Source organism: Antrostomus carolinensis, unplaced genomic scaffold, assembly GCF_000700745.2.
Source record: "Antrostomus carolinensis isolate BGI_N321 unplaced genomic scaffold, ASM70074v2 scaffold17759, whole genome shotgun sequence".
In the NCBI taxonomy this organism is placed as follows: Eukaryota; Metazoa; Chordata; class Aves; order Caprimulgiformes; family Caprimulgidae; genus Antrostomus; species Antrostomus carolinensis.
The window spans coordinates 1-65254 of NW_010336590.1; the positions used below are offsets into that span (position 1 = coordinate 1).

General features: G+C 36.0%; 2 protein-coding genes across 2 annotated transcripts; both read right to left on the reverse strand.

Moving 5' to 3' along the window:
- Positions 1-4872: 4872 nt before the first annotated feature.
- On the reverse strand, positions 4873-17544 carry GCG (glucagon). Its single transcript, XM_010174925.1, has 7 exons — positions 17460-17544; positions 11859-11959; positions 11299-11460; positions 10413-10466; positions 8680-8817; positions 6411-6554; positions 4873-5372 (listed from the first exon to the last, which is right to left on the reverse strand). Exons 2-7 carry the CDS (start codon positions 11948-11950, stop codon positions 5348-5350), a joined length of 615 nt encoding a protein of 204 aa, XP_010173227.1. The 5' UTR covers positions 11951-11959; positions 17460-17544; the 3' UTR covers positions 4873-5347.
- A 6007-nt stretch (positions 17545-23551) lies between these two features.
- On the reverse strand, positions 23552-58067 carry FAP (fibroblast activation protein alpha). Its single transcript, XM_010174927.2, has 24 exons — positions 57976-58067; positions 55975-56069; positions 55753-55827; positions 55511-55563; positions 54357-54429; positions 52605-52725; positions 51894-52048; positions 50688-50791; positions 50221-50356; positions 46707-46751; positions 44925-45029; positions 44764-44834; positions 44103-44156; positions 42966-43090; positions 41696-41743; positions 38744-38842; positions 37872-37941; positions 36027-36221; positions 33362-33416; positions 29978-30077; positions 27172-27236; positions 26229-26301; positions 25893-25966; positions 23552-24486 (listed from the first exon to the last, which is right to left on the reverse strand). The coding sequence occupies exons 2-24, from the start codon at positions 56011-56013 to the stop codon at positions 24385-24387; spliced, it is 2037 nt and encodes a 678-aa protein (XP_010173229.2). The 5' UTR covers positions 56014-56069; positions 57976-58067; the 3' UTR covers positions 23552-24384.
- Between the last annotated feature and the right edge of the window lie 7187 nt (positions 58068-65254).

Genomic DNA, 65254 nt, shown 5'->3' on the forward strand with positions numbered 1-65254 from the left:
CGAGCGGGGGCTGCCCTGGGCGCAGGGCCCAGCGGGTCTGCAGCGCTGCCGCTGCCCGCCGGGACTTTCCCCGAGAGCGGCGCTGGGCGCCTGGGCGGGGGGGCCGCTGCCGCTCGCAGGAAGCCAGCAGCGTCAGGCAGCGGGGGTTTGTGCTGGATCGGGGTTTTCCTGCTGGCTGTGCGGCTTGGCGTGTTGTTTTCGGAGCTGCAGTTTCTCCTGCAGTGCAAACGCTCGGAGCGCGGTGACACAGCTGTGCGTTAAGGAGGAGGGACCTTTGACACCGAAAGGGTTTCTGTAGGAAATCAGATAATGACCCCGCAGAGGTCCCAGGAGTGAAATGCCTTCAAACGCTAATGGCAAAGCTAATGCTTTGATAACACCAGCGTTTCTTGTAAAGCTTTTGCTCTTTGAACTTATTTCTCTGGCAATCAAGTCATGGAAAGACTGATAAAATTGCAGGAAGGCCCTATATTTATTTCTTTGGCACTGGTTCTTGGCATAAAAGAGTAATAGTAGTTGTAGTCTGCAAAATGGAATTTTAAATTAAGACCAGAAAAATCGATCTATAGGATAAAAGTTTAAAGTTTAGCTCTGTGGATGTCCCTGGTGTATCACATCAGTTTCATTTCCATGGAGAATTTTGTGTTGAGATAGTAGGACTAATGGGTAGAAAAGACAGAATAACCTGCAAAGCATGTGATTGTTTTAAAAGCTGAGCATCACCAAGTAGTCGGAAAGCTGTGGCAATTTCTGGAATTATTTTAAGCCAAGAAGTCTAGGCTCAAAAAAGTAATTGTTGAGTGGTGTAGTTTGTGCTTTTGGTTTGACCCATCTTAGCTTTTTTTCCCCCTCTATTTGCAGAACACTAGCAGTACTATGAGAGAAAGATGTAGGTATTTTACAACTTGAAAAAAGGAACAGAAAGAACATGTGATCCACTAAAACAAGAGGAAGAGACTCAAAGCCAAGGGAGACAGCAAATGTTCTTAGTCTTGCCTTCAAAATCCTTGTCAGAGCTTTCAGTAAAGTTGTGCTGCTTGTTCCTTGTATTCGACTTCTCCACGTTCAGTACATCATTTAGTATTTTGCTGCTGTTTCTTAAGTAATCTGTATCTGGAAGTGAGTTAGTAACTTTTTATGATAGGTATATCTTCTTTAGAGTAACCCAAAATATTTACAAACATTAAGAGTTTGTTTATATGGGAGGCAATAGATTTAATCTACATGTAAACGTAGGCTCTGCTCACTGTTGTATACTGTTCTCCTTGAAGGTACTGGTTACTACTAGTTATGAATTTACACTGTGCTAGCTATATCAGTTTACCTCAGGCGTACCATTAATGTGCCCTGACAGTGGTTCTGTGAAGCTCTGTGAGTTTAAAATGGAGGATCTAGCATGCTGCAAATTCACAGCTTGTTTAAAACTAATTTCTGTGTATAGATAAGTCTACTTGTACAAAAATCACGGTGAAATGATAGTCTTCTGTGTTACTTTTCAAACTAGTATCCCATATGGACTGTGCGATGCATGACCAGAGTTTCAGAGCTCCATTTAATTATCTGGTATACTGTGCACTCACTCATTTTACCAAAAACAACAACAACAAAAAAGAAAACAAAGCCCACACCCTTAGAGTGAATTTCCCTTTTCCCAGTGAGTAGGAATCACAACATATATATAATTCAGCCACTAAACATTCAAGTACTGATCATCACTGTGTCTCAAAGTATAGTACAGTCAAATTATAATCTCAGTCTTGTGATAAAATTTACTTGAATGTTACCAAGCTTTTCATAGCCAAATTGCAGTTTAATAATGTTTTGAGAGATTATCTACAAGGTTTGAATGCTTCTCAGTGGTAAATTCTAAGAAGAAAAAGGCCTACACTGACAAAGTATGTGCCCAGCTTCTGCTTGTTTCAGTGGGTACACAATTTTAAGTATCTTTGGAAATCTGGACCAAAATGTCTAATAATCTACAGTGCTTCTGACTCTGGTCTTGCCAGAGAGGCTTATGGGACCTGATTCTGTACTCGGAACCACTTGAGTAATCTAGTTGAGAGTCAATATAGCACAATGTTTTCCATTTAGTTGCAATAGTTCCTAGCAGTTATTCTCTAAACCTTGAAAAAAATCTCAAGTTCCTCCTGTCTGATCAAATACCCATGGTCCTAAAAGTCATTGCAATGGTTGTGCTTCTGGTGCTCCATCAGATTGTCTTTTGTGATAGCCTGACACTTTAAAAGTTTCTCCAGCTAAATATTTCAAATTATGTATGTATAGTCAGATATGTATTAATATGATATCAAGAGATTAAAGAAATTAATATCCATCAGTCTGTCACACAATAAAATTTGAGAAGCCATAGCTGTTCACCATATTGTATGCTGAACACAAAAGTATTAATAAAGAACTTTTGTGATTGAGAAGAACTACTTACGATAAAGAACCAAAATACAGCCTTCAGCCTGAGGGTTGGCTGTCCCAAACACTTGGTGGACCTGCCAGATGGGGTGTCTCTTTCAGACTTCCAGCTGCAGCGAAACTCGACTTTGTTGTAAGTCTGTTTATATACTTGAATCTTTCCTCCAGAAATATTTGGAGAAGTCAAACAGGAAAAATGGAAAACAAGCGCTCTGCAGAACAACAACAACAAATTGTTTGGGACTGAGATGTATACAGTTTACTTTACAGGTGCTATTACGTGTCCCAGATGTCTCAGTGTGTGGCTATGGGAGACAAAATATGTGCTGGAGAAAGTTTTGTACTGGCTCGCTTCAAATGTGCTGTGCGGAAGAGAAGGCCAAAGTGCTATTAGCACTGAGGAGTGTTCAAGTTAAAAGGAATCTTCAGGCCACGCTGTTCCTAAATTTCTCTAACAATGTACCACTCACAGCATGTAAGGCCTAGAATTATCCCTCTCCCTTATGACAGTACAAAATTAAGTTTAAAATAGAAATTATCTCTAGGCTTGAATGCTGCAGCTGTTCTGTGCTCTCTCAACCTGCAGACATGGGTAACTATTGTCTAGTTAAGACACTTTTTAAAGAAGTGACTGCTACTTGTTTCTCCCGGTTTGTACCATTCATTGAATTTCATCTAGCATGTATAAGAAATATCTCGCACGTACCTCATTTTTGATACCATATGGGCTTGCTCTGTGATTTCAGCATAGATAAATCCTAGTCCTGCTGAGCTAAAACATGTGTTTGGAACTTCAGGAACATGCTCAACTTCATCTCACTTCTGAAGAAAGGGTGTCTTTTGATTCATGCTCTAGATTAGGACTTAGAAAATTAAAGGTTAAATATTTTTGCTGTGTTCCAGACAAGCTACATGCTTTTGAGAAAATAATTTATACCGCTCTGTTCCTAAAAGCGTATACTGTGTGAAAATGGGGGGAAACTGTATTTTCATAGCCGACAAAGCCATCATCAGGAGGTGCTTAAATACACTGGTGACAGACATCACAGGAAAATGGATTTGTAACTCAGGAATCCTGTCCTTCAGAGCACTAAATATCCTGGACATAGTGGAATAAAACTTTTAAAGACAATTGTTCAATCTATGGAAACAGAAGAGTTAGTTAACTTTTTACCATTTCAGCCTGGAACATATGGATCCAACTCTGTGCAACTGAATCTTTTTCACTTCCAGAAGCCCTTGGAAACAAACTACTGTGTACAAACTGGATTAAATAAACAACAAATATGTATACATTCTCCCCTCTCCCCCCCTTTTTTTTAACTTCCAGTGGTATTTTGGATGCTATGATGGCTTCTTTTATTGAAAGATTCTATTGAGTTTTAATTATTTAAAGTCGGAATGTTAGAACAGCTTTCTGTTGCTGTCAAGAAGCTGTTCTACATGCCAAGTTGAGTCTGATCAGTACTGTTCTGAAATTACAGAATATTGATTCCTGTAGCACTTTGGGAGCACAATCTAATTTTATTTTTCCAGAAATTCTAGACTGTCAGTGGAAGTTTCAGGTGCTTTTAAAAAATAAATGAGACATAAAACAATACTAGTTATTCCTAGTAAAAGTTACAGATGCTAATTCTGATTTAACACTCCTGTTTCACATCAGCTTCTACTAGATACTGGCTAAGCCCATTGGCTTTCTTTTAAACCACTTTTAGGACATTTTAATATAGATACCTGGCATACTGCTATTATAGCAAGGGGAGAAAAGGGGGTTGGGGAGTCATCAGAAGTAAGAGTTGCGTTACAGCACCTGTGGCTATTTGAGAGTTTCAGCTACTACCATACCTACAAAAACATGCCCCAGCCAGCTGAGAGTTTAATAGTTTGGATTGCTAAAAACACTGAGATCTGCAAGCAAAATGTTACTGAAATTACAGTTGTGATTGTAAGTTACAGGACAGTGTTGCTAAATGCAAGAGATGATGGACAGAGTGGTTCCCAGAGGAAGAAGGAAGAAAAGAATACAGCACAGATTCGAGTGACCTGAAGGCCATTTGAGTTGGCTTTACTTGTCAGTCTTGTAAAATTTAAAGAAATTATGTGGCAGTTTCCACTAATAATGGAGTATATTGCACTTAGTATATTTCAAAGCTGTCCTGCTTTTGCTGAGAAGCAAAAATTTATGCTAATGAAGAATATTTGTCTGTTCAGTTTTGTTTCCCCCTCTGGCTTCATCTTACATGATTTCTTTTTCAACTAAAGAGAATTCAAAGTTCACACAGCTCTTTTGAGAATCATGGAGAAAATGTGACAGAACAAAATGTTGAGTTTGTTTCATCGTTCCAAACAAACCACTTCCAAGATCTCAGTGACACTAAAATATTAGAATAAAATGAAATGCAGTGCAAAGAGGCACAAGGGATATACAGATGAAAAGTCAACAGAAGAGAAGCTTGAAAAAATTTATTTAAGGCTATCATTTAATATCCTTAAAGCTTAGCCTTTTTATAACAAAGGTTTTAAGAGGGATATTCACTTCTCAGGCATTTGTAACTGCCAGCCCCTTACAAATAGCACATATAATTGTTGATTGAATCCTTTGTGTGTAGAAGTCAACTTTTTAGAAAAATAATTTTATCATTAAATATAAATGGAGTTACTTCAGTCCTAATAAATGGAAAATAGGAAGATATGGCACTTTCATAGTTTTAAAGCTGTTAAGATAACCATCCCTTAGACAATAGGTTTTCCATATATAAACCTTTGGCAACACTAAACTATAGTACAATTATTTCCTGGCATGCAAGGCGACATAGCTTTGTTACACCCAATATAAATGACAGAATACAGATTTCAGAATCTCTTAATAACTGGCAGTTGATGCAATGAAGATCTTCATTTATCCTATTTTTATTCTGCATCTTTACTGGTATTCTCCCAAAAGGTCCCTGGAAAAAAAAAAAAAAAGCATCAGCAATTAGGACATATTATAAATCTCCCAAAATTTATGAAATATGTGTGGAATGTATTTTTTCTTTTTAAGAGTTAGCAGATGTTAGTTCCACAGACCCCCTAATGCCTCTCTCTTTAATAACAGATTGAAAGCAATTATTCCTAAAGGAAAAGCTATTTAATAGTTTCTAATAGTTTATTTTCCTAAATTGTTTGTTTCAATGCTTAACCACAAACAAACACAAAATATTAAAATATTAATACAAACTGTATTCTAACTATAGCTTCTAAATTTTTTGAGACAATATCGGTTGTTTCAGATTTCCAAGATCAACTAGTCATTTTGGGTGCTTCAGTAGTCAGAAGACTAAAAGTAATTAATTTTTAAAGAGTGGACATCCAACATTTTAAAAACCTGGCCACTCACATGTGCCTTGAGTTAGCATTTTATTATTTTGAAACACTTTGTTAATGTTAACAAATAATTCTTAAATATTAACCTGCTCACAGAACTCAGAAAATGTTGCTTTTCCAACAGCATTTGCCTCTATGCAGGCAGACTAAAGCAGGGTTCTTAAATAGTTAGATATAAAGAATTCAGGTTACAGTACCCTACTCCCTGATTACAAGTGACAATTTAAGGCAGTGTTTTATATCACAGTCTTTAAAGAATAATCAATTTGGTATAATTTAACCAATAAATATTTCCGATTTTACAATGCCCATGCAAAGGAGAGTTTTATTTTTCAGTAACTTAATATGGCCTCACTTCTGGTAACATTCAGTGGCAAAACTCTCCTCAAGTTAAATAGGAAACTCTTACATAGGTTCACCATTGATGCCAAATACAAATTATATTTAGAATGAGTTCTCTTTAGTGTCTTACCTTTATTCAGCACTGTCTGTTACAAAGTTTGTAACACAGTTACATATATGTCAATAATTAAGATAAGAATTAGCAGTATTTTCCTATGTGTGAGAAATACATTTAAACCCCAAGTATATTAAGGATAACGCAATCAAAATTCAAGCACCTTTGGGTAACTTTTGTGTTAATCAGCCATTTTAGGAACTCTTTGGCAGCCATGTCATCAAGGACTTTGTTGATATCACTCGTGAAAGTGCCATCTGCATGTCTTCGGCCCATTTCTTCAGCCACAAGAGCTTTTTCTGGGAAACTTTAAAGGGAAGAAATTATCAAACAGCTTGCAGATCAAAATAAACAAACTGTCTAAAAGGGCTTCATTACAGGATTCTAATACACTGCACATTTCCTGTGATTTTAAGGAGTTAAGGGTTGAGCCTGATGTCATGGCTCAGTACAGCATGCCGTATATCAGAACATCTTTTGAGGCATTATTTTAACAACAGAATAAAGCATGGAAGTCTCTGTTTAGCAGATGAGGACTGTTCCTTCAGGTGAATCTAAATTCCTCTCTTGCATTTTTTGGAAAAGCCATACATGCCAAAACATATCTCAATCTGCAATGTCTATGCCAAGTAGAGCAGGAATTAATAAAACTCACAGTAGATTTAGTAAGAATTGTTATTTAAGAAATATCACTACTAAAACATTATAGTATTTTTTTTTCTGTTTTAATTGGACTTAAGTCCTAGTTATATACTTACAATTAGATTGCATAAGTATTAGATATTAAGAACAGTAACTTTTTTGGGGGGTTAAAATAACTCAATTAGAACACCTGTATAAAATCTGCGTGCTTGTTTGCTGTACAAGAACATTTTATATTTGGAATAAAATCCTGATTCTTGCTCTGTTGTTTTTTCACCGTTAAAATACCATTATGCCAAGGGCCTGGTTTAGAAAACTTTCCTCTTGTTTCAAATATAGGAAGATTTTAATGAATTCCATTAAGGTGGGCTGATACTGAAGCACACTGTGCTCTGGGATCAATGACAGGCAGACTGGTTCTTTTCATGTAATAATTTCAGGGAAAGCTATATAGAAGTTTGACCACAAATACTACTAAATACTGGGAAGCAGAAGGGTAGTCGGCATTTAATGGTCCATCTAGGTTTCAAAGCTCAGTTCATCACAGCTAGGTTGTAATCTCTCTCTCTTACATACCTTATTTCTGTCTTAAAAATAAAAAATGACAGAAAAACTGCAAATCTGAACATTACCGTGGAGTGGTAACAGCCTTTCCCTTCTCTGACCTCATTTATTTAACTCAGTTTTTTCAGGAAATCATAATTACTTACAAAATTTACTTTTACCTGTTTAGCCTTCCTTCACTACAACACACAATCTTGTCTTACATATTATATTTTATTGTCATTGTTATTTATTATTTTTATATAGTGTGAGAGACTTACAGAGTACTTTACAGCTGGTAGAATATATAATCAGAGGATGAACTGAAATCCCTGCCCCGAAGAGCTTACAGTCTAAAGGCACAAATAAGTACAGAACGGTTAAAGGGTGGGGAGTGGCATGTGCATGGTGTTAGCTCCTAACCACACAGAGCTGGAAATATGATGAGATAGAAGGTGCCTGCAGGAGACTGAAGGTAAGGCCATTCTAAGTGTAGGACTATAATGAAAAAAAGATGTAAAGTCATGAGTGAGTAGATGAAGTGAATAGGCTTGAGAAATCTGCAATGAGTATGTGGAGAACAAGATATTAATGAAAGAAATCAAAGACATAGGTAGGTCAAAACTGTGGAGTGCTGCATCCAGGAAATCGTGAACCATACCAAAATAAGTAGAGGTGTCTTAGAAAGGAAAATAAGTCATAGTTGTAGGAAAAGATAGTTATTTTGGCAGCAGCAACTTGGGGAGACTTTTGTGGAGCATGGGAAGAGGAAAAGAAGTCATCAGTTACTGCTGGGAATGATCACAAATCACATGGAGTACAGCTGATGACATTGGTAAAAAATTAATCTTGGAAACAGTGCAGAGGAAGGGGAAAAAAAAAAAAGAAAGTAATTTAAGATGACTCTGACTTGAATCACCTCAATGATAGTTAAGGAGATTGTAAGCAATATTATGTGAAGAAAAGGTGGTAGTTAGAGGAAGGTCTGGTTTAGTTTTATATATGTTGACCTTAAATATAACTTGACCTTTTAGAGTGTAACAGCATTCTGAACAGGTTTGTTTTAATCTGTATTTGAACTTAATAATTTAAAGTGGTAGTCTAACACCCACAGAATATCTTCTATTACAAAAGAAAAACATGAAGTACAGCAAGAATGATCAAAAACACATCAAGGTTTCATTAGACTTGATTTCTAACCCCAAAAGCAAGGCAAAATTTAATAATAGGAATGGATGGATTCTTACTCTCTTCTTCCTCGTCCATTCACTAACCAAGCAATGAACTCTTTGGCAGCTTGACCTTCCAAATAAGAGGTGATATCACTGGTGTAGGTGCCTTCAGCATGTCTCTCGAATTCAGCATGACGCTTGGAGATGGCATTGCTGAAAGAAGAGCAATACTCTAGGAGCAGACTGCATAAGGACATAATTTTTTAATTTAACCTTTATTGATTTCTATTTCCCACCCACCAGACTAGCATTTCTTGTTAGGTAGAGGCATTTTTAGCTTATCAAATGACTTTTTTTTTTTTTTCCTTGATATCTTTCGGTTCTGAAGGCATTGTCTGTGCTATGCAATACAGTTTTGTGCACAGATGCCTGAACTACTGAACAAATCATATCAGGTGCTGAAAGCAAATATAGCTGCATTGGAATGGTCTGCTAGATTAATGAGCTATGACCAACAAACTGTGTTATATGCTATAGACATTTGTTACCTCTTGTGTTAACCTAAAATTTCCATTAAGCCACACTTCCTACTTTAATCTTCGTTATTTCTTAGACAAATTGTTCAGACTTAATTCCTTTTGAATTTAAATTTTGAATTGTTGTGTGAACACCATTTTAATCATCACTCTGACCAAGTGATAATCTTGGAACAATTTCAAGCCTGATCGCCTCCAGCTTAATAGAGAAAGACAATTGCCTTCTCCCTCTCTACACCTAATTGTGCTTCTTTCTCTGATATAGCACAAAATTATGTCACACTTGCCCTTAGAAAGGCAAGCTGCACTGAGAAGTAAATGTATTATGGAATATTTACCATGAGTAAGTTCCCAAGCATTTCTGTCTCTGAATTTGCTAATTCTTGGGGCCTCTAGCTCTTTTTATTATTTTTTTATCTTCTTGGGCTTTCACCATTCCTCCTAATTTAGTACCATCTGCACTTTTCATCAGCATGCTAACTAGAGTTTGGAACATTTTAATGAAACGTTAATTTTGTTGAGAAATGCTGTTTCATTGAAGCTGAAACATTATTACAGATTTGTTACTGATATTGACAGTATTTTGAACAGAAGGATCTTTGTGATCCCAGCTATCCTCTTTGGAATTTCTGACAAAGGGAAAAATGAATGTAGGTATTTCAATGTTTTGCAAAAAAACTTACTGGATTTTTGTTTTATTTGTTTCAAATTTCCAATCCCCCCAACCCTCTCCCAAAAACATTGTCAAGAAACAAAATTCTGTCCTCCAGTAGGTCTTGTGTTCTCCTTTTTTGTAATGAGCAGTTTATATAACACGGGACTGAGTGCTTAGGGCTGAGCACCGTATTGTGTTTTATCAGCTCTCTGCAGATTGGTGCTTGGCCATTTTCCTTTCATTAGCCTTCTCACTGGTTTTCTTTTCCTAAACTTTTTTTGTTGTTGTTTTTGTTTTTTTTTTGCTTCAGCCTTTTTCTACACCAAGATTTTCTTTTTATCTTATTCTCTACTCCCTTTTATTACTTGGAATGTCCTTTCCTGAAATCTTTTCTCATCCTGTTGCATTCCGTGAAGACATTGCATATAGCTATAGAACACAAGTACAGGAACATAGAGGCATTTCCTTCTTCCTTGTAAAAAAAGGTGCAAGATAATTTCTATTGAAATTTCTTGGATTGTAGTAACATTGTAAAGAATACTAGTAGTTTTCTTTCTTGTTTAACAGAAAATAAGCTCAAACTATTTTTGAGTAACAAGTTGTGGCAACTAGAATACCTTGAGAGCTGGTCCGGAAATTTGTCATTTTCTTTGTCCTCCTGTCCTTGTTGGCTGTAGTGGAATTCCACAATTATTAGATCATTATTACCAGTACATTGCAGAGCATGCATAAGCTGATAAGATTTTATTGGTTATTATTTAAGTATTATGATAAACAACCATGACTGACAGATGAATGTTATAAATAATTTCAGGCTTACGAATTTAAATTAAAACAATATCTGTAAATCATTAGTGTATACTTTAAAGACTTCCACAGGGATTTAAAACCATTAATATAATAGATTTTTGGATTCTGTGGGTAGATCTTCTGTAGAACACAGGGTATAGACTTACATGCTTTTACATTATTCTTGCTCTCAGCTTGGTAGCTTGCATTTAATCAAAGTATATTAAAAAAAAAAAAGCCAACTCATACCTTAACAGTATACTTGTGATACTGGTAAAGTATCCAGTGGTCAACAAAACTTAAACCTTAGTTCCCTTTTCACAAATGAAACTTCAGGATTGGAGTATCCATAGAGAGGAAAGGCCCAATGGCCCAGAACTTTAAATTATATTTACATATCTTATTCCTATTGAATGTAATTAATTCACTGAAACAATCTGTCCCAAAGAGTCTGAGATAGTCTTTTTAGATGGCAGATCAGGTAATATATTGATACTACACTTGATTTATCCAAATCCTTTTGACTGATTTTGCATCTATTCACCATTTATAATAACATATTAATATTATATATAAATTTTCCTTAAGTACTTTACTCATTTGAGGATTATACGTGGTCTGTGATGGGAAGCTGAAATCAAGAAACTGAATTCAGCTAGATTTTTGGCAGTTTCTATATATGGAGACCTATAGGAATGTGACCAAAAAGCTTACCCATTTCTTTTAGTGCTCATTAACCATTGCACAAAGTCCTGAGCTCGTCTAGTGTCCAAGTACTTGCTGTAATCACTGGTGAACGTGCCTTGTGAGTGACGTTTCACTTCATTCAGCTGTCTAGATTCATCTAATGGTTCAGACTGGGAAGCTTTGAATGATCTGTAAAAAGTTTAGAAGGTGTTAATTTGCAATGGTTATAGTACATTCTACAGGGGCATTGACTTTTCTTTAAAAAATACTATTTTATAATCTTACAAAGTAAAATGAAGTGGCATAGTGATCACTAGCTGGCTAGTAAAATGAATCAACATAACAGATTGGATGCTGCACAGTTACAGGGTCTTCCTGGCTAAATAAGGCAGCTATTCTTTGTAGTATCAAAAATTTCTGTGCTATCCTTTGCAATATTAAAAATTTTTGCCAATTCCAATGGTAGATTAAGTACTGTGTAATATTATACAAAAAACTGTCTTTAAGTCATAGTATGTTTTGCTTCAAACTACAAGAAAACAAAGTTCAGGCCAAGTGTTTCTAGAAGTTTGATCTAAAAAATTTACCTTGATTTCTCCTCTGTATCCTGAAGAGGATTTTGCCAGCTGCCTTGAACTATCATTAAAAGGAGCCCAGCAACAAAGTAAACACTTTTCATTTTCACTGCCTATCAAAACAGAAAGAAGGCAACAAAGAAAAATGTAATCATCTTTACATACGTCTGAATCAATTACATTGAAAAGAGACATTCATAATGCTGATCTAAACTTGACAATATTGAGACTCTATGAGGACAGGGTCTATGTCCAGTGGATGGACTAGCACCCTGGGTAAGCATTCAAAAGATGTAGTCTCTGTTCTATTCTCTAGGCTCTAGTCTCTATTCTAGAATGCAAGGTAAACTTGTAGAATGCAAAGAACAACTGCATCCTCACTTTCTTTTGTAATACCAGGATAATGGTCTGTATCTCCTGTGATTCCCTTACTTGCATTACTGACTGGTTTACTCATGCACGTAGTACATAACTTTGTAAGTAGTTATAACTTTAAGTGAATCGTCATGAATGGCAGTAAGGCATTCTTTAATCCCTAATTATGTGTGCTACAATTTTCGTTATTTAATGTAGTAGTATTAGTCTGCTGACACATGATCCCCTATCGGACAACTGTTGAACAAAGACATGCTATTCATTTTAGGCTCACAAAAACCTGTGCAAAAGGGACTATGAGCTGCTAATGACTAATAGATTTAAAAGTGCTTTGCATAAATGGGAAATGAGAGGAAATATACTTACAAAATCAACTACTATATGTTGTTTATTTTTAATTATTCTGGATTACTTAAATTTATGGAATGCATGTATTAAAAAGGAAATGAATTTAAAATTTGGTTAGGTACTTTTGACCTTGACAAAGAAATTGAATATGCCATTCATTCAGTGGCTAAATGCTCACTCATTCTAACTTTAAAATCAATACAGGTCACATATTAATCTGCTATAAAGCCACAGAAGTTGCAGTGAGTTTGCATCAGCAAAATGTCACTGGAAATAATTTCATCATGTACTTGGACTGATACTTGTGTATTTGAAAGAGCCCTTCTGCCATCCATGACACTTTCCTATGGAAGTTTATGTTACAGTCTGAAAAACAAAGGGAGACAAAAAGATGAATGCATTGAAGTAAAGTGGTAGGTGGCAAAGTAAGACCCATGCAAAAAACACCTTCCCCACTAAATGTAATCTGCACTGAACTCCTCTGGCTCCACTGGAGGAGTTATTTATTGAAATTCAATTATTTATAAAATAATGCAGTCTGAGTCAAAATATATATGGATTCTCTATTGTAATGCCTTGTCACAACAGACTGAATTTAAATATACTATGGCCTTGAGGAAGACATAGGAAAGTTATGAAGGAATCAAAGAATACCAGGTTGGAAGAGACCTCAAGGATCATCTGGCCCAACCTTTCTTTGCAAAAGCACAGTCCAGTCAAGATGGCCCAGCACCCTGTCCAGCCAAATCTTAAAAGTGTCCAATGTTGGGGAATCCACCACTTCACTAGGGAGATTATTCCAATGGCTGATCTCATTGTGAAATTAAAAAAATAACCTTCCATGTTTGTAGGCTGCTGAGAAAGAAGCTGCTCTGGCAAAGCAGGAGGAGGAGAAAGCTGAACAACGAAAGCAGGCTCGGGCAGAAAAGAAAGCTTCCAAAAAAGCTAAAAAAACCAGGATTGGAGACAAGCGCAAAGCGGATGATGCTGATGAGGGTGAATGGGGACAAGAAGAAGGTAAAAAAACCAACCAACCAACCAAAATTGTATCTTGTATCCAACTGGAATCTGCCCAGGAGTAACTTGTAGCCATTACCCCTTGAATGTTGTGTAGAGAAGGTACAGATTACTCTGTTTTGAGATGTAGAGCTGGCTTTGCACTGAGTGGTGCAAATGGTGGGGCTATATGAACATCTCTGAAAAAGTAAATTCCTGCATCAAAAACCTTGCTGTTGTCGGACTTCTGTTCTGCCCCAGTAGTCTGCCCAGCTTCAGAGCAGATTTTTTATGAAATCTGTTTCTTCTATCTGTTATAAAATACTTTATAGTTGGAGATGCAAAGCTTGACTGCTGGCAGGCATTTTACCTATGGTTAGGTAGAATGTATGGCTTCTGGTACTTTGTGAGGCCTAATTTTTAAGAGAATCTTAATGAATACTATGAATATTTTACTAGAATACCTCAGTGCCAGTATCAAAATATTGAAGGCAATCAAAATCTTAATAAAATCTTAATCAAAATCAGGAAAATAAATTGATGAATGTAGGATTTTCTGGTGGATTGTACTATTAAGCAATGGGAGTTGATTTCCTTCTCTCCACCAGAAGCTATTGCCAGTGTTGCTCATTTTTTTCATCAGTGTGTATAGAGACTCTTTTCTGCCTTCTGTAATGTCCTGATACATGAGATTCAATATCCTGCTATAGTACCAACAAATACTGTAGTGACTGTGTAGTCAGTCCTATTATAACTCTCACTGTAGTATTGAACTCTCACTGTTTCACTTGGAGCTGTAATTTGGTGGTGCAACACTGACATCCAATGTTTATCCCAAAGAATGCATAATTTCACATTTCATAGGCTTTCAACAATGGAACAAAAGCTCTGCTTATTTTTTGGGAAACAACTCTGCTGTGATCACAAAAATGGTTTGATTGTAATGTAGTGACCCCCATGCTCGCTGATATAGCTGTAAATGAGTTAACTTAGACACCAAGTAAAGTCTGGCTATTGCACCATACATAAGTAAATTTGCCCTGCTTAATGGTATGCTAGCAGTTCGGTATACTTAACCTGAACAACTAAAGAAAGAGTTTACAGCTGCCTGTAGCTTTGTTAAACCATTATACAGATTAGACATAAACCCAAGTCACCGAGGTGTAATTAAAGAAATAGTCTAGTCATTAATCCAACCTCCTTATAGTAATATCAGACACCAAAACCTATTGTTTTATACAAAACTTACAAAAAACCCTCAAACCCCACTGCAGTCAGTACATAGGTTTTCAGTGATTTCAACATAAATTTTTGGTGATTTCAATATAACTTGGATCTGCTCATGCCTCAGTCTTATTGAGCTTTCAGATGTGAACAGTCCCACTGGCTACTTTATGCCTTAAGAATATGTTTAAAGTTAAATGCATGTTTAGGTCCTTTCTAACTTTTTCAGAATCAAAATCCAGGCAGATTATTAAAAAGAAAGATGTGTAAATGCAGTTTTTTGAAATTAATACAATTTTCAAGGAAGAGAATCATTATTAATAAAATCAGCATTTTCAAAAGCTATTAGACTTCTGTCAAATACGTTCTTTTAAAAATTTAGGATCAGTTTTGTTTGTTCAACATTTAGTACTTGCTATTAATAACCCAAACTAGCAACAGCAGTTTTTGACAAGTTAAAGAAGCTATGGTTTTTAAAGAAGAAATTGTTACTTTATTCTTGGGAACAAAAACATGTTTTGTAGAGAAAAAGGGATGATCAGCATTAGTATTTGTTTAGTTTATTCCTGCTAATAAATTAATTTCTCGACCAGAAGAAAGGTTTCATTTTCTCTAAGTTATTTAGGTCACCAGTAAATACTGCTAAAACCCATGAAATCTTATTGTTAATGTGCAGGAAAACTAAGACTAATCTTACACAGAAAATTTTTGTTCCTATGCTTATTAGACTAGTGGAAGTATTTTAATTTCTTTCTCATCAGAGATGAAAAACTTAATACATCTCAGTTTGAGCCACCAGAAAGTATGTAACAAATACGTCTCTCAAATCTTGAATTAGAAACTTCTATGAATATTATTTTCTTGATCAACCTGATTTTGCTAGTTTTCCCAATATATTTTACTGCAGATATCTTTTGTACACTATGTGCAATTTCAACTAGCTTAATTTCATTGAGTTGTCAAAAAAGAATCTTTTAGAAGTCAGATTTGTACCTATTTCCAGTTTAAAAATACAAAATATGTAGTTACAGGAGTAAAAAAGGGAGTATTTTCATATGGAAATCTATGAATGAATAAAATAAATTTCTATGGACATGAAACTGTTTGCAAATAGCAGTTATTTATTATTATTAAAAAATGACTTTTTCAGATAGATGTACTTTACATCTAATTTACCTACCATGTTATAATGCCGTGTGGAAAGTTCAGTAAAATATAACAGTTCTAGTCTAAGGAAATACATAGTAGGATGGAACACTAAATTACATTTTATACAACAATCATAATAACTACTGAAAGACTTTAATTTTTAATTTTGTGCTATAAAATTTCCTTTTCAGATCTTACAGTGATATTAAAAGAATAGTTGCTTTAGACAAACTAATCTAAAAGTAGGGCAGTGACATAGCAATCTGGAGGGCAATGGAGTGACAATCTGTCTTGGACAGTTTTAAATCAGTGTCTATATAAATTCACTAAATTTGTTTTTATTCTTCTAATTTAATCCCCATTGATTCATATTTAAGCAGTATCGCTGAGAAGAGAATATTTTAAAACTTGTTCATCAAATACCTCTAGAGGAGATACTAAAGGAGATTCAAATATAAAAATCAATAATTATGTTTCTCACATTTAAATTCTTACTACAATACATGTCTTCCATGTTCTCATGGTTAATCTTGCTTCTTTCAATTGCTTCTGCAACCCAAATGGTTGATTTCCCTTTTTTGGATCATTCTCTGTTGAACTAATTCAATAGATTAAAAGACTTAGATGATGATGCCATTAAAGCCAAACATGAATGATTATAACCACAGAAGAAAACACCAATTTGCTGAAAGGTCCTATACCTCTATTGCAAACTTTGGGCAATACAATTCAGATAATGCACTCAGCTTTCTCAAACAAATGGTACTGGTACTTCATATAAATCTTACCTTTTTATACTTTGAAGTGATAGGTAGCAGTTGTAGAAAGAGCTGCTGCTCTCTCTTCTGGAACTATGGCAAGCCTTGAGGATCCTGAGATCTGCCTAGCTGCCTCTTTTGCACAGACTTATATATATACTGTTCAGCTCTAGTAAGCATTACGAGAGTGCATCATTGCTGCCAGTTTCCTTATTCAACTTAAAAAAAAAAAGTAATCATATTTGCTATTCATTTCATTTGATAATTTTACAAGCAATTTCACACATTCATTCTGCTTACTTTATGACATCAATGCTAACATGGATTTGCAAAAGGAGTGAGGTAGCAATGTCCAAAGAAGTAAATATCAAACAGAAGGGCATTAGGATGACAAACACTGGGCTAAAGGTGCCTGAGATTAAGGCAGCAATTTCTCCAAATTCTGATTTGCCACATTTAACATTTAGTATTGAGCAAAATTCCTGTTGACATCAATAGCATCAACTTCACCTATCAATTTTAAATCAAGGTTTATAAATTTAATACACTGTTAACAATAACTAACACAAGTCCCCCAAAGCCCTTGAATGATTCTTCAGGTAATCTGGTGCCAATATAATGAACGTGAAGAGATGTGAAGTACTGCAGTGATGGCTACCCACTATGCAAAGCCTAGCACAGGTCAAAGTTAAAAAAAATGTGATTACCCTTAGATGTAAAAAGCCAACTTTGTAAATTCTACTATATGAAAATTCATACTCACATGAGAACTGTATGCCAAACATTCGTTATAAATTGAGTTTCACAGTGTGGCCTACAGATTTATGCAAGATAAGCCTTTTGCTCATATCTCAATTGCCTACAAGAAAAAACAAACAAACAAACAAAAAACCCCAACAAAACCAACCAAAAAGCAAAACAGATTTGATCTCTGTACCAGTGAATATTCTATGCAACTATTGTCAAGGTCCTAAACCATTCAGTAATAGGGGCAATTTCATAGTTGTGGTGGGCAGCATCGACAAAGAAGTCTCACTACCCAGTCCACATAATTTTAAATAACTGTTTTGATGCTAGTATAACTTTTCTCTGCTCTTAGATCCGTCTGCTGAGATTCATGGTCCATTTTTGTAATTTCTATCTACAATGCAAGTGTCTACTAATGCTGCTGCACAGCTTCTGTTCCTCTCATCATGGCTTTATGTTTGTACCTCAAGTAATTTCTAAGAGCCTTATTTTTCCTTTTTGTTACTCTCCTTTTTAGTTACTATTTCTTTCCCCCTCTTTTCCACATGTTCTCTTCCCCATGTCCTCTTTCTTCCTGCTCCTGGCTGTATTTTTCACATCCATTCAAAGTCATGGATTCCCAGTCATTGATTGGTGTAGGATATACAAACTTGCATACATATTTATGAAATTTGGCTCTTTAGACTTTTTTGTTTGAAATCACCAGAATTACCATCTCTGTATACCATACTTCCCTAGGCAAACAACTGTGTGATGTCTAAGACACAGTGCTGAAGAAGCCAAAATAAGCCTGGAAACAACCTTATAGACAAAATTTTCTTATTTTCATGAGATGACAATTTCACAGAGATACTTTTTCATCTTTATCTCAGAATTATTTTTATTCTACTTTCTATTTAAACTTTATGAGCGTTAATTGGGGATGCAAAACCACAGTTTAAATGTAAGTCCAGCACTAAGCATTACAAGGAACGGTCTCTCCATGAAGTTGGTTAGCTTTGCGGCTCCTGCGGGAGAAGGCGGTCTGCCCAGCTCTGCAGTACCCCAACAGGACAGCAGATGGTGATCAAAGGGCCATTTAGGTCTTTTTTATACTAGGATGACACATACACACTTGAAATGGATTGCTAAGAATTACCTCACTGCGTGTTCAGTTGAAGATACATAGCTTTCTAAGCAGGCAATACAGAATGTAAGACAATATAATCTCCTCCAGGAATTAGGCAGTTCTTTTCTTTTTGTTTAGCTCTGTTTATTTTCTTGTGTCAGATAAAGTTCCTTGTTTACAGTAGGATGATTTCAGAAAAAAATATATGAGACAGAGCAGCTCAGTGCACCTGGTTGGGCAGGTTGATACACAGGCTATATTCTCTAGCAGGTTATCTAGCATCTAGAAGGTGACTGATTATTTGTTTTTCAAGTGATACACAGACAATAAAAAGTACAGGAAAGGAGTGAACTGTCATCAAGAACCATGCAAGCTTCAGTTTCCATAACTTAGTCTATAGTAATACATATTTCAAGAACACAGCAAATAAGAGTTACCAAACAGAACTAGAAAAATTGTAATGAGTGTATGAAACATGCAGATGTACTCAGGTTTTTTCCTCTCACATTGTAAAATACAATAGTTAGATAGCACCTTTTGCCAAAAGTCAAGGGCAACCTCACTCTCCCCTATATTATAGTTCACATATGAGACAGTACTTCAGCTGAGTCAGACTAAGAGACAGAACCTGAAAGTGACCTGTGTTCAGGAAAGTTTCATCTTAATGTTTTTCATTATTCACTTGGAGTAATTAAAAAAATCTTTTATCTTGGGTTCACTGTATCTGGAGTTGATGAAATTTTCCTGCACCATCATCTCAGCACCAGGTAATGCCTGTTATTAAGGACAGTGTCCTGCACTCACTGGACAAAAAATCTGTGGGGAAGAGTACAGAAGAGGTAAAATGAGAAGCAGAATTCTTACCAGCTGCACACTGAACCTGATGCTCTACCAGTGACAATTCCAGTTGGCATGGTTTTTCAGAAAACTAGGGCCAATATATTTATTATAATTGGCTAGCACTCTCTGAATATCATAATTTTCTAGGATGTTTCTCTCAACTCTTTAACTGTTGGTACAATTAAAAAAAAATTGTAAATCTTCAAGATTTGAACATTTTAATGAATTAGGAAGTTGCTGACTTTCAAAAGTAAAAAAAAACCCAACAAATGCTTTCAAAAAAGTGAAACCTCACATTTTTCTGTGTATTTCTTCATTACCTATTTTTTGTTATTATTATCCATTACATATCTAAAGAACATGGAAGAGAGGAGGATGTATTTTGGGATATGACTACAGGCCTGCACCCTTTTCTTTGTTACACTGCACAGAAAGCATTCTTCTCTCCCTAACATTGTCAACCATGAGTTCGGAGGCTGCGCAGTGCAGCTCCTTTTATTTTCTCATCCTTGCTACATGATAATCAGCCAGAAGAGTCCTGTATTCCCCTTCTGGGCATCAGTGCAACATATATAGGAAGAACATATGTGTAGACACATACAAACATATGCATCATGTTACATACATACACGTGTACATATGCACAACGCACACAAACGTGTGCATATGTATGTATACAAGTCCATGACTACTTTGGAGAGCAAGAATGGCTTTCTGAAACAAAGGATTAATTTAAGGTCTCTAAGCCTTTCCACACCATGCAACTCCATGCCCACTGCTGTGGATGCTGACGGGTTTGCACCTCAGGAAAGAGAGCTATTGTAACTATGCTCTAGCCCACACTGTCTACTCACATAAATTGGAATTGCTCCATTTGAAGTCAATGGAGCTGCATCAATTTGCGCAAGCAGAAGAGCTGGCCGAGTACGTACTAGTTACTTTACATTCTGAGAAGACAATGTTCATAATTGAAAGTAATACCAAATGCTCTTAGCAAATACTATGAATTATTCAAATTAAATACAGAGCCTTCAAATGACTCTATAAAATGTACTAAACAGCTGTGCCTTGTAATTGGAACTGACTGGCAAACTGGAAAGTATTGAATGTAGTCTGAATTTGACTTGATATCTGAGTAAAATGATTAAGACACTAACCATATTCTGGAGCCTGGCTGGGGTTACACTTAGCTTTCTGCTAGTGCTGTTTTCTCTTCAGGCCTTTTCTTCTTTTCAGCTGTAGTTATCCAAAGTGAGGGAAGGGATGTAGTTCCATGTTGGAGGTGTGAGGACTGCATGTTCATTGGTATGTACAATTCACACAGCATGAATTAGGTAGATGATGAAAATAGGTGTTGGGGAATGAATGGTTTGGAGTGGAACTAGTGGTTTTGCTACTATTTATGTACATTTCAGCTGCTAGAATAAAGCAGGTTTTGCTTTGCAGCTCTAGCTTTATTTTCTAAAAGCTAAACAGGATTCATATTGGCAACTGACTTTTGAACAACTGTATCTGTGCCTATTTATCGAGGGCCTGTCTACTTAATTCAGAACAACTATGTCCCATCTTCAGAGGCTTTTATACCTTGTTTATATAACGGATATTTGAAGACTAAGTTTCATTGTCTGAAATGGTATTTTTGGGTATCTGGAGTGTGAGCTTCTTATTTAAAAGGGAAAAGAAGAGCAGAAAGTGTCAGCATTTTCTGAAAACTGGATCCTCTAAAACTTTCGAAGGTGGGAAGCAAAACTTTTCAGGATATTCACTCATCCACTTAGAAAATCTTGTCATAAAAGCTATAATTTCTTAGTTTCATAATAAGTTGTGCCCCAGTGTTGGCTCTTACATGCCATATTCTGTGGCTGCAGGATTGATATATATACTTTTTATTCATATATAAGGCTAACTCTGAAACATATTTTTGTTAGCTTCCACTTGATTCCTCAGACAAGACCTTTCACCTTGAACTGTGTTGAAGGTCTGTTACAGAAGAGGCTATACTGTAGGCTAGATTAAAAAAGAAAAGGGAAAATAACTGTCCAGTGAATGTTTGTGGTGATGCTTATAATGTAGATTGTGATTGTAGACAGCAATGCAGAATGGAAAAGGTTCTCTTTCTAGAGAAGATAAGGCTTGGGAGGATCTTATCACTGTATATGAATGTCTGAGGGTGTAAAGAAGATGGAGCCAGGCTCTTTTTGGTGGTGCCTAGTGACAGAAAAAGAGGAAACACACGCAAATTGAAACACAGAAGGTTCTACCTAAACATAAGGAAATAATTTTTTACTATGCGGGTGACCGAGTACTGGCAGAGGTGGCCTGGAGAGGTTGGGGCATCTCCATCCTTTTAGATATTCAAAAGCCACCTGGACATACTCCTGGGCTACAAGCTGTAGGAAGCCCTGCTTGAACAGGGAGATGGGACAAGATGACCTCCAAAGTTCCCTTCCAACCCCAACCATTCTGTGATTCTGTGATACTGCAATGGTAGGTTTGAAGTACTCTGCACCATTTCTACTGAATAATGGCAACATCACCTGTAATTAGCATAGGCCAGCAATTTGACAATGTGTATTTTTTAAAAGGTTTTTTGACACTCACAGCATCATAGGATATTTTCCTCCAGGTCATCAAAAAACATAGTTGCTCAGCCATAAAGCTTTTAGGTTAGACATTATTCCAGCAACTCAGTGTAAATGTCACACTCTGCTGAAGACATATGTCCATTCTTTGTCAAGAACACTGTGTGAGGCAAATAAATTAACAACATGAAAAACAGTGAAGCAAACCTGACAGCAGCATGATGCACTTATTTTTTCATGTTTTATCCCCATAACTGCTTCCTACAAGCCAAGGTAAATGGTGAACGGTTTGGAAGATGTGTACTCTGACTGCCTTAGGAAACAAACAGACATAAGGGCAGATTAATCATGTAACCATAGAATGCTAATGCATCCCTTTGGAAAGGGGTACCTTCTGTTAATTTATTTGACACATTTTCCTGAAATGTCCCTTACTCCAAATACTTCCAGAAGCTTCTGACTATAGACCTGTGGGCAGGGTGTGAACAACACATTGCATCACTTAGTTACTTACAGTACCACAAAGGGCCAGTTTATCTGGCCAAATTTCCATAGCTTATAGGATTTTCAAAAGTATAAATAAAAATAAACATGGAAAAGTTTAAAGAGAAATTATTATATTGGTATTTATGTGAGACTGATACCATGCTTTTTTGAAAATTGCTCTAGGCTCCCATTGACATATTCAGGTATCTAAAACCTTTAAGCATCTGAGATAAGAATTTGATTTTTCTCCCCCTCACCACAATTTTGCAATAGTTTCTATGGTGTTGTATTAATATAAGAAATTGAGAGTTAAATCTCAGTAATTCCAACTGAATTTAGACCTTATTTGTAAAATAACCACATTACTGAGACTACTTTTGTGTGCAGCAAATGCACATAGGACTATGCAATCAAAATCTAATTAGCCCCACTTCATGTTATATTTGCTTAATGTTAACTTTCTTAGAGCTATAATTTTTTCCTTTAACCATTATAGCAGTTGAATTTTAATTACATTACCAACAAAAAGCTCATTAACGTCACATAATTGGCAGCGTTTCCAAAAAAAACCTGAACTAATTGAGTATTTTCTGAAGACTTCCCATCAAAGTATAATTTAACCATTACAAACAGCTTGGCAACTACATTTGCATAAAAATGTGTCTGAGGAATGTTCTCATGTGTGGAAAATCAGATTTGATATTGCCATTAACAAAACGAAGGAAGCTGTTCCATAGCAAATCACTTCTACATTTTAATGATTTTGGCTAAATCCCATGTTTTTGTCAAGACAGTGGAATGAAACCCCTTGCTTTTCCACAAAGAAGCAGCAACTGATCTCTGACTGAGAGTTAGGAAGCACTATGGGGAAGGCTATTCCACAATCTTTTTTAGGTTTTTTTGTTCTCTTCTGGCTAATAGCAGAGATGTGATACTGTATTAGACAGACCATGGTTCTTATGCAGTAGGCTAACTCAGAATTTTTAAAACACATGACCAGAGAATAATTTCATCTACAATGGATCTCTTTCCAATTATCTTGTTCATATTCTTATATTATGACAGGACTGATTTAATTACTAATCAAAAGAATACAAGTATTCCAATCATTATTAGCCCCTAGCATTTTTAAAAGACTAAACTAGTTTCACTGGAAACAAAGCAAAGACAGCCTGCATAATCCTTTGATCCTTTTCCTCCAGTCTGGGATGAATGACACTGAGATTAATTTGAATGCTGAGGTGATTATTAGAGATTAAAAACAGGCTAATATGGCTCACATATTCTGAATACAGAGAAAAAAACAACTGAGATAAAATAGCTATCATTAATGTCCTGCTTTCATATTTAAATCTGAACACTGAGAGTTTTGCAGAATCAAGGTTTCAAATAAGAGTTGAATAAAATTTGAAAACAGCATTTAATATTCTGGATAATTATCCAACCTTCAGCTTTAAATATTGTGTGTTCCTATGCCTGCTTGGATTGTTTCCAAGAAATTGGAAAGAAATTTTGAGGAACTGTCTTTTGTTAGGATGCTAATTAGGTACTTGCACTGCTGTCTTTGTCCTTTCCCATTTTAGAGTTGTAGTTAACAAATGCAAGCATATTCATCTGGCGTTGTGCCTTTGCAATGGACCACCTCTCTTTGGATTGCAGAATGTAAGTTTAAGCAAGATGGCAATAAATGCACATGTCATTTTACATTCTGATTTTATTTTTCCTATCAAACAGGTGTTAAATGTGCTAAAACATGTATTAGCATAACATTTCGTAATATACAATACCAAAAGTGGATGTAAACATCAAGTTTAAAACTTCAAAGTTCCTGTTATCAATTCACCTGAAAACTATATAACCTGGGCACTGTTATCATTTCATTTTCCCAGAGATGTATCAGATGTAGCATGCTCTGAACAGCCTACTTATTCTGACAAAGAAAAACATTGTTTGAGGAAGTGGGTCATATGTGTGTAGAGATGCTTGCTGGAAAGGCCTGGAATTCCATGGTTCTGGTCAGTATACCACTGAAAAAGAAAAAAAAAAAGGCATAAAAGCCCTATGTTACGTTATGTTTTCAATTCTGCAATTATTCTAGTTAATACAAGAACTTTATTTTATTACTATATAGAAGAAAGCCTCAAGCAAACAGAGGGCCTTGCTAATCTATTTTATTTTAATCAGTTTCCAGTATTCTGGAAATCCAGTATTCATATTCTTCCTGAAAAAGAATTTCTAAACCTTCTGTAATCTACAAGTGAGCATTACTGCTCCAGTACTGGCAAGTCATTTGTATCAAGTCAGGCAAAGAGCTTTGAGATGCCCTTAGGGATGAAATGCCCTTGACTTGCTGCATGGCCTTGGCAATAGGGTTGACAGTCTTAGGAATACTGGGCTTTAAGCGACAAGCTTTCAGCTAAATGTTGTAGAATTCTATTCAAAACATCCTTCATTACAGCAGGGCCAAGAACATTATGAACAGTGTGCTGCAAATAAAATAAATGTATGAATTATACTAACTCTTAGAAATAACTGTCATTCCCCTGTAGCTGAACTAGAATGACTACAACTGCATACAGTATTCCAGATACTTGAGAAATAACCCGGGTTTGCTAAATATCAGTGAAGGAGGCAGAAAATTTGGAACACACAGAAGGGCCTACAAACCCCAAGTACAGGGGGATGCCTGTGTGATCCCTTTTTGGGGAGTTCATGGCCCTGGGAAAGTGGACTCAGGCAGGCCAGTATATTTGATAGCAGGCAAACACTTTGGTCATTATCCCCAAGAAAAAAGGTGCAGAAGCAGAGATTAGGATGTAATTCAGAACTACTTTTCCCCTGTTCATTCCTCATTTATATCCTCTAACCTCTTGCCTATGTGTATCGCTCTTTGCCTGCACCTACTACCCCAAGGAAGTTTTCCAGAGGACTTGTCTTTTTTCTGATCCTGGGTATGCTACTTGGATATCTTATACCCTTTTTGCTTGTTTTACCTCATGCCTGTGGCAGGCATCTCAGGCATCTCCAGTTCAAGATGGAATCCATCAGAACCAGTGGTTCTGGTTTTGGCCCAAGAAGCCAGCTCCTTAATCTTCCTCTCTTTTACTAGCTATCATCAATTTTCATAAGGAGGCTGGATTCTTGTTCTTTGCCCTGACTCATTTTGAAAGCCTCTAAGTTTTTCTTGACAAGAGAGAAATCCTGCTAGCATCCAAAGGGCAAGAAGGGAAAAAAAAAAAAAAAAAAAAGAGCAGAGCGGGCAAATCCTTTGGGGAAGAAATTGTTTATGAAGAGTAACAAATGCACTAGCAATTGCCAGATTTTGAAGCACGTTCAGTTGAACTGGGTTCTTAAAAACATTGCCAAATGTCAGATAAGCTTATTGATAAAGCTATAAACCACTTTTCAAAATGAGAAATAGTCTGCTGTTTACCATCGCTTGGAAATCCACCTGTGCATTAACCAGAGCTTTTGCAATTTGTGCTGAGTTCTGAAAATGTACATTATCTGAAAAAGAAAAAAAGAGATTGGCTGTTGAAATGTGTAAATACTACAAAGCATAAAGTTATAGTGCATTAAGTTGTGTCCACTAATTATCAAGTAATACAGTTGACATTACTAAGAATAAGTAAGTATCTTATAATATGTCATATGGAAGTCTACCAAAGATCTAAGTACTGACCCTAATCAAAGGCATAGAAAGATGCTTAATGTTTTTCAAACAAAGTGATTCTGGCTCTGTATTTGTACTGCCATTTGCAAACCTCACCATCTGCTGTTCCATGGATGAGAAGATACTCTACGTTTTGGAAATTCTTTGCTCTTGCCATCACTGTTGAATTCTGTTGAGAGGAAAAATGAACAGTTCAGCAGCTTCAATTTAAAACACTCAGTCATAGAGCTGAAAGGCTTTCATTACCTAGTAGAACAACAATCAAACAGTTGGACTGGCAAAATAATGAGAGCAATAACTTAATATCAATCTGAGATTATAATAGAAGCTGTATATATTTAGTGCCCTTTCTAAGGCCAGTTCATGAAAAGCACAGCAGTTGCCATGTGTCATTCCCTGAACACTATAATCCTGGCTACCCAGACAGGTCTACCAGGCCAGTTTGGTATTGAGAATTTCTGTTCTTTGAATTGGGATGGAGAATAGGTACTGAGAATATAGGAATCTTTCCATTGACTTTGGACATTAATTCAAGCCTCTCTGTATCCAGAGCTGGTATGTGTGCTGCTAGAGGAAACTATAGACTTCCTAACAATGAGAAGAAAAGAAGAAAGGCAATGTGTTCCAGGTAGGTGAAGCTGTTCTGACTGCTTAGTATGCTTATGATGTTATTATCAGAGACCTAAATTTGCACAAAGCAGTTTACATACCACAGCTAACAGTACCAACCAAAACCCTATAAACATCAACATTTTAACCTCTCTCACACGAGTTCTTTCCTAGGCTAATGGTTTGCACTAGCAGAACTATCTGACTTATCTAAGTGAGAAAATAAGGATCCTTCAATTTAGCATATTTAGGATTGATAAATACAAAACCATAAGTAACTATGGAGATATGAATTTCACAGCAGTAGCTTAGCGGCTACAGGACTGCCACTATGAGAGCTGGCAGGTCATTTTCTTTCTTCACAGTTCCACTTGTCCATGGAAGAGTGATTCAAGTTTAAGGTAGATCAACACAGAAAGAGAATTCTCACCTTGTAGTGCTCAAGATTATCAGACTCTACAGGAAGACCCATAAATCGTTCTGTGTAGATAGATGCTGCAATATTAAATAAGAAAAAAGTTATAGATAGAGAATGTACAGATATTTTTGTGCCTCCAGTGACATGTAGCATATTCAGTTATGCTGAAGTTAATTAACTGATAATGCTTTACCGTATTGGGTTGAACTCCAGAAATCAGTTGAATGAGCCAATGAGCCAATAAAGATGCATGGTGGAAAGATGATACAGATTATTTTTGACACCTTAAAAAGAGAACCTGAGCAGAATTCCAACCTGGGATGTGTATATATGATAAATATGGATATATATGTTGTCCTTTTCCTATTGAATGGATATATGCAACAACTAGGGGGAGCAGGAAAAGATACAGGCTTGCACTGAAGAAGTGGTGCAATTGCTGTTCAGGTCTCTGTTCAATTCCTTTTTCTAAATACAACAAAGACTGTTAACAGATTGTGAACAAATGTGAATAACTGAACAGTATATCACCAAAAAATCAGTTCGAACAGATATCTTTGAGCTGCCTGGGTATTCATAATTTAACTAAGAGCTGTTATGAAAATTTGTGGAAAACTGATGCAGCAGCTGCCACTACCAGAACATTACTTTCTTTATGACCTTGCCTTGAAAGGGTAACTGATCCATATTGAGCAGTCAAGCTGCAGCATTACAAGAATTTTATATATTTAATGGAGTCAGAGCTTTCTGATAAAGAAGAGCTGGCACCTATCCCTCCCATAAGAGATGTGACAGCCATTGTAATCAATAAGGAATTGGGATTGTCTAGCTTGTTGTCCAGTTTGGTACACTACATTAGAATAATTTTGTTAAAAAGTAGAAATGAGAATCCTCCCAGGAAATGAAAATGACTCAATATACTAATGTTCTCATGGTTTATTATGTATCCTTTACACATGTTACCACTGAGTGCTAAAGACGTGTACTATGTCTCCCAGATCAGCCAAGTAAGGCTCCTGAAGATCTGTAATAAACTAAGTACTAAAAAAAAATAAATCTAAGAAGCCTATCTTCTATCAAAATCCTTTATCGTTCAATGAAAACAGAAAATGTGCAATATCTGTTGTCAACACAGTGTCAAGCAACCATATTAGGCGTAAATTTTCAATAAAATAGACTCTGAATGGCTGGCATTTCTACAGTATTCTGAGCCAAATTCTCCACTCTCTTCTACCAGTATAGATACAACAAGTCCACAGAGGTCAGCAGAATTGCATTATAATGACTAAGTGGAAGATTCAGCTTGTCAATTACTGAGGAAGAAAAAGGAGAGAAATTGTGAATTTTAATAAAACAGTCACATACCTAATGCTTTTAACTATACATTTTCCCTGCATGCCATTTCCCTTGCCATCTTATAACTGTTCAGCTGTTATTAACTCTGACACAAAATGGAGATGAGTGGGAGGATTTCAGAGAAAATATTATGGTCCAGACTCTAATCTGTGCACCTAAAAGAGGGTGGGACGGAATTTAGAAGCTCTAGAGGCCAGTATATCATCTGATATACTGATACTACTTAGAGAATCAAATGTATAGCATCCTGTAGTTTTGCCCCTAACACAGTTCACCCTCATGTTAACATGATCTGTTTGCCAAAACTTATGACTCATGACTTCCTTCTGTTTCCTTCCTTCCTTCCTTAGCGTAGGTACATTTGTCTGTTTGGATTTTACAGTGTATTTTTAGCAAGATTCTTTAATTCCCTTCTCAAAATTCAGCTAAAGTAGAGACTGCAAAGGTGCAGATCTAATCTACTTTAACTTAAAACTTCATTCAATTTTTAATGCTTGGACAAATGTTTGTAACTCTTTTTATTGAAGGACTTCTGCAAAACTAGGGCTTTATGCCTGCATTCTGGAAATAATTTTGCGATTGTGAATAAAAATGTCTTAAAAAAAACTTGATGCCAGTGAAAACATGAAGACTATGCTTCCTGTGTCATACAAATGTTTTCCCCTTTGTTTGCAAAACACCATAAATACAAGGAATGTCTGTGCTAGCAGTCAGGGAAGGAATCTTTCCCATTTAACCAAAAAATTTTATCATAACCAAGACTTCTTAGCAAACGACCATATGCTAAGTAAATGTGTTCAAAGTGCTACATTTTGCTCATTGGAATCATGCATGCCATGATTCTTTTTTACACTAAGGTTCCTTTACACCATGCCAAAAGCTTAACAGGTCTGCAAGTAAGTATGAGCATGTGCCTGCTTTATTCACACAGTAAGGCCCGGGGAGCATAATCCCAGAGTTGTTTCCCCTGAAGAATTTGTGTCAATAAACATAAATAAAAATGTCTCATAACACAACAGCACAGGAGGTGTGGTGGAGAAACATCTAAAGGGGAAAATACTTCATTTTAAAAAAATGATATCATACACATCTGACTCCCTCTCTTTTCCACTGCTTTTGGGAAATAACTTTGCAATCATCAGAGATACTGACTCCTCACAGAGCTCATCTGCAGTATCTGAAGTTGAAGGGTAACTGCGATTCCATACGTACCGTTGCAGATATGCATATGGAATTATCTGGGTGCACCTTCTGTGTGACAAAGTCTATTCCAAACTGCCAGTTGCAGTAAGTTATTTTCAGCAAGGAAAACATTAAACTTAAGGTCTTAAGAGTTTTATGTCTAGGTAATTGCAATGTCTTTAAGTTTCATATTGCCAGTTTCCTGCAATGATTTCATTTAAAAAGTCATTAAATGCTACATCTTGCTTTCCAAGTCAGTATTTATGACAAGATTCCATACCGTAATATTCCCAGCTGGAAACAGGAGCCACAGCCATTCCACATTTAAATATTCCACTGCCAGATCCAAGTGCCAGAGAACTTACGTACCCACCATAGGACTAAGGAGAAGTCACAGACAGTTTAAAATTATTGGTGAAGTATAATTTTGTTTTCTGAATCAAATTCATATAAATTAATTCCAAGGTAAATATTTTGATATTTTGCTTTGAATCCATGGAGAACAAAGCAACAAAAGCTTTTTATTTTTTTAAAAAATGTATTTATTGCAGATGGATCTGATGTGATTTCTTGTGAGAGAGATTAGACAATTTTATTGAATCACTTCTTTTTTGCTATTTCTTCAGTGCTTATCACAGGATACTGCTCTTATTCCCACTTAGAATCACAGAAAAAATTGAGTTGGTGGGGTCCTTCAAGGTAATCTAGTGCAACCTCTATCCCAAAAAAGGGCTAACAAGATTTAAATGAGGTTGATCGAAGTCACATCCACATTACACAGCCTCTCTACTCAATCTGTATCAATGCTGACCATGGTTGTCATAATTTTTTTTTTCCTAAAACCTAAACAAAACTTCCCTTGTGACAACTTGTGTTCATTGCCTCTCATCCTTTCAGTGTGCACCTCCAAGAAGAGTTACAGGTTTTTCCCTCCCTCAACAAACTACTTAGCTTTTGCAAATGATTGGCATATTGAATCTACCCCATCATCAGTATTAATAGGCTCAGCTACTTGAGAACTGGAGGTTGGAACAATTCCTCCCTACTGCCTGCCGCTATTCCTGTTATTTTCTGGCCTGATTCCTCAAACTGAGACTCAGCAAGGAAGAATAAGTTCACAGCTGGAAGCTAGGTAACATAGTAATTAAGCCTGGATATCAGAACAGATCTGTGCAACTGTGCAGGGGTAGTTGCCGAGACACAAAAATACTGTAAATAAAAAGTATTCGGTTTGTCTGTCCATAGGATGTGGAACTGGGGTTGGAAAATATTTGTATAAGGTCTTTGGGAAATAATGGGTCACTGTTTACTTTGAAATGGAGGGAGGGATAAAAATATGAGGTGTGTCATGAAGAATTATTAAGATTATCATCCTCAGCAGTCGCCTATGAAAGACTAAGGGAAATAAGCAAAATTATTAAATATTTTTTTGTACAAAAGTAAGTTAGTTTCTCCCTCCTCTTGACATTCCAGCTTAAAATGACAGTAAGGGAAATGCTAATGGAAAAAATAATTCATACAATTTTTCCAGCTCATTTGATTGGCTCATTTGATCTTTTAAAAAATCAGTTCACAAGGCTAAAAAGTAAAGGATTAGTATCAGGCTGATAAACCTATGCACTGTAACATGCAGAGAGATAGAGTTCAAAACCTGACTTGCTTTAGTGGTTATTTAAGAGCTTCTGCCATCCAGAAGAGTTTGGTGAGTCTTAAAGTACAATGAGCTGCATAGTTCATGCATACCTGACAAGCTGCAGGCTTTAAATAAGGAAACACCTTTCAACTCCTTTCAAAAGTTATGGACCAGAAAATGGTATAATTAATAGAAAAAAATGGGAAAAAAACCTGACAGATTTGGAATAGTGCCTTTATTTGAATATTATATCCACTACTGGGATACAATGCTTTAGATGTGTGAAATCTCTTATTGGTTCTGGAAACACTGTGGTGAAATAAAACATGATGCAAATAAAAAAAAATAAAAAATCATGTGGCCTTAACTTACTTAATGCCACTTTAGAATTCCTCACTTGTAAGTGTCTGTGTCACATAATTTCACCATATGGTACCCCATTTTATCCTGATGTTATAGCAGTGTCTGGCCAAAGTAATTTAAATATTAGTTGGTAGAAGCTTCATAGAAAGACTTCAGCAACTTTGCTCATGTGCTATCAAGATCAGGCAACTCCTGTAGTTACAGCTGGACTGAATCTTACAAGATCTATCCTCTAGTGTGTTTCTGGGCAAGTCTCTTACAATGAAACTGGGCCAACAAAAACAAACAAACAAAAACCAGCAAAAAAAAAACAACCAACAAAACAAACAGTGACAGATCAGAAGAACTCTCTTGGCAAAGACAAGCAGTTAAGGCGAATGAAATAAAAGGTCTTTCTGAATGATAATCAGTGAAAAATGAACATGTATAAAAATATTGCAAAATGTTAATGAGTAGCTAACATACCAGTTTATTCTGTAAGCTTTTTTACTTAGTGCTGCCTGTTACTGCTGGAGAGCTGATACTGATTGACTCAGAGAAGAAATAAGGGTGGCTAACATAAGTCTGCCCCTTTAGCATTCCTTTCAGTACTGTCCCTAATCCATGAGCCCCTCAGGTGTTGCTTATCAGCTCGTTCTCCTGCACAGTATAATTCTGTTATGCTAAAGCTGCTGAAGCTGGGTAGGAGGCAGGGTTCCAGTTGTGTCTATGTGTTCCTGCTCCAGCCATTCACAATGAACATAAGCAATTGAGTCGGATGGCCTAAACATCTTAAAAGTCTCTATAGAGGGGCTGTGTGGCATTTGTGCTGCCATTGAAGTTGGCTTTAGCTCTCCCATAACACCACTAATAGGTTTGCATCTCATTTCCATTAGTTGTCCTACTTTGAAGCTGACAGCACAGGAAAAAGAACCCCAACTATTCCAATAATTAATTTTTCTCCTACTAGAATGCAGTGCTATCCTAAAATTTGTACTTGAGGTATGCTACCCTATTTCTCAGTGCCTAAGGGTAGTAGAATCTGGCCATTTAATAATACAGACTTGCAATACCTGTGGCTATAAATGGTTCTGTGAGTGTTACAAAGCAAAGTGCAGGAGAAAATAAAAGATGAAAAATAAACTGGCTAATTTTTTCAAATTACTCCTATACGGCTCAATTTTTCCACTTGGTGAAGCTGTCAATGTTGTACACTCCTCAGATCCACATTCACCCCTACTGACCATTTCAAAACCAGCCAAATATACAGTGATTCAGAATGATACAAGGGTCACATTTTCTGATGAGAGATATTCGTAGAAATTTTCTAATTATTTTAATCTCAGATCAGAAAGGACAATACTTGAATTTTGACACCATGCTAGTAAGTCCCTAAGTTAAAAAGAAAGCCAATTAAAATGTCTCAATTTTGCTTAACTTCAAGTTCAAACAATGCATTAGATATAAGCTTTTCAAAATTCCCTCTTGAGCTGCCAAAGATCCCTTTCTGGCGGCTTGTACTGTTGCAATTGCATGTATATAGGCACGAAAAGGAACTATTTCCTTTGGCAATACCATCAAACACTGTTAGAAGAAACTTTTATATAGATTTAGGACAGAATAAGGAAGAAATAAAAAAATTATACTGCAGGATTATTTAATGATAGATACAAAAATCCAACCACTTACCCAGCCCCATATTGCTATTCGTTTCTCATCAATAAACCCCATTTCTATAAATTTCCTGTGGAAAAGAAAATCACAGAGGTAAATGTATTATTATAAAAGATCACTAATACTATAACAAATTAGAAAAAAATTATTTTTCTTTCACTTTTTTCCACACATCCCACCAATTTGATCAAATTTACAATGAGCATAGCATGTCTGATTTCTACAAAGCATCAATTATTCAATTAATAGATATTTCAGAGGAAAGGGAAGGATTTTTCTTGAAAGAATAAAAAATGCCAAAATTAATACTTTCTTCATAATAATTTTTGTTCCAGTGGATGAGGACGCTGCTAACTGGCTTCTTGTCAAAAAAGTTATTTTCTCTTATACTTAAAGTCCACCTGGACATTTAGTCCAGACTAGATTAAACATCATACATTATACTCATGCTGTACACGTGTGCATATATATATATATATATAGGTACAGACATACACACACACATGCAGAAATAAAGTTCAAATTCCTACTAATACCCACATTTAATTTCCCATAGCTCTGCCTTCCCACAGGCTATTATCATTTCCATTGTTTTAAGGCCAAAGGTGCTGGATTACCATTAACATTCAGACTTTATCCTGCAAGATGCTCAACACACTCATCTTACAAGTTGGTACTCTGATCTCTCAAGAGGTGCAGTATCTGAGATTAGGGATTCCCTGGCACAACAACCTTTTTTTTATGTGCCTGAAAAGTGAAGAGCACATATTGCTACTATAGTAAAAAATAATAATGAGGAAAATATCTTTTAATGCTCCAAGTAGGTAATGAGCTTGCAATGGATGAAATATGCACCTTGCTTACACATTCAGTAGTCAAACAGGTCAAAGAGAATCATAAATATTAAGTCTCCTACAAAAATCCTGCACCTGAGTCTGAAGACTGCATTTCCAGAACTCTATTAGCAACAGCAAAGAAAAGGTGATGAGGCAAAAGATCACATAGGCTCAAGAGTGCTAGATAAACAAAATAGGTTCTGATACATCCCAGGAGCTGCTAGCCTTATTTTACTAGGACAAGCATGAGTGACTGACAACGCCCAAAATGTGGGATACTATCTGGGTGTGACAAAGTTAGAAAAGCCAAAAAATTATTCAGCTTTGTTAGACTGCTGTCTTAATCCCTGGGGTTCTTCCTAAAGTAAAAGCCGAAAAATGATTCAGCTTTGTTATATTGCTGTCATAATCCCTAGGGTTCCTCCTACAGTAAAAGCTCCTCCAAGAACTTCCCACCAGAGTATAGAATCCTCTCTAAAAATCATGCACCTTAAACCATGTGTTGGATCAAGAAGATGGAATGCAATACATTTAACTGAACAAAAATTACTCTAGATGCTGACAGAAAACTGGGAATTAGGAAGCCTGAGGTCATTTCTTCATAGCCTGTCTCAGCAGTTTTTGCAACTGCAGAATCAGTTTGTTCCCTCTGTCTCTGACATTTTAAGTGCAAATGACTATTCAAAGGAATAAAAAAACATTCTCTCTGTTGTGATATTTTAAAGTATGCCATTTCTGCTGAAAGTTTCAAGAAACAAAATCAAATAAAAGATTAACAGAAAAACCTGATATGATATACAGCTATTCTGTTTCATTTACTCCTGAAAAGGATTATGGTGTGTTTATATCATTGAGGAGGAAATGAATTATTGCAAAGCAGAAAGAGGAAGCAACAGATATCCTCCTCACACACACTTGTAAATACAGGCAGTGTTCTCAAACAAGTAGAGAAAACTGTGGAAACCTGGACTGCTACATAGAATTTCTATCTAAGCTGCTCAGAGTCAGGTCTGTTACTGGGGGAAAGAGGGTATTTTCTGTTGCACCTGGAAATCTACCCATGTTCTGACAGGCCAATTTCCAGACCAAAGGCTAGACTAAATTCCTTTTTCCTGCCTTGCACTCATCTCTGTGGGGTTCAAACTAACACTTCTTTAAATGCTCACTTTAGTAGTGCTACTGCATCTGTAAGCTTAATGGCCTTTCTTTACAAAACCTCAACGCTCCCTCCCAAAACCTCTGCTTAAGGAATTATTTTCCTTTGGAACAGTTTTAAGTGTTTCAATGCAAAGGAGCAACTGTTGAGGAACAACAACCAGAGGACCTCACACACTTTCTGTTGTTCATAACTATCCTAAAATAGCATGGAAGGCAAGTTTATGACTAACTGACCTCTACAAGGCTTGTGTCAGGATTCAGTTTTGCTACAAATTTCACATTTGACCTTTACTAATCACTATGAATCTTTGGCTAATCGCTATGGTCCCTGAGGTAGGTTTCCCCTACAAGGAAAACTTCAGAATAATGAATAATACATTGGCTTACCTCTCACCACTGACACTTCTATTTCCTTAGGCCTAGGGTTGAAGCCTCTGATGATACTCTTATAAAATGGAAGTGGTGAAGTCCAAAAGTGGACTTAGTAGTGTATGGACTAAATAAAGCACACAAAACCTCACTGACACCAAGCAGCTCAGTAATATTTTATTTCTACAAGTCTTGTCTTATTTCCTGGAGACCTCAGCTCTCCAGAAGAAAGGTTGAGAAGTATATTTAATATTTTTTCACATTACTCCTTGTAGGTATGTAAATACAACCATTATACAGGGAGATATTCTACTTACTTTACTGCTGAGATTTGGTCCTCAACTTCATAGACTCCTAGCCTTCGATATACAGCATGCAAAATCTTGTCACCTTGATAAGCTGTCCCTCTGCCATCCACTAGAGCAACAATAATTTCCTCTTTGCTTGCAAGATAGGTTATCCAGCTAATGCTAAATGTTTCTTTCACATTTTGACTGCAAGGTCCTCCGTACCTGAGGATGAAAATACACACATTTTCAATTCATATTTATGGATAATTATGGGATACTGGACTACAGCTATAGGTACTTCTTACATTTTCTCCATAATTATTTGCTATATGGCTGTGGTTCACAGAGCTCAGTAGACAAACAGTTCAACTACCATTTTAATGTATTTGTGAGATTTTCCTATCTAAAATCCATTTTAATTCTTATACCTAAGGCACATCAATAGTTTTAGCTCAAACTAAGAGGTGCAGCATCAGGTACTTGCCCTAAGGGGAATCCTTGGAAGAGTTATGCCTCAAAGACTCAATTCCTTCCTCTCTCCAAATTCATTAGGTGTAACAGCCCTTTTTGGTGCTCTTCCATATCTGACATCCACATGCAATTTGCAATGACAAAGAAAACAAGAGAAAAAAGTACAGCTCCTTACACTTTCTGGCCATCCCCAGACCTTTTTTGTTTCCATAGGGAATATCATGTGCTGTTGGAGCTGTAGGCAGAACACACCCCACATGGCTGAGCAATACAGAAAGACACTCCTCATGAGAACGGCTTAATGCAAATTACACATTTGACCTCAAGGACACGACTGACTTAATCTTCTCTAAACTTCATTTAAACATACTTAGCATTCTTGGACCTTTGGATCACCACTGGTTAATAAAAAATGATGTAAGGTTTATTACACCCACTCAGCTCTCCTTTCTGCCTCTTGGGTTTTTTTTTGCACAACTACAATTTTTGTTGCCTTTCTTGCCTGCAAGAAATTAAATTAATGTCAAATGCTCTTTAGAAAGAACATTTGGTCAAACAAGCCAGTCCTCATGGTTTAGGGGTGTTTGTTTTTTTTCCTTAAAAAATCACAGAATCACAAAATCGTAGGGGTTGGAAGGGACCTCAGGAATCTAACCTCCTGCCAAAGCAGGTTCCCTACAAGAGGTTGCACAGGAAAGGGTCCAGGTGGGTTTTGAACATCTCCAGAGATGGAGACTCCACAAACTCTCTGGGCAGCCTGTTCCAGTGCCCCGTTACCCTCACAGTAAAGAAGTTTTTCCTTAAGTTTGCATGGAACTTTCAGTGTTCCAGTTTTTGCCCATTGCCCCTTGTCCTGTCACTGGGTACTACTGAAAAGAGCCTGGCCCCATCCATTTGGCCCTTGCACTTCAGGTATTTATAGACATTGATAAGATCCCCTCTCAGTCTTCTCTTCTCCAGGCTGAAGAGTCCCAGCTCTTTCAGCTTTTCCTCATATGGGAGATGCTCCAGGCCCCTAATCATCTTTGTGGCCCTTAAGCAGGCTCTTGTATTTTTTGTATTACCAAACCTGAAATCAGTAATTTCAGACTGCCTCATGATAAACAGAAGCAGCAACAGAGCTAAGAACTCCAAGCAATAGCCCACATGTTTTTATCCTTTTTGTTTCTCCGAGGAACTAGTCCTTACCATGCTCAGATTAACATTAAAAACCTTATTGATTTCCATTGGGTTGTTCTATTCCAGAAATATATTTAAAAAACCACTACAACAAACAAAGGAGAACTAAGTAGTTTTGCTTTTACTTAATAAAATGTTGCAAATGTCCTAGGTTTTGTTAAATTATAAGTAGTATGTTTTCTGACAAAACAACAACATTAAAAGAAAGGAAGTGTTACATACACCTGAATAAGCAGAGGGTACTTCCTGGATCTATCAAACTGTGGGGGTAGAAGCATTTTGTACCACAAGGCTAGAAAAGACATATTATAAAATATAAATCTGTTAATGGTTAAATAGAAATATAAATTATGTAAATACAAATATAAATACAAATACAATATAAAATTGTTAATGGTTAAAATGATTCCTACAAGCATAATCCAGAATTTGGTGTAATAGTATACGAAAATGAATCAGCACAAAATACACAATGCATGAACTGTGAATCACAGAACTGATGCAGGTAACTTTATATTGAGCTGTTGAAGAACAACTCTGAAGAAATAAAGTACCTACTTTTCTTTTAATTTAGCCATGCATAAAATTATTATTTCACATAACTCAGTTCTCAGTTTTCCAGGTGCCTAGCAAAACAGAACTAGGAATGTAACTGTTGTTAAGATTATGAGAAATGAGTTTTGGAAACTTTGCACTGATTCATTACCATGAAATATTGTTTGCAAAGTCACTAGTGAAAACAACAATGTATGCAAGTCAATATAATGTGTAACACACGAACAGCAGTTTACATTTCACATTTTATTACCACCATACTATCATGTTTTTACACATTATTTAAACACTTTACCAATAGTATTAAAGAATTTTTAAAAAATGCATTGTGAAGCAGAGATGCATTTTAACTGCTATTTTACTGAAAGATACCCTAAGGCATAGATAAATGAACCAGGGGGCAGAACCAGGTCTCTTCTTCCCAATCTGACAGGCTAACAAGTTCGTTCTACAGAAAGACCATACTTACTATAGCAAAATGAAGGCAAAACAGTAAAATGGTAGGAATACAAAGTATAATAAGGCTGAGTAATTCTTACTTATACCATCCACTTCAAGTTTATTGATTTCTTCTTTTGGCAGTTTGATCTCTTGCAAAGCAGACTGCAATTCCCAGTTGTCTTCCAATACTCTGAGCTCTAAGTAAAAGAAACGACTGAATTATTAACTAATTTGTTGTTAATTCCTCTTCATTAATTGAGATTCCTTTATTTTGTGTTATTAGAACAGAAAGGAAATCTGTGAAATTTTACAAGCGTAGTATTGGACTTGATCACAGAGCTAAATAAAAGCAAGGCACTGGGATTACAGTGCACAAATATCACAAATATTTGCTAGATTTTTATAGGATGTACATTTTGCAATGCAAATTATTTCATATGTTGCCTCTTAGTGTTAGAGTCCCAGATGTTCTGAAGAAATTAATTTCTCCTGCAGAGCCCTCATCCCAGTTTTGCTATATGGTGGAAGCTGGAAATGCAAAATTCATCCCATCATGCAAAACACAGTCCTGCACCTCCTCTCTTGCTTAACATCAGTTTAACCTCTGAGACCCTTGGGCAGTGTGGTTCAGCACATGGATGTTGGGGAATATCTTATTTCTGGGCTAGCACAGGAAATTCAGTTTCTTAAAGGGTTGTGGCAAACTGCTGCTTAACTACTGTACAGTACATCCCTACACAAAGACACTAGACTTACCATATAACTGTCCTTAGTGATATATTACTGCACACTTAGTGAACCTCTTTTGTTGTGGTTTTTTTTAATCTCAAAAGTATTCTAAGTTTTTGTTTCACGTGCTTTAGATCCAATTTACAGTTATATAATTTAAAAATGTAAATTACTATTTAAAATCTAGTTAATTTCCAGCATAGACTGCAGAAATATATATCATTAACCCACTGGGTATTACTTGTGCATTTACGTGTTTTCCCATGAGTAGTGATGGATGAATAATATTGTACATAATGGAAATGTGACTTTTACCTTCACTTTCAAAATGAAAGAACGTTTTAAGACTGCAGGAGTCTTCACTGATAGTTTACCTTTTTTTTTTTTTTTAAAAATTTAAAGGCAACAACTTCCTGTTTCTGTAAAGGCTCAAAAAAATACAAGTACTTCTCTCAGCATGTCTTCAGCTAGATAGTGCTCAGGACATGCCAGAAATATAACACTGGAATTTGTTCTTTCAAAGTACTTCTGACAAGTTTTGCAGATTCAAGTGGGTTTTTATGGCTAAAAGATCATCCTAGCTTTGGATACTCACCCAAACTTAGCTGAACCCTTTCCATTCTTCCCCTCAAAACTCCTGAAACTTGCCCATTACCACAAATGAATTGTAGGTATGCTGGAATGAGCTTCCAAACTGCTGTATGTTAGTTTAATTGTATGCCTCCTAAAATTTATGGGTGATATTGTGCCAACTGCAGTGAAAATTGATCTACTAAAAATAATTTTGCACCACAGAAGAGATTATGAAAGCAAGGGATTAAAGAATATTAATCCAAAAAAAGTCACAAAAAAGTTAGAGAAGCCTGAATTTGTCTTTGTTCCTGAAGAATATAGCACAGAAGAGCGAGGCATCATAAAACTATTGGTGCAGATCCATTAAATGAAACTGTTCTCTGCTGCAGAGAGGTTAAGAAACATGTATTTGTAGTTGAGCATTTCATGCAATTCATACTTTGAAAAGGAAATAGTAGGGGTCCTTGATACAGAAGCTCATAATAAATCATGGAAAACAGAGAGTTATAAAAATGGATTAAGTACAAAAAAATCCATGCATTAACTGTATTTAAACCTTTAAACCTATTTAAACCTTCGGCAAAAGAAATACCAAAAGAACGTACTGTTTTTATAGCACAACTGCAATAGACACATTGACCAACCTTTTCCATCTGCAAACATTTTTGAGTGGTTAAAAACTGAGATGTAACAACTCCTATTGGAGATGAAATAATCTTATGCTGCAATTCATTGACTTCTACATGAAGCACCACTGATTAATTTAGCTTAACAATATTGCGGCATTTGTCTTCCTCATGTTTTTATGTGTCTGCTGGTCAGACAACACTCACTTAATAGCAGGTTAGCAATATGGGCTGAACTGTAAGGACCCTGGCCTTATAACTACCAGTGCTTTTCCACTGATTATTGGGGAAGGAAGGGGAAATGCTCCATCACAGAAGTTTTTTACAGGACCATGCTAGTTTTTGTAACATTTCAGGACTGAGGGCTTTAAGTTAGAGAGGAAGTTTCAGGGAAAAACAAGGGACAAAGAGGAAAAAAACTCACTGAAGAGTAATTAATATTTTCATGGTTAGCAAATTCATGCTTGGCCTGGTTCCAAACAGTCCTCACTAACAGGCTACTTAAAGATTGAGGGCTCTGAATGTTTCTTGCTGGATTTCCCATGTTGTGTCAATAATCACACCTTGTCTGAAGCAGTTATTTGAACTGATCATCTGAAATAGCTTCTGCTCTTCTCTGACATCTCTGCTGATGGCTGAAGAGCAACTCACTGATCCAAATTCTAATTAGTACAGTACAATAGCTCAAACTGCAAACTCTAAATAGTACACTGTTGCCTTTTGTATAGGGTAGGGTTGCTTAATGAAAAAACTCAGAAAGTCTTATGTTTATCCAAATGTGAAAAGGAATAGTTTGGAAATCACAATAACGTTTTCTACAAAGTTTGATATTTGGTGGACAAAGAGTTGCCAATGTTCATTTCATCTGTAGTCCCTAAACAGGAAAAAACATCAGGATGCTATAAAAGTGCTGGACTTGGGAATGAAAATCATATCATCAGTGTGTTCACTGATATTTCGATTTTACTAATTAACAAATCTAGAAAGACGCTAGCTATTTTAATAACAAACAAGATGAAAGGCTTCTTGATCACAACGCTAAATATTGTACTAGAGGACCTGCATAGTGAAGATCAATGAGAAAAACAGTTACTTAGAAATAGGCAGGATATTTTGCAGTACCTCTATCACCGTCATTCTCAAAAAGCGTAGAAATGGGAATCCCGGGACCTGTCATAAGAATAAGAAGGCAGTTTATAGTTTAAAGCTGGAATTTGGTGGTGACGTGTATTACACTAACATTGGTAACTGGGAGGTGTTGAGGAGCTCAGAGGTGATACACAAATCTGAATCTTCTCTGCTGTCACTCACTAGTCCCTGCTGCACGATATACATAAGGTACTGTGTGTACATAACTTGTATACATACAGGCATTGCTTAGCAAAGAGAATAGAAGTTACTTTAGATCTAATAGCAAACACTTCCTCTCTAGAGGTGAGGTGACATCTAGTTAATACCTGAGGTGTGATTACATAAGGTGAATGCAGAATTAACAATGTGAAACATTCTTCTGAGAACACGTCACATCGTATTTGTGAAGGTGAGTGGCTTTCATATGGTGACGACCTTACTGACTATTTTGTGCAAGAATGATTGAAAGGTCTTATTATTTGCTACATTTGCTTCTCTGCTCAACGGAAGTTCTAAGGAACTCTTCAGCTGATCAGTCAGTGCAGAATCAGAACAGTAAACTTTATATGCAATATGCAAAAAGGAAAACCTTGGATATTTTTCTTTCCTGTTTCTAGATTTTGACTTCACTGTTCTTTGATTACACCAATGGATGAAACCTCAGATCACTGAAATCACCTAACTTATTTCAACAGAGCTAAGACTTCATCTGCTTCTCTGTTACAAGTTGTTTCAGTGACCATACATCTTGATTAATTGAATTTTTTTTTTTGTTCAGTTATTAAAAATACTCTCAGGTAGTAAATATACAACATTTTGTGGCTAACATAGGTTTTAATAATTTCAGTTGCGAAACATACTGTAGTAGTTTCTCATAGCTAACTTTGACCACATGAATTGAAAATCAGTATATGTTTCTAAATCCTGCTCTTGCCGCTGCAGGAAAAGGCATGGCTTTGACGAGCCAGATTAGAATCTGTTTTGTGCCATGAAGGACTTTGACAAGTTTGGTTTTAATTCTAAACATATCAGGATTTTTACTGAAAAAAAATTATGGAGTGAAAATATTTTTTATTTTTTGAAACATCTTCTCAAGTTTTTTGGACATAGAAGTTTGTTTCTGTAAATCTCTCCTGGTGATTGTGAAATTTCTTTGATTCATCTAGCTATCATTTGGGATAATCAGTATTATCTATTATCTACATCTCTAACAAATTTGAAAGAACAACTGATTATATGTTTGCTCCCATGCTATACATACCATAACAGATCAAGGCATAATACTTAGAATGTTCACTGAACCTTGCTGTATAATACTGGCATCTCTCTTTCCTTAAATTGCAAGTAATGCACTGTTTTCTAATAGGTTTATTTTCAATGCTGATTCTAGGAGAGAAATAAAATAAAGCAATATTTATTTTTGCTACAACTAACTTCACATCTGCCTCACACTCTAGAACATAGGCATTGTACTTTCAGAACAGTTCAATTTAAAAATAAATGTTTTCCCTTTTATCAATTTTTTTTTCCCAAGACGTGATAGTTTCACTGGACTAGCCCTTGGCTAGCAGCCAACACAGCCATTCACCCATTTTCCCCCCACCCCCAGGGGATAGGGTTGGGGCAAGGATTAGGAGGTTTGTAGATTGAGATAAAAACAGTTTAATAATAGAAATAAAAGAAAACTTAAAAAAACCCCCAACTAAACAACTAACATTAAAATAGTAGTGATAATGATAACAGTAACAAGATATGCAAATGAGTGATAACCTAGTTCAACTGCTTACCACCCACTGATAAGCCCTGCCCATTCCCTGATAATGATCCCGGAGGAGCAACAATCCCGAACCGAAACCGTGATCCCGGAAGAGCAAGAGCCTGAGAGAAAACCCATGCGAAATCCACCCCCTCCCTTTTCCAGTCACCCCCAGATAATATACTAAACATGACGGGATATGATATGGAATATTTCATTGGCACATCCAAATGCCAGTGTTGGGCTTTGCTATTCAATGCGCCTCTCCCTCCCAGTCTTAATGTGGCTGTGAACAGCCAAACATGGTGGCCTTGAGCTCCAGCAGTAACTAATAACATTAGTACTTCTATCAATGATGTTCTCAAATCAAGTCTGAACTGAAACCAAAACCAAGAGTAGTTAGCTCTTCTAACTACTGAGAAGAAAATTAACTCTATCCTAGCCAAACCAGGACACAAGACTATATTTAAACTTTAGATACTATTTCTCCTTAATTCTCAGATATAATTTGAGGTCAAGATTTAGTTAAAATAGTTTGTGAAATTTCACTTTAAACATCTTGAAGCTAAATTATTTTGCTGACAAATCCAGACCTATCTCCTATCAACCCAGTATGATTAAGATAATGTTGATAACACTTACTTGTAAATATTCCTTCTTCCTGGATAGCCTTCAAATTCATTGCTTGAATAGAAACTGTAAATTCATTTACATGTTAATAAATAATCCATAAAGTGATGACCTATGAACCAGCATGAAGATGAAAAGCCGTCTTGGAAGTTAATTTAGATTTTTTGAGATTTCTGCATGTGATGGAAGAGTAAATTAAGCTTATATACCTTTTATCTTAATTGATCTTTGCTAAAACTCTGATTAGATGACAAATAAGCCACATGAATAGTTCATCTTAATTCTCACGAGCTAATCACTCCAATTACATAAGCTGTATTTATCTATACAGTAACCTGAATGAGAGACAATAAAAAGAGACAATTGCAGTAATTGCAAATTGTATGAAGGTTAACCACATACTTAAATTTAAGTATTTCTAAATAAGTTTCTCTAAGATGGGTGATTGAAAATAGTAGAAAAATTAGGGCAATTTGCAAATAATCTCCCATAAGTAAACCAAGTTTGCAAACCTGTGCAATACCTTTGCATACAAATTTGTTGTGGTTGCATTCAAATACAAAACAAATTATACCTAGTTATAACTTGATGCATTAACAACTGGTGTTCCAATGATTAAGTGTTGCTTTTACTGACAACACTCACAATCTTTTCTCTTCTTCATGATACTTACATTGCATCATTTGTTACTCTGAAAATGTATATTGCTTCCCATTCTCCACTTGTAATTTGGATTGCATTCTCCTGTGAAGCAAGACATATAAGTTACTGAATATTGTACAATTATTTCAGAAATGCACAGTAGATCAATGTAGAACACTTTGCTTGACTTACCACAGAGCCATTGATGTAATGAATATGCTTATAACCATTTTTGTCACTAAAAATTTTGTAGTATGAACTGCTGTCTGATGTAAAATATGGTGTAGAAACAAAGAACTGGAAGAAAAATGGTAGATGAGACATAAGTAAGAGTCTCCAAGCTGTATAGCAGATTATAGTACCCGTACCCAAAGTAACAAGTCTATTTAATCTGTTCAGATGGACAAAGTACTTTGCACAGGTATTTACCTGTGATATGCAATCTCCTACTCAGTACACATTACAATTTCTAACCTGTCATGTCAGATTTCTTAAGCTGATAATATAGATACCTAAAGTACCACACATATGCAAGCTCTCCACTTCTAAGTGGAATAATTTGTTTGTGTATTGTGAATGGCTTTTCTTTAATTATTTAAAAATAGGCAGAGTTGATTTTTAAAAAATAAGTTTCTGAATAAAGCTAATGCTCATGAATGGTGCCAGACTGAAAATCCTGTGGGCCACAGAGTTTGGCTGATTCACTGAGCAAATACAGCACTAAGCAAATAGATGTCTGAAGTTTCCCATATTATTCCACTAATGTTAAAGAACAGATTATTCCAGATAAGACCATCAACTTTTGCTTCCTTTCAAACCATCACCTCTTTACTAAAATTGTTAGTCAAGGATGAGTTACTGTAACTGTGTGTTTATTTTCAAAATATGACCCCAGAAGAATGACTTGCAAGCACTTCAAACATAGCACCAAACATTCCTCAGTGAGTATGACTTCTGAATAATACTAACCCAAGCTTGACTAGAACCTGTGACCACAAGCTAAATTTTTGCGGAGCCTGCTTCTAATATTCCTAATGCTTGAAATCCCATAAAGGCTAAAGCAGGGATTTATGCATGTGTGCAATTTCTTTAGTTCTAATAAAAACTTGTCATCACAACCTCAAGAGATGTGGTGAAAAAAGGAAAGGACCAAGTAACATAAGTGTGTAATCTTCACTTCAAATAAAAAGGACAGTGTACTGAAAATCAAAACTCTCAGTTAAGTCCACTGCAGGATATTCAGGCACAGTATGCAGTTCCCCATATTGAATTCTGGTAACTTCACCTGCCTGAGGTGTAAACCTAAGCAATAATACATATTTACTGTTAGAATATATGATTGCAAATATTGATCTCATGCTCTGACAATTTCATTGCAGGTTTGTTTTTTACTGTGAGTTCCCAGAGATAGGTGTTACGTCTCTTCCAAGACAAAGGTTACTGGGGAGAGAAAATTTCTTTTGCTTTAGGGGTAACGGCAGAGATGTATCAACTACCCCTGTAAGAGAGGTGCCTTACCCTGAAGATGTGCAGCACTTGGCCCTAAAACTGTGTTCTGAATGGACAGGTTTTATTTTTAAAATGCTATGGTATGACCGATCTTATCTCTTGCCCTAGAGACATCAGAGGAATTTTACATCTATTCTTTGCCTCCAGGATGCTTCTAAGAATTACATTGCAGTATGAATCTATCTCTTTTCACGACTTCCCTCCCTTCAGTATAGTGTCTAATCAGTTGGTCTAAGATTTGCAATAGGAGATAGAAAAGGGTTTTTAAACTCAGAAAGCAGGTAGTCAGATACTATGCCTAACACAGCATTAATAGTCTCAATACTGCAGTGCCATGGGTTTGAGCAGTAGTGTTGTATGACTCAGAATGGTGCTTCATGTTTCAAAACCCTGCTGTCAGGATTCAGAAAGCTGTATTGTATTTGATTTCATTAAATCAAAACAGAGTACAACAAGAAAACTTACTCTGCCTGCCCATCCTGTTTGACTCTCTTCTATGTGCTGTTGATTCTGAAAAACAAAATCAAATGTACACTCTTTAAGAAGTTCAAGAATGAGTTTATGGAGGTTCAAAATCTTCAAATAAAAAATCCTTAGCCACCTGTAAAGGAGAATTTTAGAGTACTTGCTATGAAGGTTCAAGGACTTGAAGGTTGTCTGAGGTAAATAATATTACTGTATTAATACCATTATGTTAGTTAAAATATTATTTTTTAACACCTGTCATCAGAGCTAAATAAAATCTAAAGTAATATTTTAACCTTATGCAACATTTCCCCTGAAAGCAAGGATTACCAACTACTTAGTCTTATGAATTTTTCAGTAAAAAAACAAGTAAAATAATTTCAGGAATAATAATCTTAAAAATCTGTGTTAGATTCTCAGCTGGTTAATTTGACATGTTTCCTTTCATTTCAAAGCTGTGATGTTGATTTATAAAAATGGATAATGTGACTATTAGGTACATCTTTTAAATGTAAACTTTAAAAACCTTAAAAATACAAGCCATATACTTTAGCTAAGTAAAATACATAGAAATCAAGGGTCTCCATATTTGGTGCTCAGCTTAGAGATATTAAAGGGCCCTATGTTCAACACTTTAAAAAAATCTCACAAATAACATATTTAGAAAGAAGAATTAAGGATTGGCTAAAATAGTGTAGGCAGCAAAAATCACGATTATCATATCCTGAAACTATGAATATAAGTTTAGGAGGTCTTAGCTGCTTGTAACATTCTTAAAGCTGATTTTAAAAAAGACTTATACTCAGCATAAATGGATCAGTATCTCCTGCAGCTAAAGGTGCTTTTACATTTTTATTTATGTTTTACTTATAAAATTTCTAGTGCATTTTCAATACTTTCCTAACACTTTTCTTTGAAGAGCATAATATTTTGCTCGTTGGAGGGAGCAAGTGATTTAATATTTAACAGTTCTGCATTCAGTCAATATATATATTTTTATTATCTTACAAACTCTTCTTTACAATGTTCATTTGATACAGTATGTCTTTACAGTCTGAAATAAATTCAACAAATTTACTTTCTAAAGTATATATGGTTTGTTTTTGTTATCCTCAATGTAATCTCATTAGCACTCAGAATCATGCTTTCTCCCCTTCAACTTAATTCCTGCAAAGTGACTTATCTGAGCAAAAGTTGCAGGCACTTGCACCTTAGCAGACTGTTTAGCACTTTGCAATGGCTGCACTGAGCTATTAACTCAGAAGATGGATTTTACTTCTTTTAGGATAGGAAAAATTGTATGTATCGTTTTATATCTGCATCCTAAATTTATTTTCCTTTCTTTAAATTAAGGCTCAGATCTTGATGACATAGTGCATTTAGGATATATTTAATGTCTCTCATATGAATAGTCCCATTGAATTCTATGGGTTTTTTCTGGGTATTAAAGTACTTAGAGAATTTAATTAGAGAACTGTCATCTTATAGGAAATCCCAATTTCATGAACACATGCCTAGCTTTTACTCACATGAATAGTTCCACTGAAGTCATATTGGTTTCTATGGTCTATTCGCATGAGCAAGACTTTAACTCGTTAACATTTTTGATGAATCAACACTTTAGAAACATGTTGTAGATTATATTTTGCTATTATTTTCAAGTACATAAAGCCTAGCACATTTATTGTACATTAGAGTCTCGATTTAATCTGAAATCAACAGAGAACTATTTTTGCCAATGGAAACATACAGAGATACACTCTCTAACAGCAAATAGAGCTAATGCAACACTCCCATCTGTTCACACTCCTTCAATTGGCCATTTGTGCAAACTTTTATGTGATAAAAGCATTGTATCACTGTATAAATATAGAATTATAGAAACATCAGTAGTGACTCCATAAATAAGGCTTCATGGAGAAATGCAATTAAACAAGGATCATGAACACAGTCCTGCAAGATGTTAATTGTTCTGGTATGGTTCCAAAAAAGCAATTAAGCACATGCTTAATTTTAAACACATAAATAGACCTACTGAAATAAATAAAACTGCTTACAAGCTTAAAGTTAAGATTGTGTTAAAGTACTTTGGTGGATTGGGGTAGAAACCTAGAAGCCTTATTTTTTTTTCTGTACTTTAAAATATTTAGTTATTAAAATGTAGATTACTTGGAGGAGAGATAGAGACTCAGTGTTAATGTACTTATAAAATTGAACAATTACTTATGAAACACATAAAATGCTGCAGTAAGTATGTATTTCTTCCTAATAAATTAAGAGATTTCTCTGTGGAAAATTACTTCAATTATAATGTTTTTGAAAGAACAGGACCTTAACTTCCTTTTAAATTTGCAACAATTGTCATATCATAGAGGAAGGAATAAAAATTATTTTCAACTTGGAAAGGCTGTGCCAATAAACTCTGAATTTACAATTTGTCAGTTATAAAGAACACTTTTACAAGTATTCTTGCCTTTTATTTCCCCCTAGTTCAAGGTTTCAGCTTAATGCTAGTTTTTATAGGTGTTCTGTACTATAAACTCTAAAAAGAAGACATGCAAACTGCATCAATATGAAAAGACAAATCTTTGGTACTAGAGTAACTGAAATTCAGGCTTATCCTTTCCTTCAGGATCTATATGAATTTATCAGTGTCTACAGTCTTCAGGCATTACAAGTTCTTTTAAAGAAATATTTTTTCATAAAGGCTTCTGTATGTAAGATCTGTAAGTATCTACATAGAGATATAGATAGCTAGGCCACCTAAACTATCCTGCTCAACAGAGCATGGTTTTCCCTCCAAACTGTCTTTATGATAGAATGACATATTTGAACAAAATGTGGAGCTACTGTTGCAATTAGCCTGAAGTTTTATTTTCAGATCTGAAAAAGGAATTGTGTTTCTGAAAACTTGCCTGCTTTCTCCAATTGTATGATTTGACAAAACAGAAGAATTTCTCCCTCCTGAAAACCTGCCTTACTTTTAATTGATATGTTCTTTCAACTAATTTATCATTAATCATAAAGAACATGACTTATGATGTATGAAATTTCAACATAGTATAATAAGATTTTCTTAAAAACCCAATAAAGATCCTAAAGGATTCCACTTTTGAAGATGAGGAAGCAAGAAGGAACTCAACAACAGTACTGAAAGCTGCTCAATAGTATTCTTCTCATTTTTGTTGCTTTGATTGTTATTTAAGCCTCACTAAAAAAAAATTTGGTGATTTTATTTCTTGTTTGTGTAATTCAAATTTTTTCAGCCCTCCCCCAGTAATTAAAATATTGAAAAAGGTATCACTAGTAGCTAAAAGATTCATGTGGTCAAACACTGGAAAATATGTCAGGCACACAATTATTTTCTAAAAGAATTCATGGCAAGATTAAATATACTTCTGCAAGTAAGTCAGAGCAACCTGTGCATGACCAGTAGGTGTTAAGATAGATATGCAGGTGGGATTAGCAAATGCTAATTTCAGTGATGTTAAATTTATATTTCCAACTATGTTACCTCTGGACAGTCCCAAGTATTTGAATTTTCTTTGAAGTCACAAATAGCTAAGACTGAAAAATTCTGGATTCTCTTTAGCCATTGCACACAGATTCGACTATCTGTTACCCAAGTAAGCCAAGTAAAATAGTGATCACTAAAAAACAAAAGAAAAAAAGAAATAAATGGTATTAAAGAAAGAACAGGTATATAGAAGCACTACTACAGACTGTATCCCCCATTTTCCTCTGTGGAAGACAATAGCAATGGTTCAATCATCTTATGGATTTTTTTTTTGTCCTTTTTAACAATGTATCATATGGGCAGACAGAAGCAAAATACAACATTTCTAGTTAGCTTCCAGTCTGTCTAGGAGATAAATATGGCACTCCACTGTTAGAAACCGAAAACAACTCAGAGGTTCAAGCACTTAAAACAAATAGACAAAAACTTTTTCAAAAAAGGAGAAGACATTGAAGGCACACTACCTGGATGCTATGACTGCAGGAACTGGCACTTCCTTAGGACCAAACACTTCAGTGTTAATAGTGTCTACAATAAACACTTTGACAGTAGGATTTTTAGCCCCAGCCTTCAAAGAAAATGTATCAGAGGTTATTCAAATCAGGCTCCGAACAATTCAGATCAAGGAAAATTACATCATTTTTTGCAGGAAAGGAGATAGTTTACAAAAGATGTATTCAGATGTAGTAAGTTGAGTATAATAGGGTAAATGTGGTCTTATAAGATTTCAGGGTGACACTACAGCAGTACTACATTACTTAAATTTGCATAATTTCATATATAAAGAAGAGCCTTTTAAACAGTCAAATTTAGTGCCTTTCTATATGGAAAATGTGCTTGGTGGGAACCAGTGTTCTCTTTGCAGTATGGATCTTTGCAGCACACACTGTACTTACTTTGGCATAAAACTCCAGAAGTATGTTCGCATGATTGCAAGTGCTCTTTGACATCCCAGCTGTGAAATAAAATGATTTAGCTTAAACTGATTTCATGCTTCCTTATGCATTGAATACATTATTAATTTTTTAATTCTCCTCAATGTGTAGTCTAAACCATCCAGCTTTACTTTAGTATGGTGATCCAGCTGAAAGGTGAGTAACTTCTTAAGATACATTAACATGATCACTTGCAATCATATGAACATGACAAAAGCCAGGAGAGCTCTCTAATAAATGCTGAAGAAATGCCAACTCAAAACCTTTTTGACTTAGATCTGGCACTTGAAAGCAGTTAAAATCCAAAGCCTCTTGAGACCAAAAAGCACCAGGAAGTGTGCAAATAAGCTGAAGCTGTCATAGCCTTTATTTTTCAAAATAAAAATTGTCTCATAATTCATTTACTGTAATGAAAAATAACAACTGCATAGTTAACATATCAACAAGTAAACTGCACTGAAAAAAGCAAGGCTTGATCATGCAAGCATGTACTTTTGCACATGCTTTTTACTTACATCAGTAATTCAATTTATTTCACTGATATTATTAAATGTCTACACTTTTGAATGTACCTATACCTTTTCAGAACTTGGCCTAAGTTTGTTTTCTTTCATTAATTTAGGCCACAATGGATTTAACCACTGTAATACAACCATTTTTTAAGCACAGTTAATTTTATCATTGCTATAACTCATTTCTCAACAGAACGTAAGTCAAAAGAATGAGAAAACATACCTTTGGGTATGGGATAATTATTTTTCTAGGATACTGGTCCTCACCAAAATATGAATACTCAATAACTGGTATGTCGGAATCATTAAATTGTACGTATGCTAAATATTTTCCACTTGGAGACCACCACAGTGCATATTTTGTTGCTAGCATTTCCTCTGAAGAAAAAAACCAAAACATAATTGTAACCTATCTACCTTTTTATCTATTTCAGCATTCTACTCTTAGCAACCTAGACATGTAAAGAGAGTCATACTAAATAAATAACACCAAACATCTTGCAATACATCTCAATTCCAAAAGGACTTAAGAACTCTCAAAACAGGCACACAGATTCCATTTAACTCAGTTGGGTTTTTCATGTATGCATGTGTTTATTTTTTTCAGATTTTTTTTATGCATTGAAGTGCCAAATATTAATCAAAATTAAAACTCCCATTAAAGCTTAATTCTCAACCACTGCCTGTGTAGCAGAAGGAAGCCCAGTTTGTAAAGTTCTGATACAGTTTCAGTAACAAAAGTCTCTGGATTTTGGTTACATACAATGAATATAAAATGCAGTCATTGTACGGTAAATAAAATATGGAAATGAAGTGATCCTTAGGGCTCTAAAAATAATGTATCATCACAGATATTTTAGAATGGATTGTGAGAACTCGGTAATCTAAACAAAGCATTTAACATGTTAATTGTTGCCCTTCAAGATTTACTTACCTTCATAGACCCAATCAGGAATCCCATTAAATATTTCATTCTGTTTTCCATCACTAGTTAGTTTAATTGCTGCCTCTCTTGGACTTCGTTTCAAATAGATATTATTCTGATATACATATACCTAAAGAGAAGAAAATATTTCTTATGAGTATAGGCACCAGTAACAGGGGTTAGAGTAAGATTTTCTGTGGTCAATGCTCTTACATTATACCAACAAGAAGATATAATGGATACAGAATGGGAAGAAAATGTCCATTCACACTTAGCCCACTCTCTAGGCATTTTCTAAAATTAGTATGATGTTTAAAAATTTTTTCTTGCACAAGTATTTTATCAATATTGGATAAGTCCAGAAGGCCAACCATATCCTGGGCTGCATCAAGAGAAGCATGGCCAGAAGGTCGAGGGAGGTGATTCTCCCCTCTACTCTGCTCTCATGAGACCCCACCTGGAGTACTGCGTCCAGTTCTGGGGCCCCCAATATAAGAAGGATATAGACCTACTGGAGCGTGTCCAGAGGATGGCCACCAGGATGTTCAAAGGACTGGAGCTGAGAGTTGGGGCTGTTCAGCCTGGAAAAGAGAAGGCTTAGGGAAGACCTTATAGCAGCCATCCAGTACCTGAAGGGGACCTTAGGAAGAAGTTCTTCACTGTGAGGGTGGTGAGACACTGGCACAGGTTGCCCAAGGAAGTTGTGGATGCTCCCTCCCTGGAAGTGTTGAAGGCCAGGCTGGATGAGGTTTTGAGCAACCTGGTCTAGTGGAAGGTGTCCCTGCTGATGGCAGGGGGGTTGGTACTAGATGGTCTTTAAGGTCCCTTCCAACCCAAACCATTCTATGATTCTATGATTCTATGACCTAGAGGAAGGCTGGGAGGGACTTTTTACAAGGGCAGGTAGTGACAGAACAAGGGACAATGGTTATAAATTGGACGAGAGTAGATTTAGATTAGATATTAGGAAGAAATTCTTCACTGTGAGGGTGGTGAGACATTGGAACAGGTTGCTCAAGGAAGCTGGGGATGTCCCCTTCCTGGAAGTGTTTAAGGCCAGGCTGGATGAGGCTTTGAGCAACCTGGTGTAGTGGATGGCGTCCCTGCTGATGGCAGGGGGATTGGAACTAGACGGTCCTTAAGGTCCCTTCCAACCTATCCCATTCTGATTCTATGATTCTAAGTAGTTACAAAACACTAATTATTTTTGGGCTGATGCTTTGGAACCAAGAAAAAAAAGAGTTTATAAACTTGTTACTATATGCATAAGTATATTATAATTACTGAGAAATACATACTTGGCTATCAAGTAGCTATTAAGAAAAAAGAAAGTAACATTTTTTGTAATAAGAATCTGTCAGCCATTTCCTAGAGTAAAAATTTTAGAAAAGATTTTAAATGCTGCATCTCTAAATCTCCATAGTAAACTCGTGTTATATAGTGTTAAAGGATAACACATTGGTTTTCAGGCCTTGAAACGACATTTAATCCTATATACAATTATGTTGGTCAGTCCTTGATAAGAGACTGGCTAGTGAAGTGAAACACATAATGTAGCTAAGAACATGGATTATTCTATTGAGACATAGACAAATTAAATTTTAACAAGTTAAACTGTTTGCTTTGTCATTCTTACTCATAACCAAGTTTAATACACACAGACCTGTCAAAAATATAGCCTAACAAAATAAAAACCAAAGGTAAAGAAATGTTTTCTAGCTACACAAAACAAAAACATTCTAGTGCATTATCTTTACTGACCAATTTGTGTCCAATGGGTGACCAGGAAATATACTGAATTTTATGTGGAAGCTGATTTTCTGTTACAAAGCCGCTAAAAAAAAGGAAAGAAGTTGAGATGGCTTTTTGCACACAGTGCAAATGGATCATTATACTGTACATTCGTATCAAATTTATGAAGGGCTATATTTTCTAGCATCTTATTCTTTCATGAGCAATGCAAAATTAAGACAGACAGTGAGACATGCAGTTATGTGATGATGTGCACCAGTGCTGCTGAAGTCTTGCAATGCAACCCTTTGAAAACATATTCAGCAGCCTAAGAAGTCAGCCTTATGTAATTCTGAACATTGCACCAGCATCTACTGTCATTTGCTCTATATGCAGTCTGCATTATAGTCTCAGCAAGTTATTGGGAAATGCGAACTCAGCATATAGCATGCTGAGGCAACCAAACAGTAGCAGTTACAACTGCAGCAGTTAAGGATCATGACCCACATGCAGTACCTCTCTACTCACATTAGCTTGCAGCAACCTCTTCCTGTCACCTTGAGCCAACAGTTTCCCAAGAATGGAGCAGCTCAGTGCAGCCCTGTTGCTCAGAACTAAGAAGCATTTGGTCATGCTGCTACTTATGGCATTAAAAGGTACTGAGCAGGCTGATGGCCTTCTTCAGACTTGGATAGAAAAAGGAGTGGTTTGGGAAGATCTTGGGAAAGAGACCAAATGCCATGGGAGAAGTCCAAAATGGACTGTTACAAGATCACTGGAGCACTAAAGGACATGTGAGAGTTTCAGGAAAGCTAAAGATTAGATCAACCATAAAAAGGATGAATTAGACAACAGAAGAGCATGAAGACATCAGGTGTGAGACTGAAGTGAACTCAAGGAGACAAGACAGGGTGGGAGAAAATTATGCAAAGAAGAAAAAAACTGAAAATCTTGAGCAGTTAAAGTTTTAGGGTATGAAATATAAAACAACCCATATACCTGGATGAGAAGATTAAAGGACTGCGTGATTTTGTTAGAGGCCATTTTTTTTCAAGCAAACAAGTAACCTGACAGATTCAGGCAAAAGCAAAGCAGAGTGGTAGTCACATTACTATAGAGTTTTTTGGTGGAAATGCGTGCAAGCACATCACTACAGAGTATTCACCATAGCTCTCTGGCCTTACCCATATATGAGATCATAAATGTGGTATGATGCTGTATAAGAGTATCTCCACAGCTGCAAAAATTAAGCAAGCAAATGTTATTAACTTGGAAAACAATAATCTAATTAAAAATAATCAGCTGCCTTTTCACAGCCCACCCCTTTCTCAAGAACATACCAAGAAACATTTATTCATGGCAAACACAATCAACAAAACACTAAATGAAACCAAACATTTCATTAGCGAAATATTAAAATAATTACCTTTGAGTAATTGCTTTCCAGAGCCATGAAATACTTGTCTGATGACAACACATAATTTGAAGCATTAACTTGTTTCTGAAAAATTAAGAAGTAGATTAGATTCTAGTAAAAAAAACTTTAAATAAGGATTTGATGAATCAGGTTTAATCTACTCACTTTTAAACTGGTACTTCAAATGCAACTGCATTTTGCTGCCTTTTTATTAACTGAAAAGGTACGTACCATTGTGCTGTTAGTCATGATGGTAGTTGGGTAGTTCATTTCAACATTGTAAAGAATAATATCATCTTCTGCAGACTGATGAAGATATTCATTATCTTTATAAACAAGATAAAAGGGCTGTTACCTTGCACAGAAGATACTACAGAACAGATCCATTTATCAAAGTACTCATGCTCCTGTCAGTGAACAGATTTTGAGCAAATATCTTTTGGCATCTACATGAAAAATGTTTTTCTTCTAATGATGTCAAGGTACAGAGTTATGAACAAACAGTCTTCAGGGTTCTTGAGTATGTTCTCAAGATTACATACTGTGCACAGAATCAGCTAGTTAACTTTATAATTAAATGCCAGATTTTCTTCTCAGTAATGTCTGGTCAAGAATACCAGGGACAGACCCATTAGAAGGGCAGTATCACAATGTAAATGTTTTAAAGAAAACATTCAAGATCCTTTGCTTATAATTTCACCAGAACATTCTCATTTGTACAGATTCTGCAGATAACAGCAGTATCATGTAACTGACACTGCATAAATGATACTGCCCTTACTCACACAGGTCCTACAATGCAAGGGTGAGTGGCCTTCAATGAGAATGGAATTTAACCCTACCTGTGCTCAAGACCTGAGTCATAGTTTGGTAGAAAATGAAGATCAGAATTTTAGTTTCACATCATTATTTTTGCTGCCATATATAGAGAGAAGGTATTAGATACTTGGTGTGTCTAAAGAGAGAGAGACTTTAACAGTTTAAAAGTAGCCTGAAACATTGTATAAGGTGTTAATTTTTATAAAATTAGATCACCCTTGGATCTTTTGAGCACACTGCTGTGATTTGTGTAACAGCGTTTGTGGTGACCTCAGGCTGCCTTAGGAAGATATACTAAATTTTAACTCCTTGCTTCAGAAGAAGAGTAGGCATATGGAATGTTGTAGGCACGACTATCTGGAATCTATGTCATGATTTCTGTGTGAGTTTTGTGACTGTTAAGAGGAAAGGTAAGTCTAAGTGAGAAGGATATAAGGACGGAAAGAGAATATTAGGTTTAGGTGGCATGCTGCCTCTATACCTCAGACAGAATTCTAACAAATGGTGGCCTAATTTTTAAATCATACAAGTGATGTCAACATATTTCAAACTGTTAATTGTAAAACTTGAACTGCTGCTAGCAATGTCCTGAAAGGCTTCAGTTCAGCTCTAAAACTGTGGGTTAAAACTAACCTGGTAGGACTCCATGTGAATGGTACTATGTTTCTTGTCTCTAGTCAGAGAACAATAATTGCTTGAAGCAGTGCACAGATAGTAGTGGTAGTAGTGTGTGTACTAGAACGTAATCCAACCTAGCTCAAGCCTTTGATACTGCTGTAATTCAATGACAACATGACTAGTATTTCAGCCACACACAGACACACACATAGCAGCAGCAATTAACTTAATGTCTTTATCTTCTACCATAAGGAACTTGCTTAGAAACTCAACCTTAATTTCTATGCATTGCATGGGAACTCAGGAATTTCAGCAATGTCATCATTTCTATAAATGAGATCAGATGAGATGAGAACAGTTGGGCTCATTGCGAGCTAGGTACTACCTAAAACAAAGAACGGCACCTGTAAGATTGCACCAGGCTACTTCAATTATTACAAATGCTAAGTGAAAAAGTTCTGTGACAAACACAAAAAAGGAGATTGCTTAAGAAATAACTGACACATTGACATATTTATTTCCCTTGCTGCAATGAATATGACAGTAAAAGAAATAAAAGGCCTCTGCTTATACTTGACTTAAACATGTCTGTTGAAACACCAAATACCTGGAATTTCTAGAATGACTGACAGAAGAGTAAATTTCAACCATAAGTTTTGATTAGTAGATTGTTTAATTTCATAGTTAGCATTCATTCACAGTAATGCTGGAAGAAAAATACATTTCTCAGTCTATGTAAACCAGTCTGGAAATATTAGAAAGCCTTATGTATGTTTCAGAAAAGGTTTTAATTACCTGAAACCCAATATGGAAAAAATGTTTTATATTGGAAGGTTCCACCCAAATAATCCTCCAGTGTAAGGGCTCTGGGACCATTATCTGTGTTGACAACTAAGAATAAGACAGAAAGTTTCTGTTAATGCAATGCTGTGAAGTGAGGGGAAAAAAAAAAAAGAAATAATTACTAGTCCAATACTTCAAATTTTCTGTATTTAGCACCAGGGAACAGTGAGGATAGCATAATCCTGGAGGTATGCAGAGAGTAGAGTAGGCACAGCAGCAAGGAAAGTTCTCTGTAACTGTTCTGATGGGTCTTTTAGCCTCTGAGGGACTCATCGTTAGGAATACAAAATTAGAAACTAGACAAACTAATTTATTTCACCCCGTTATTTATTCACTCAGACATATTTACTTGTAGAACCTGTGAGTCCAAGAAAAACATTTTCCACAGAAAAGTTTTTTTTAAAGCATAGGTTTCATTAAGTTGTGTAGCATGTAGAGACAACTATTTTAATAGGGACCTGCACATATTCAGCAGATTCAAACAAGAGGATGTGCATACAAACCTCTACTGCCAAATTTCATAAATGTCTCATCAACCCATTTTAGAAGGTGGATATAAGGCTTGCAAAATAATCACCATCCACATATATTTCTTAGTAGCCACATGAAAGAAATAATAGATGAAAGTATGCAGGTAAAAATAATGCTGAAAACTAATGAGTGAGTGAACCCAAACTTCAACTTTTTATTTAATGCTGCAAAAGAAAAATGGCAATGATTCTGGAGAGAAGACAGGTACTCTGATATTTGTTTTCTAAGCAGATCAGATAGTCGCATAAAAATAATGCACAAAATTGTGGCTGATTTTGTGGTTCTTGTCTGACTCTGTTGCCAAAGCTAAACGCCTTAAGCTACAGCAGATTTAAAAAAAAAAAAATTGAGGACAACCAACAGGATGAGAAGAGGGTAATGCTGAAAATGCTGGCTTCATAAGTGCATGGAAATAAAAAATTTCATTATAAAAATGTAATAAAAAGCTAAAAAGAAAAACTATGCAGTTCACAAGAGAAAGATCACTCAAAATATTTAATCTTCAAAAGACACAGGAACATTTCTGATAAAGGCCAGTTTTCAAAGTTCAGTATCATAATAATAGCATTTTTTAAGTCCAGGCATTCTGGATTCTATGCTTTTCTCCTTTAAAATCAAGGCAACTTTTGCTGTGGTCTTCAGAGGTAGTGTGGATGTCACTCTGCACCCTAAATAATCTCTGACACTTGCCTTGTTTGTTTCTTCAGGGCTCTCAGATGACAGCCAGATAATCAAGATGACTCGTTGTCCTCAGCTTTCATATCATGCTCCATCACTTTCTCATTACAGCTGTCCTTTCATAAGATCACACTGGCTTCCTGGGAAAAGTTTCTTCAGATTCTCTTCTATGGTACTTTGTAATGATAATACATGTTTTCTTCTGCTGAGTGACTATTACTTACTGTAGAATACACATGTCAGGTTGACTGTTGACACTAGCCTTGTCTGCACTAATGCAGAAAAAAGCTGTCATGAGAAATAAAACTGAATGCCAATCCATACGCAAAAACCTATCAGTATAAACTCTGAGCTGGCAATATGTCCAGAAAATATCCAAAGAAGTTCAATAAGAAGTTAATTCCTCTTGCTAATACCATGACTGTATATTAGAGATCCTTGATATGTTAATGATAAGCATAGAAGACAGCAAACTCTTTAAAGAATGCATACAACGTAATTCCAAAGAAGAATCCACATCTTTGGATTGTTTAAATTGAGTGATGATTACTTAGCACTAGCTTTCAGTTTAAATTCTCTAAGTGAATATGTCTATTAGCACATGAAATCCACTTCAAGATCTATTTCTGTGGCTGTGTGTATAATTTGCAGTCCTGTTTGATACCTTAATCTGGAAAAATTTCCTGGTTCCTTCTCTCAGCTTAAGAGGATTTTTTACTAAAAAGACAAGCAATATCACAAATGTCTCATCTCTGGTCTAATTTTCACAGCTCTAATTTAAACCTTTACTCTGTTAGCCATCTCACCCTTACATACTTAATATTCTGTGATAATTTATTATGACTGGTAATGATTTTCAAAATGTGTCCACTCTTATTTGAATTTCTACCAGTGGACTGCAAAAAATCTGAACACAACTATTTCTTACTTGATTACTTAAAATTTTGAATGCTTGTTTCTAGGCAACAGAAGATATATTTAAATGCTTTAATTAAAAGCAGCATCTTTAATTGTTTCCAATAATTGTTGCTGATTCTTTCTTCTGTAACTAAAGACTGGTTCAATAACAGTATTTGAAATCCCTACTCACAGAACAGACCCTAACAGGAAAAGTACCTTACATGTCTGCAGCACTATATAGACATTGATTTGGATGGCTGTTGGTAGGCCTGGTGAGTTCTTTTGTTTTGTTTTGTTTCTCTGTGAAATAACAAAGATGAAAAAAGATGCTCAAGGACAAAAAGGAAGCAAATAGCAGAGCCAACCAGAGAAATGAAAGTTTACCAAATTTCAGCTTTGCTCTTTTCCCTTCACTACCCTACTCTCTCAATTTTAATCCTTTGTGGTCCATTTGCATTTATTTACAGGGTGCAGTTCTGTATTTCTCTGTTGTGCACTGAATTCATTATTTTGCTTCACAGTGTAACTTGCTTTATAAATTCCATTATCATAATTATGCATTCATACATTTCAATGTATTTGACTTATATGTATAATTGTGGTGATAAAAGTCTGTAAACATCTATTAATTGTCCCTGGCTTTATGTAGATACCTTCTTCTTTACTGTTCAGTTCATTGTTGTGAGAGAGCTTAATAAAACACAGAAAGCAGAACTTTCAGTTATATTAAACTCAGATTAACTTTATGCACACCAGTGACTGTGAAACTGTATTTGTATTATAAGGATTATTCTCTTTCAAAGACTGGATGTGGTTAGATCAACACAACCCTTGCTTTAGATGTCAAAGCCCTGCTTGCTTATTCCACAACATGGTCCAATGTGCATCCTATAAAATGTTTATTCTACCAAATAAATATAAAGCATACATAATAATCAGAAAGTATTCTGGTTTCTGTACTTGCTATTTTTATATATGTAGCTCTATACATGTATTTTATATGTATTTATGTGTATTTAATATATACATATTTTTATATGTATTTTATTTAGCATCCACTGCTACACGGCAAATAGATGACTCGCCAAAAGAAAACTGGTTAGCATCTGTTAGCTGACAGCCAGCTTAAAGATGGTATTACAGTCTGCTTCTGGACTAGAATGTCCATTCTCATCATTGTGGACTGATGCTGAATAGCTAAAGCATAAGCTCCTTCAACATGGGCAGGAAGACAGCCTTCCACTTGAGGAAACCACAGCCCAGTTCATCATCAGAAATTAATTCCAGCACTCCTGATCCTGCTCCAGAACTTCTAGTCACACTCAGCTCCACATTAGCTGAATCTGCTTTTCCATACCTACGTTACAACCAGTCATTTTCCGTGAGGTGTGCCACTGCTTTCTAAGGGAAGGCTACTTCAAAACACCCTTCTGAATGAGAAGATGAAGTCTGAACAAATCATGTTCCACAGTATGACCCAGCTCTTGTTATTAGTAGGACCAGAAACTGTATAGAAAGCTAGAGCATGCTAGAATGAGAATGGTTTAGTTTACTACTGACTCTTAAGTCTCTACTGCATAAGGGTCCAGGAAAGGAAAAAAGCCTCTAACTACACACTGAGAAAGAATCATTATAAACCCTTTCAGTTATTGAAAATTAAGTTTTCAGAAAATATATTTATAAAGAAAAGCTAGTATAAAAATTTACCTTAGATCATAGCCATCATACATTATTTCTAAGCTTAGATTTAGAGAGGTAAGATTGTTGGGATACCCCCTTTAAATTAGTCCTAAAGCAGAGTATTCTGCCACCAGCATGTGAATAAGCACAATTAATAGAGCTTGTTTTGGGTAAGCACTTCATGCCAATTTAAGAATCTAAGCAACAAAGAGTTTCTGCAAAGCACTAGTCAGATTTGGAAAGAAAAGCCTTACCCAGCCCCACAGTCCTAGGAGTATTGTCACAGACCACAGCCACACTAGTATAGCAGGCTGAACCCTCTTAAGGAAAGATAAACTAATGGACCATATTAGTTTTTGAAAACTTATCTAGAAAGAGGTTTTAGAATGAATTCCTACCAATTTTTATGCAATCTAAATTAGTAAGCAGAAGAAGTATGAATTAGTCTAATCAATCAATACTGGTTTTTATTACTCTGTTCTAATAACCTTATGATAGCTCTCTGCCACCAGCGCACAGATCATTGTAGCCAGGTTTACAGCATTACTTAGATCTGAGCCTGAACTTGTAGCTAAGACTGAATCACCAGATTTTGGAGGAAGCACTGTCACAGTAAGCTATTGATTTTCAATTCAAAGAAACGTCAGCAACAACTGAGAGTTTATAATATCTAATTGTCACTTGCCAATCTGGATAGATGGCCAAGAAGATGAGAATTTAACTTTATTTCTGGTTTAAGTCAAATATCCAGGCACACAATTCAATTAGAAAGCAGCAACTAACAGCACCATCTCTAACTGAATACAGTGCCAGTAACTGAATTCCTGACTGGAATAATTTTTCTTCCACTCCACAATGTTAGAAGCCACCCTGTTTGACTCTGCATCAGAACACAGGGAAGTATTTATTGAATCAGAAAATGGATTTGGCTGGGGTGTAGCAAAGAACACCAACAGTTCCTAAGAAAGTGGCTGCTCAACCATATCCTGGCTGAGAAGGATGCCCTATGACCTAATCTGAAACATCAGAGAACCAAGGTCTTGGTCTCAGCCCTAGGTGAGTGTACAACGGGAACAGAAATATTGACAGGCAGGATTCTGGACATGCATTAAAAATAGCAGAAGAAAAGATTAATTTGGAGCCTAAGCAATATATTCAGTTAACTGTAACTCTGCCTGTGGTTCTGCTACTGCTTTTCAACTGCAGACAGGTATTTTCTTTCTTGTTTATGGTGCAGAACAGGACTAGGTACACCACTGTACAAGTGAAAAGCCCAGAAGGTCAACTGTTTCCTGGGCTGCATCAAGAGACGCGTGGCCAGCAGGTTGAGGGAGGTGATTCTCCCCCTCTACTCCACTCTCATAAGGCCCCACCTGGAGTACTTTGTCCAGCTCTGGAGCCCCCAACACAAGAAAGACATGGACTTGTCGAGTCCAGAGGAGGCCACAAGGATGATCCAAGGGCTGGAGCAGCTCTGCTGTGAGGACAGGCTGAGAGAGTTGGGGCTGTTCAGCCTGCAACAGAGAAGGCTTTGGGGAGATCTTATAGTGGCCTTCCAGTACCTGAAGGGGCTACAAGAAAGCTGGGGAGGGACTTTTCATAAGGGCAGTTAATGATAGAACGAGGGGAAATGGGTTTAAGCTGGAAGAGGGAAGGTTTAGATTAGATATTAGGAAGAAATTCTTCCCTGTGAGGGTGGTCAGACATTGGAACAGGTTGCCCAAGGAAGCTGTGGATGCCCCCTCCCTGGAAGGAAGGCCAGGCTGGATGAGGTTTGAGCAACCTGGTCTAGTGGAAGGTGTCCCTGCTGATGGCAGGGGGGTTGGAACTAGATGGTCTTTAAGGTCCCTTCCAACCCAAACCATTCTACGATTCTCTGAAAAGAACCTTTCTGAACTGTTTAGAGTTGGGTTATCATAGCTGGGTTATCATATTAAGGTAAGGCACACTCCTAACTCAAAGATATGTCAAAAAATTGTCACTAATTTTTTAGGCATAGATACCATTCATTATATTGAGACTGCCCACCTTGCTCTTAGCCCCACAGAAAGTGTGTAATAATCACAACTAAGTATTTCCCCCTTACTATCCTTTCCGAACAGAAAATTATTTTCCAGTAAAATTTTTCAGATTTTTTTCATGTTTTTATACTCTTACATGTGTAAACCAAAACCAGCTATCGTATTTTGAGAAGTCTGAAGAACATGAAATTACTAGAAACTTAGCAGACAAAACCAGAAGTATTTCTACCAGCTCTTTCATAATTACAGATGACATTTTTCATTGCTAATTTCTTAAGCAGAAATTTAGTCGGTCTGTGCCTGAACATTTCTCATATGCAATTAATTGTCTTCCTAGACTGCCACATCCTTCCAGTTAAGGAGTAGTAAAGGTGGAATGTACAACAATCAGCATTCCATCTCTGTAGCTATTTCCTGTCTTTGACTTGCAAAATTTGTAACTGTAAAATTAATTTACATTTCTTCCTTTTACAACTGATTAGTAGACTACCAAGAATTCAAAAGGGTTTAGGCATTTAAACAGATAACTGCAGCACTTGAAGTTCCACCTGAGAATAAGAGGCCATAATCAGATACATTCAACACAATTGTGTGTTCAACATAATTGTGTATTCCACAATTGTATAAAATGCTCCCTCAAAAGCATTCTGTAAAGTAAGATAAATTCTTTATCATGTTACTGGATCTAAATGATATGTCTGATATGACTGGTTACCAAGCTGCTATTCCAAGAAACCATAAAGACAAAAAGAGTTCTTTGTAATGGTTCAGTATCGAAGAGGCTTAGACTAAGACCAGTGAGGTAGTATGTGATAACTTCAGAAGGAAAAATATATTCATTTCCTCCTACAGTACTTTCTGTGATCTTCAGCAACTTCTTCAGGCTGACAAACCAATCCTTGATCTCCAGCCCCTTTGTTTCCTCACTGATCTTTTTTTATTTAAATCTCATAAAAATATTCTGCCCTGTCTTAACATGCTGACTTGGTATGAGTAAGTCTGACTTGATACCATATATTTATCTAGTAATGAAAGCTCAGATCTGACCATGCTTAAACTAGCCAAAAGATATGACACTCCATCATAGACAGTAAAAGTCAAAACTATCACTCTGAGGTGGTATCTCTTCCCAGCACTGCCTCTCACCTTGGTATAATCTATCCTCATATTCACATGCTGTGTAACGGAATCAGATCTAACTAGAAAGCTCCACCCCTCTCTTAATGAAAAAAAGCATGATAAGCACATTCCACAGAAATATCAGGTAGAAAAGAGATTTTGCATTTCACAAAACCTGCATATTAACTACAGGACTTTCACAAGACTTAAGCAGATAGCTGATTTTATAACATTTAGTTGTAAATGCAAAACTGACTTCTTCATCTCAGTCACCCTGCCAACACAGGAACAAATAATAATAA

What these genes read in the sequence shown, in the direction of transcription:
- GCG (XM_010174925.1), bottom strand. Translation starts at nt 11,950, where the DNA reads ATGAAAAGTGTTTACTTTGTTGCTGGGCTCCTTTTAATGATAGTTCAA. An exon ending in ATGAGCACTAAAAGAAATGG is followed by an intron (nt 10,467 to 11,298) that starts GTAAGCTTTTTG and finishes ATTCCACTACAG; the next exon opens with CCAACAAGGACAGGAGGACA. An exon ending in TTTCCGGACCAGCTCTCAAG is followed by an intron (nt 8,818 to 10,412) that starts GTATTCTAGTTG and finishes CTCTTCTTTCAG; the next exon opens with CAATGCCATCTCCAAGCGTC.
- FAP (XM_010174927.2), bottom strand. Translation starts at nt 56,013, where the DNA reads ATGAACTACCCAACTACCATCATGACTAACAGCACAATG. An exon ending in TCATGACTAACAGCACAATG is followed by an intron (nt 55,828 to 55,974) that starts GTACGTACCTTT and finishes TTAATTTTTCAG; the next exon opens with AAACAAGTTAATGCTTCAAA. An exon ending in CCTGCAGTCATAGCATCCAG is followed by an intron (nt 50,357 to 50,687) that starts GTAGTGTGCCTT and finishes TTTGTTTTTTAG; the next exon opens with TGATCACTATTTTACTTGGC.